General features: G+C 33.8%; 2 protein-coding genes across 3 annotated transcripts; one reads left to right on the top strand and one right to left on the bottom strand.

The window, feature by feature from the left end:
• The first annotated feature begins 1,853 nt into the window (after window positions 1-1,853).
• On the top strand, window positions 1,854-32,365 carry LOC130630695 (terminal uridylyltransferase 4-like). Of its 2 annotated transcripts, none has more exons than XM_057444273.1 (26): window positions 1,854-1,950; window positions 13,177-13,219; window positions 13,412-13,475; window positions 14,339-14,449; window positions 14,671-14,857; window positions 15,064-15,152; window positions 15,542-15,623; window positions 16,519-16,588; window positions 19,261-19,297; window positions 19,763-19,852; window positions 19,941-20,051; window positions 20,925-21,002; window positions 21,236-21,297; window positions 22,273-22,385; window positions 23,021-23,068; window positions 23,251-23,319; window positions 23,402-24,103; window positions 24,214-24,569; window positions 24,974-25,162; window positions 26,958-27,135; window positions 27,615-27,813; window positions 28,392-28,488; window positions 28,966-29,052; window positions 29,539-30,093; window positions 30,244-30,420; window positions 30,562-32,365. In XM_057444273.1, the coding sequence occupies exons 2-26, from the start codon at window positions 13,185-13,187 to the stop codon at window positions 30,793-30,795; spliced, it is 4,020 nt and encodes a 1,339-aa protein (XP_057300256.1). In that variant the 5' UTR covers window positions 1,854-1,950; window positions 13,177-13,184; the 3' UTR covers window positions 30,796-32,365. The 2 variants fall into 2 exon arrangements, with proteins under 2 accessions (XP_057300256.1, XP_057300257.1); XM_057444274.1 differs by having other exon boundaries at window positions 1,874-1,939.
• A 410-nt stretch (window positions 32,366-32,775) lies between these two features.
• LOC130630694 (uncharacterized) lies at window positions 32,776-40,168 on the bottom strand. Its single transcript, XM_057444272.1, has 8 exons — window positions 39,862-40,168; window positions 38,502-39,235; window positions 37,755-37,992; window positions 37,278-37,540; window positions 34,615-37,165; window positions 34,251-34,526; window positions 33,903-33,928; window positions 32,776-33,387 (listed from the first exon to the last, which is right to left on the bottom strand). Exons 2-8 carry the CDS (start codon window positions 39,199-39,201, stop codon window positions 32,885-32,887), a joined length of 4,557 nt encoding a protein of 1,518 aa, XP_057300255.1. The 5' UTR covers window positions 39,202-39,235; window positions 39,862-40,168; the 3' UTR covers window positions 32,776-32,884.
• Window positions 40,169-60,948: the final 20,780 nt, after the last annotated feature.

Genomic DNA, 60,948 nt, shown 5'->3' with positions numbered 1-60,948 from the left:
AAAGTACCTCTTGATTTTGGCTGGTTTCTCACATTCCCAGGCTGTGATGATTGCAGGGTTGCACTATAACGAGTCTTGTCCGCTTTGGTTCTCTCGGGCAGACAGGGACATCCATGCCACTTACAACCGTGGTTTTCATAAACGGTGTTTGTGATAAGCTCATAGCCGTCAACTTTCCACTCCTTCTTACCATCACGGATAACACGTTCACCACCATTCCCGCAGAGTGCGTGATGGATGCATTCCAGTTTGCTTCGAAATGTATTCGATCCATTTTGAGGCATCGTAGCTAAAACCATTATCGTAAAAGGCCTTTCTTCCTTGCTTGGTATACGTTTCACCTCCCCCCCTTTGCGAATGATTGTCGTCTTTACACCCTCGCTTTCGTTTCTCTTATGCCGTGATAGGTTGCAGACCTTCTTAAAACTTGGCCGCATACCTTGCATTGCCAGTGGGGGGCTAGAACATCCATCTTTTTGATGAGGAAACAGTGGCTGTCCAGCATAGCAATATTGATAGTATCAAACCCTTTTTGTCCTGCTTTTGCCCGTAAACGAGTTGCCATGGTGCCTTTTCGTAGTTTGTCCTGAGCTCAAAGACTCTAATGTTGATCTTGAATTGCTTGGCAGCACCCTCCAGATCCACTAACCTTGTTGGCCTCACATATTTACGTTTTAGTTTGGGGTCCTCGTAGTACTCCCGGGCTAAGGTGAGAGCTGGCCTTATTAGAAACTCAGTTCTTTGTTCTATGTAAACTCTATTTCTTACAGCTAACCATCTCCAAAAGCATAAGTTGTCCGTTCTGGCATCTTCATTATCCATACCGTAGATGCACTTCTTGTTTTGCAGCCAATCTAGGAAAAAGCCGCATCCCAAGAGGGGCTTACGCGCGCTTATCACCTCGATCTGTACGTGACCAAAGACAATTCTCCCTTCATATTCTCCTGGGGTCTCGTTGGTCCTAACAGGTGGTAAATAAGCCTTAGTCCAAAACTCGCCATCCTCCAGATCGAGACGCTTCATTTTCGCACTCTTCAATGAAGGCTTCAATTTCAGCGATGGTTGATAGTGACCTGGAGCTCTTAGTTTTGTGGTCATTAGACACACCACCTCCACCTTTGTAAATATCACAACTGAAGCTGTACACGACATTAACGCGCTTGTCTATATGAGGTGTAATTTTTTTGCATAATCGGATCCGTTAGTGGTTGGTTCAAATTCTTGTTAAACACCCATGTCTTGACCCGATTTCCGACTCCCACCATTTGGATATCATTTCATCGAATATGTGCTGAACATCCTCAACACCTGTGGCTTCCTTTTTCTCTCGAGGGAACATGTGCTTGAGGTCTTCAATCGCCCGATATTCATCTTGGATATCCTCCACGTCGTAGTAGTCTTCCCTTGCTTTCTATTCGACCTCGTCGTGAAGCGTCCCGAAATTTGTTCCTTTGCCTTGTTGTAGTAGAATGCAACGGTATCTCGCACACTCTGTAGTCGATCAGCAAGGGCGTCGCGAGTTGCTGCCACGGTGGCGACACGGTGCTATACAGTTTGTTGATTTCATTTTTAAACCAGCTCATCTCCTTGCTATAGTGACTCCCTACACTAGCTATTCTTTCCGAATCAACCAACTGCTAAAATCAATTCCCCAAAAACAAAGAAAATCCTTCCCGCGATAAACGTGGTCCCTTAATAGTAAATGCTCAAAAATTATAATGACACTGGTATGCATCGTCATTCCTTCCGGATAACAAAATATGTTTTTTATAAAGCCCCCTTTCTTCCTCCCTCCTCGCCTACGTTAACGCCCCATTCAGAATAGCGCACGGCCCTTCAAAACCTACTGCATTTTTTTCCCGAGGAAACTAAGTACAAAGGCATAAATGATGGCCATGCCATGGCTGCGCTCGGCTGACATTTTCTGATGAAAACGAAAGTGGCAGTTAGGTAATTAATCAATTGTAGCTTCATGCTTTCTACTCTTCTAACTTTAGCTTGGAGTGTAATTGATTGAGATCGGGGTTGACTGTATAAGGCTAAACAATACAAACGCTTATATGATTCCATAGGATATTTTCCCCAGCTGGCTCTGGTGATGATGTTTAAAATTTTAGACCATTCAAATTTTAAGCTTGCTAGTTTAAATGTGTGGTTTGTGTGTGTGTAGGCAGTTATGCACAGCCCGTTATAACCGGATACCATGACTATGGGAAATCAGGCTTTGATTTTAATCCCAACACCAAAATCTTTTCGGGGCCGTCTACAAACAGTTTTCGTCTCCATTAACGGCAAATTGGGAGAGGTAATGCAATGTCCGTTAAAAATATAAAAATGGAGACAAATTTCACTTTCTCACCGTTTTTGTTTCTTTTAAGGAAAATGAAAAAAAATTCAACAAATTTGAAAATGTTTCCACAGTAAAAATCCGCCATAATCTAGAATTGGTTGCTAAAAAATGTATCTCGTGTTCGTATAATTCTCCACAAAGATTGTTCCGTAAAGCGCGGAGGGGGGAAATTCTATTTAACGGCAAATTTGCCGTTAACAGAGGCGAAAACTAACGTAGGGGAAATGGGCAAGCCGTTAAGGGGCTTTGGGGAGAGGGTTTCCAAGTCTAGCGGCCAATTTGCCATTAACGAAGACGAAAACTGTTTGTTAACGGCCCCTTAGGGACCTTCGAAAAAATTTTTAGGCCCTGTCAGCGGGATATCGTCGCTAAGGGGGGGCGGAGGGGCTCTGAGGTATGAAAAAAATCCACTAAGGATATAGAAATTTTAAAAATTGTTTGTGGCCTGAAAATTCTTCGTTGTTCCATGCACAATTCCTCTTGTCATCAATTCCGATATCTTTCATCTACAAAACACGCCCACAAGCCTTCCAAGATTTATCCAAATGTGTGAATTTTCAGGACGAAAATCGGCTAAAAGAGGGTGGAAAGCAGCGAGATTCTGGTAACAGGGCCTGAAAAGAATTTTCAAAGGCCCCTCAATACAGTATGATCTTGACATACTTTTCATCAAAAACTTTAAATATATATCTGGTCTTCTAACAATGATAATTTAATTCAGATATGTTGTCAAAGATGCTAACACATTATTTTTTGCTATGAATAGGCAATTATTCCCGTCGGCAAATGTCACGTGATACTTTTAAGCCAATACACCTTTACAATAATCCGGGAAAACTAACACTCCTTCGCACCTTTTTTTTGAAATTGGAGGAGGTAAACATCACACTTTTAAAAGAGCTTATGAACAAGAAAACGCGTTCTTTCACGATAACTTTTCTTGCCGCATTTTGTTTTTAATGAACAGTACACATATGTTCTATCTTATTATTATTAACTTTTCTTGAAAATATAAAAGAAATTGATATGAAGAAAATTAAAAACTGGAGAAAACACAATTTGCGCCTAACAAACTCTTATAAAAACATGTTTTTTGCCTCTTTTCTTCAAATATTGAAAAAGAATGGAGAATAGAATAGAATAAGCTTATTTATCCAACGGTAAGCTTTACATTGTTGGTTAAGATGAGGTTACAAATTTTTGAAATAGGGCTAACACTGTCAAGGAGACAAGCATTATTACCCAGAGGCTATGACAAGATGGGGTGGGGTGAGAGAAACTAATTGAGTAAAAGGGAGAGCGTTTTGGACAAAATTCCATGAATGAATGGACTGTAGTTGAATAGAATTTGAGCCAAAAGATTTGGTAGACACAGTGGGAGGATTTGTCAGACCAAGAGTATAGATCCAAGAGTATGATAAGAATGGGAAAAGTCAACATTGAAAGTATAAAGAATTGCTATAAGAAATTCTCATGAAATATAATGTAAAGAAAAGTTACATTTTTCTTATGAACCAAAATTTTAAAGAGAGCCATAGCAACGCATTTACAATTGAATTATCGTAAAGGTGTATGACGGGTATGTATTTTCCAGGGTAGCCATTATAATTGGGTAACCATGTAAGGTCCATGTTTTCTCTCAACCTAAAGTTGTAGTACGCAACATTCTAACCAGGAGAATACTTTAAGGAGCATGTATAGCTACCAATTCGGACTTACGGGGTATTGTGTCTGCCGTAAAATGACATGGTCTAACTGCTGTATTGAACAGGAGACTCCCGTTTTTTGATGAATCCTTCTGTTCTTCCCTTAAGAAGCAAAATATAAGAAAAGGTATTTAAAATATATTTCTGCAACATCTGGCTAGATAAAGTTTTGCTGCTTCCCCAGCCCTTAAAATTAGCGTCAGCAATTGGCACTGCCGACGTGATTGCATATGTAAAATAGGAGGATACTGTAGTTGCGTCAGCAAAAAAAAAGCTGACGTAATTGCAACTACAAAATAATTACATTCGATTTTCAGTAAGTTAGTGTTGTAAGGCGTTGGACAGACAAGAACACTTGTGTATGTTGTTGAATATGTTATATAGCTCCTCACTTGTTACATGTCTCTTGCCTACTGATACAAGCTAGCACACCCACTGACCATACCTGGACTCTCCATCCTACAGCTAAAGGAGAGTCTTGACTAGAGCCCAGGTGGTCAGTGGAAAGTACAGGACAGAACAGCAAAACAAACATGGCTGACTCACTGCAAAACAAATACACAAATGCCATGTTTGCAGGACAGGGAACACTGAAATATAAATATAACTATATACAATTTACTATGTGTAATTTTATGTTGTAACACATGGTATAACTTCTTAGGAGCTAGGATGGCGTACGGGTGACAGAGCTTGAGATCCCTCCACAAGAGTGACACTGGCCGCTAACATTTGTCTACTAAGTTAGGTTCACTCTAAGAGCTTACTAACCGCCTCGACTTTGGCAGACCAATTGGTTAATTGAGGATTGACATTTTGTCTACTAAGCTAGGTTCACTCAAATAGCTTACTAGCCGCCTCGACCTTGTCAGACCAATTTGTTGAAAACCACGGAGGGTGACATTGGTGATTGATATTTGTCTACTAAGCTAGGTTCACTCAAAGAGCTTACTAGCCGCCTTGACTTTGTCAGACCAATTTGTTCCCAACCACAGAAGAGTTCTCCTTGACCACGAGATGTCCATAGAAGGCAGTACATAAAAAAAGAGAATCTGTAATTCACATATTTCCTTCATCAGCACACTAGCAGATATGAAGCGCTTTTGTTTCTACAGTGACTGAGTGTATACTTCCCAGTCGAAACACAGCATTTTGGTATACCCAATACATGTAATTACATACAAAACTGCATCTGTTTCATCCCTCCCGTAACTATATAGTACCTTATCTCCCCTTGGATATGCTGAAAGGTTTTGAGCTATAGTAAGCGTTTCCATCAGAGTCATATGTTAGTATTTTAGGGGGTCTTCTCTCCCTTTTTGGACGTCTCTTTACTTCTAATTTGTCTTCCGTGTCTTGTGTTATATCTGACGTTTCTTCTGTATCATCATCTCCCATAGTTGTCTTTTCCAAAGCATAATTATCCAATTTATCACTCTCCACTGTACTGTCTAATTTTTCTGTGGGTTCACCTGCACTTTTCTCGTCTCCTTGGGTTTCAACTATGCTCTCCACTTCTCCTTCCCCTACAATTTTAACGTCAGGTAAACTATGTTTTCTTTTTCTTTTTTGTAACTTCCACATCAAATACCTCTTAAGGGAGTTTGGTAAGTCGTCATCCGAGTCTGAAGTATCACTATAAACAATTTCTTCTTCAGCTATCTTTCTGCTAGATTTCTTGACCGTCGTTTTTTTCGTGGATTGTTCTTCTTTGGGAAGTAGGTTACATTTCATAGGAAGATTTCTATGTAATGTTCTAATATTTCCTTTCCCATCTTCCTGCTTGACTTTGTACACTGGTATGTTTGAAAAACATTCAACTACTTGGAAAACCTTCGAAATCCTCCCAATATGAGCGTAGTTTCCTAGTTCCTCCTTTGTGGAATGGTTAGCTGCAATATCACAAGCTTGTTGAAGGGACGTCTTCCACTGATCAATAAAATCTTTCTGGGACTTCGTACATCCATCCCTATCCTCTATCTGGAGCATGTAATCTATGGGAAGCCTGCTTTCTCTACCGAACATCAAAAAGTGAGGGGTATAACCAGTTGACCTACAGACTGTACTGTTATAAGCAAAAATGAGCTATTTTACGTGGTCTTTCCAGTTATTCTTTTGTTCCTTATTCAGTGTCTTCAACATGTTAATAATTGTTCGATTTAACCACTCGCAGTGTCCATTACCCATTGGGTGATATGGTATGGTATTTGATTTTTTTATAACTGACAATTCCTATAATCTATTCCATAGTTTGTTATTAAACTTGTTACCTCTGTCATGATGGATTCTTTTAGGAAAGCCAAAGTTTAGTACGAAGTCATTAAATATTTTGTCTGCAGCGGCTTTTGCTGACTTGTTTTTTGTGGCATAGGCTTGGGAAAAACGTGTAAAACTATCTATTACAACCAACAGATATTCAAAGCCTCCCTTACATCTATCTAGATGCAGAAAATCAATGGATATGATTTCGAATGGTCGTGTACTACTTATCACTCCCATAGGTGCTCTTTGCTCCTTACTTGGTCTTTTATCTTTTAGACATTTGCATTTCTTGGTGACATACTCAGAAATATCCTTTGCCATACTGGGCCAGTAAAACCTTTTCTTTGCCAAATCGATAACACGATCACTGCCCAGGTGTCCCATATTCTCATGTAGTTGAACATAAATTAATTTATGGTACCTTGATGGCATAACAATCTGTGTATTTTGAGTTGTTACCTTAACAAGTATCTTCTCTTTATTTGTTAACTGTAGGTTATCAAAGTACCTTAACAACTGTTTGGTTTTTCTTGGTAACGCTTTGATTTGACATATCTGTGGCTTTTTTCCAGTCGAAACAGCTTTGTATACTGGTCCTATGATATTATCATTTATTTGCCAGTTTCGCAACTCTGTCAATTCAATTCCTTCTACATCAATGGCAGTGTCTCCGTCAAAGAACGATAAAGCATTTATACTAACTGGTGTGTCAGTTGTTGTATGCAGCACAGAAGTGTGTATTGCATTTATTGATTGAATACTGATGTTTTCTGTATGATTCTTAAAGCAGTGCATTCTTGATAGATAGTCACAATCATTACTCATCTTACCGGGTCTGTATTTTACGGTGAACTGGAATTGAGATAGAGCTGATACCCATCGGAGACCATTAGCATTGAGTTTTGCTGTTGTTAAAACATAGAATAAAGGGTTATTGTCTGAATACACAGTGAAAGGTTTGCTGTAATAAAGGTACTCATGAAATTTGTCACATATAGCCCACTTTAGGGCCAAGAATTTCAATTTTCCTGAATGTAAGTGATAATTCTTTTCTGGAGGTGTTAATGTTCTAGACGCATAAGCTATTACCTTAAGAACATCATTTTGCATTTGATACAACACTGCACCCAAACCAGTTTGTGAAGCGTCGCAATGTAGGATGAATGGTTGATTAAAATCTGGGTATGCCATGATGTCGGGTGATTTTAATCTTTCAACAAGGCTATTAACAATTTCAAGATGGGCAGGTTTCCAGTCAATCTTTTCTAAAGACGCTTTCTGACCTTTGCTTTTCTTAGCACTATTTACTCTATCTTCCTCTCCCTGATATGGGATTGAAACCAAATCATAAAGTGGCTTCACTTTTCTAGCAAAATCTTTTATAGTTGAACGATAATATCCAAGAAAACCCGGCAAACTTCTCAATTCTCCTACATTCTTAGGTGATCTGTTGACTTTCTCAAGTGCTTCAATGGTTCCAGGATCATCCATATATCCTTCAGCCGTGATTATTTTGCCCAAATACTTTACAGACTTCTTGAAAAGGCAACATTTCTTTGGGTTAAGCTTTGCTCCATTCTCAATCAATTTTTTGAAAATCCTTTCCAAATCATCAAGGTGGTCTTTGAACGTTCCGCTGTAACCAATTATATCAGCCATATATGGAAAACAGATCTCATCCTTTAATTCCCCAAGGCATTTATTCATAAAAAGCTGAAACTTTGGTGGGGCATTCTTTAGACCATACGGTATCCTGATCCACTCATACAGGGCCCATTGTGTAGAGAATGCTGTATACTTTTGGGATTCTGGATTGACATATCCTTGATGGTATGCTTGGGAAAGATCCAAGGTGGAGAACCACAATTTTCCAGCAAGGTTGTCAATGATATCGTGCACCCTTGGTATTGGCATGCGATCAGGGATAGTTTTGGCATTTAAATCTCTATAATCTACACAAAGTCTCAGTGAGCCATCTTTTGTTCTAACACATACTACAGGGCTGGAATAAGGAGAATCTGAAGTTTGAATCCATCCATTCAATTTTTAGATTTTTCAGGTGGTCTTTTACCTCTTGGTGGAGCTGCTTAGGAATACGTCTGTAAGCCTTTTGAACTGGAATGTTGTCACTAAGCTTGATGTCTAATTGCAGCTTCTTAAGACTTCCAATATCATGATGATCTCTAGAGAAAGCCTTATTATACTCTCTGAGAAGAAATTCTACTTTTCCCCTTTGTTCATCTTTCAGGTGTGTGAGATCCACAGGTGGTAACCAATCATTCTCTTCCGACATGATAATATTTTCGGTATCTAGAGCACACACATTAACACAATTAGCATTCATAGCGATCATGGTTCCTTTAGCATACGAAGCTTCTCCAATTAATTTTTGGGCTTGTAGTTTTATATCAACACTGTTGTAGTTTGCGATAGGAATCACAAGTTTTGATTTTCTTTGCTTGGTGATACAGTCTTTCGATTTCAAATCCTCTACTAATTTTGGTGAAAAGAATAGGTCCTCATTCGCTTTTTCCAGTCCTCTGACTTTACATTTTACCAACACCATGCTGTTTGCAGGAACTATAACAGTTTCAGTCACAAATACTTTTCCACTATCTTCCTTTCTATCTTCTGTACAGCCACTAATTTTAGCGGTTCGACAAGGGTTGGTAAAGCTGATAGTAAGACATCTAACAGGGTTTCATTTCCTCCCTCCTTCTGAATGACAAATTTCATCAGATGAAATCCAATTATTGGGGTAGAAATCTGGTCCTTGGTAACAAGAAACGGGGTATTTATGACAATGTTATGGTTTGGTAAGGACAACGGTAAAACAGTTACACCAACAAGATTTAGTTCAGTGCTCTCAACAATATTTTCTCACTATTTCTATCCATGAAATCCTGAACAGGGTAAATATCTTTCTGTGGTAACTTTTCCTCTAACCACTGTTTACTGACTAAGCAACACATGCTTCCTGTATCCAGCAACCCCTCAAATTCTTTATTTTCTACTCTAACTTTAATCAAAGCTTTATCTCCAATCAAGTCCACTATTTCCTTTCTGCACAGGCTACTAGCAGTGACTGGGTTCGCATCAAGAGAGTAAACAAATGTTTGGGTATCGCATACATTGTTAAAGTTATCCTTAACACTATTTTTAACATGATTAACAATACCAGCAGACTGAAATGTTTCAGACGGCATCTGCGAAACAACATTATTTTCAGCAGGTAAAACAGGTTCAGAAAAAACATTTTCAGGTGTAGTAGAAACATAACGCGGACAAACATGATCACACTTTACATTAGATACACTATTAGTAGTTTCAAAAGAACAATTTCTCACCAGACACATGCAGCTTTCCTTCACATAAAACACAAACATGATGAAACAATGACAAATCAGTTTGGGTTACCATATTTACAAATTTACTGGACAAATTTTCCGGTACCGATTTTTCATTGTTACGGTTTTTATTTACATTAGTTGAAGTCGCACTGCCCAACCCAACTGTGTCTAGTTTTTTTCATGCTTATTTTTGAATTTGCGTCTACATCCTGCATAGAAATGTTCTTCAGATCCACAATAAAAACAATGAGTACAATGTTCAACTTTATTTTTCTGGCAGTTTTCACAAAAATTTCGGCCTCTTCCTTTGAAACGTTCTGAAAAAGGGCGTTGAATTTTCCTATCGTTGCCGTATTTTATCTGCTCTGCATTCTGCGCCACTAACAAACTTACTTCAGCAATCTTATTCTTAATTTCAAGGAATTCTTCGGCAAGGTTCAATTTTTTTGAAGGTTCAGAGTTAGAATCTTTGACCTCAAGCGAATTCGAAACTAAGTTTTTCTTTGAGCCAAATTTTTCGAAGTGTTCTACTTCATCTGATACTGCATTAGTAAGCTTACTCAGTAGTTCTTCATCTGTAGTTTCCTCATTTTTCAGCAGTTCTCTCATTTCGTTTCGCACATTTTCATTTTGTAGGCCAGTTTGAATAGCATGTAAAAAACGTTTTTGTACCAAGATAGGATCATAATTAGCTTTTTTCTCCCTAGACACAAACAACACTTTCTACCTTAGGTTCATCATTCTTAGCACTCAATCTTAGGCACTTTCTTGCTGACTTTGTTTTCCTACGCTGAGTGTAGTAAAAAGTGTTGTAGCATCTTTTTCTTTATAATGATACCTAAGTATCTTACTCACTTGATCCAGGTTTAAATCAGAGCGGCTCTCCAAATATTGTCTAAGTTCGTTCTCATGTGAGATGCTTCCGATAACTGCATCTATTATATTTAATTCAGAATACCCCTTTTTGACCCCATTTTAAATTTGGAAGATAAGGCTACTAAAAGTTAGGGAGTCTTTTAGGCCTGCTTCTCCAATTTTACCACTGATCTTAAAAGGTTTCATCAAAATATTTTTCATCCTTTCCTCTTCCTCATCCTTCATTTTCAGTGGACTTCCGAACTCAGATTTAAACATACTGCCAATTGGGATTTTTGGAAATTTTGTTTCTTTAAAAGACTGGATGACCTCATAAACTTTTTCAAAATACTGTTTCCCCTGATCTGCACTCTCTTCGATTTCCATAGATGTCAGAAACCGGAATATTCGTCTGAGGAGTAATGTTTTACCTTTTTCTGTTCCAACATCTAACTTCAGTGACAGGCACACCTCCTCCAATTCTTCCTGTGTCAACTCTTGAAGGGATTGGAAGACTTCTTGCTCCTTGTCACCCATTCTTGTTTTACTTCTTTAGCAACTCTTTGCTTTTTAAACCACCCTCTGCTACCAAATGTTGTAAGGTGTTGGACAGACAAGAACACTTGTGTATGTTTTTGAATATATTATATAGCTCCTCACTTGTTACATGTCTCTTGCCTACTGATACAAGCTAGCACACCCACTGACCATACCTGGACTCTCCATCCTACAGCTAAAGGAGAGTCTTGACTAGAGCCCAGGTGGTCAGTGGAAAGTACAGGACAGAACAGCAAAACAAACATGGCTGACTCACTGCAAAACAAATACACAAATGCAGGCAGCAAGTCAGCCTTACCCTCGGTTTTGTGAGGGGAGATATTCTGTAAAGAACAATTAGGTCTCCTGTACAGTTTTGCTTTATTACTGTGGCTGTAACAAGCATTTTTAAAGCATGTCACCAGCGACCTCTGTGATATACAGCCTAATGACTTCATCTCGAAACATAAAAAGGCCAGCTGGCAGTGAACTATTAACCTAATGAAATTCACCATCTGGAAGGTATGTCAATAAGACTTGTACTCTATTCCCTTTTGTCGTTGTCTTACGAGATCAATTCATGGAATTTATGAGAGGTCTAGCCCTATAAAAGATGAATGATGAAAAGTATTGCCAACGTAAAAAAGTTCTGATTTTAAGAGCTGTTCCCCAATTAGTTTGCTTCACCATTTGGTTCTAGCATAGATTACAGTACTTGTGCTTGCAAAAAATTAAATAAAAAACGTACTTTGCGTATTTTGACTTTCTTTACACACCTTCGTTACAATTTATTTCCTGACTATCAGCTGAAATAGACTTACTGTAATATAAACACCTAATAGAAGAGAAAACAGTGGATGTTGTTTATGATTTGTAACGCAAACTACTCAAAATGTGTAGCCTGATTGTATATAAAGCCATATTTTTCTTGAAAGTTAAACAACGTCGTATTTTGCTCAACATAAACCTTTTGGCAAAAATTTTTCAGATATTAATTTTTATATTTCGAACCCTGGTATATTACTATATTCAACTAAATATAAAATGAAAACAAAATTGAATAGCCGCACATAAGTCGCAGACAGTCCTTTTATTAATGTTGCTAGCAACAAGAAGCAAAGTGTAGCTATACTAAGAAGGGAGTTGTATTACAATTCTTTCTGTCTGTGCATAGCCATTTTTTGATGCAAACTTATGCATCATATATTGTTTTATGGTCATTGACATGATTTATTTGACTAAAATTTTTGGTGACATAATTGTTAAGCAGTGAATAAAATACGCCTGGCAAGTGTGGGTGTGAGGGACAAGTGTGGGATGGTAAGGTATCAAAACTATGTCAAGTGTGGCTATGGTAAACATGAGAAAATAAAGTGCTATTATTCTTACAATTAATTACATATAGTGCAAATATAACGTTTCAAAGTTCAGAGATATAGATAGATGTGCACATTTTACATGGCTAGCAGGGCTTGCTATGAGAGGCTACGATCGCACGCGCAAAATGTAAAGCGTGGGATTAAGTATGCACAAAATAGGATGAAATGTTTAGCCAGCATAATTTTTTATACCTTGCTTTTATTAATTTTTAATTAATAAAATTAACATACAAAAATTAAATTTAGAACAGGATATAGCTAGGTAATTCTTTTTTGATATTTCCTAAATACTACTGCAGTGTTTCCGACCAAATTCTAGACTTTGTTGTTGTCGTAACACCATCCTGTGTTATAATATTTCTAATTAATATTGCAAAATAGTATATTGACTGCGCAGAAAACAATTTTTGTTAAATAGATTTTGTGCATGTTAGTGAAAAACACAAGTATCTTGTTTTGACATGATAACTAAATTCAGATTCATTCTCAAGGTGGTAAAGTTAAATTTTCAATTCTGATAAACACTTTCTTGCTGGTAACATATAAATTATAATCAGGTTAGGCAGCGAAAAATGTAATCACCAAAGACAGCACTTTGGAAATTGATGTTTTACGATAATCCCATATTCGCAGCATGCCAATGGATTGGAATCTAATTTTGTTTTATATGGGGCTTATTTTCACAGATTTTTAGATAATCCAAATTTTTCAATTTATATGCAAACCTCGTCTTTTAGATTCCAAGATGTATGTGAGAAAAATGTCCAGCGGGGATTTATTGTAAGTTAAATGTATTATAATTTTTTAAAGAAATTTTCTCTTATTGCAAGTGTATAAATTTTAGACATCTGTTCAAGGAGCTTCCTAATTTTTTTAAATGCATTTATTTTAGAATGAAAATTTTGCAATACAGAATTAAAAATTAAATAGACAGCTGTTACAATGTCTTTATCTAGCTAATTGTTTTTTTAGTGTAACTGAGACTGGTTTAGAAGATTTAGAAAGTGAAGAGTTCATTTTATGCTACAATAAATCTGTAGGTGCAGTTTCTAACCTTATATTTTGGATGTTTATTTTGCTTTGTTGCATTTTGTCTTCCCCCTGAAACATAAAGTTATTTTTTCATGGACTTTCAAATTTCATAAATATTTGCTTAACATAGACAAGGACATTTATGTATTTTCATGTGCTAAACTGAAAGAAGAAATCAAAATCGAAAAAGAAAAACTGACCTTCCGTATTTTCCAGTCTATAACCCATACGTCATATAACCCGCAACCCATGAACTACAAACCCCAAACCATCAGATAGCCCATACCTTTGTATAACTTGCATAAAATTTCAATATGTGTGTTTTTCTTTACCTGCATCTTGTTACCCAGAAGATTGTATGTAAAAAAAAACTTTTAAATGGAATGAAATACAATGTGCTGTGTTTATGTTTAAAAAAGAAACCTTTTCCTTAACCCGCACCTACATTGCAAATCCTAAAAATCAACTTATAACCTGTGGGTTATATCCTGGAAAATGCAGTAGATTTTGAGTCTGTGGCAATAAGTATATCACCATCTTCTGGAACGATTAATTTTGATTTTATAATGATAAACTTTTTTTGTCGGCCATTTTGAAAAAAAGTGTTTGTATAAATAGTATTTGACCAGCAAAATATTCTCAATTTTTTACATAAAAGTGTGTTAAAAGCATGAATTTACATTAAAATATGAAAAATTATTTGCTAATTATCTCAACGTTTCCATGAGGTGTTAAGAAATACACAAATTAACACAAATTGACACAAATTAACACCAGATGAAAACAAATCTTTAAAGTGTGGTTTGTGACACACCATTATTCAACTTTACCTGATGCAGCCTGTATTTTTATAACATTTGATACTAGGAATCCAATCCTCAAAATTATGAATTTCTATGTTGTGTCTGCACCAAACAAATCAAAGGTTTAAAAGACTGTATGAACCACTGGAGAAATTCAAAGCACAAGCGTGAAGCGGTAATTTATATTTTGAGTACTGTTGTTCATATGCAAATTATATGTTGTTCTTGTATTTCTGTTTCAACGCATTTTACAATATAGGTTTGGGTTACAATTCTAATTTGATCCATATAAAGTGAATTAGTCTTGTACGAAAATTATTTAGGTTTTTAAATATCTGATGGGATTATTTTTGAAGCTAACTAATAATATCTTAAACAAATAAGTCATTGATTTAGAAAGCCTGCTACAACAAGATCAAGTACTTACAGAGAATTCCGCATGCTGTAACAAATGTTGAAGCTACTTTATCCCAATTTATAAAAGATACTGTCAATGCTCATGTCCTGGCAAAAGACGAGTTGCTGTTACGTCAGAAGATTTGCTCGAAAGTTGAAGACTGTTTGAAAAAAGCTGGATTTAAAAGTACGGATATCTCTAAAAGTTGACAAATGCTTGCATCTTCTTATTCTCCTACACATATAAATATATGTTTTAACTTTCACAGATATTTCAATCTGCCTGCCTTTTTTTTACATGCCACTCACAATAATCACTACTTTAGTCAAAAGTTCTTTAGTTTTTAGGTACACCAAAATGTTGTTAGATATATATATTTTTTTAATTTTTAGGCATATTTTGTCGTTTGTACGGTTCTGCACACACTGGAATAGGCTTTCATGATGCAGATATAGATATTGACGTTCAGTATGATCCTCAAGTAAAAAATTTTTAGTTGTTTTTTCTTCTCTATTTATTTTGTTTTTTTGGTTTTCATCTTTTAAAACCTTAAAACTAATTTGTGATTGGAATATTTCTAAAGAAACAAAGGCTTCAGGCTTACTACTACTCCTAAACTGGTTAACATATTTTGTTATTTGATTTCTTTATTCCATAATAATTTATTCCAATCAACTATAGAAACCTATTTTTAAAAAAAATCTACAAACCTTGGTAAAAAATCCTGCATTTACAGTACACAAAGCTGTATATGCTGTTTATTGAAACTAATTTGTTCTATGCATCTAAACATTTAGTGGAGTGTTGGTTTACAAATTTTTAACACACAATCGTTTACTTCAACATTCGAAAACCTATATCTCTGTTTAGGAAATAGTACACAGCAAGATACCGGTCTCCACAACAGCTTCGATATATATTCAAATAGCAGAAACTTTAAAGAAACAAAGAAGTGAGTTTGATATTGTAATTGGAAGGGAAAGAAAAGCAGAAGATTTGTTTTCAATTTTTTTAACATTTTTCCTATTTTCTATTGTAATAAAATGTGATGCTTTCTACGAATATCAGCAGCTTCTATTTTTAATTCGTATTTTTAAAACAATAGAATTCCGTATTTCGTATTTCAAAAAATACGCATATTTTTATAAATATGAATTTCGTATTTTTAAATACGAATTTTTGTAGTTTCAAAAATTTATTATTTCATTTTAAAATGGGGAGAAAACGTCCCTGGAAGCTCCAAAAAGTTGCAGTGTTTCATTCTAAAATGATGAGAAAACATCCCTGCAAAGCTTTAAAGTTGCTTTATGTATCATCTTTAAATGACGAGAAGACATCCCTGCGAAGCTTTAGGGTTGCTGTATATCATCTTAAAATGACGAGGAAACGTCTTTGCGACTCTCTAAATTTGCCGTATTTCATTCCAAAATGATGAGAAAACGTCTCTGCGAAACTTTAGAGTTGCTGTATATCATTCTAAAGTGATGAAAAAACGTCCCTCTGAAATCATTTGGTCAATTAAAAAACTATTAAAAACAAACTTGTAAAATTGAGCAATTTTTCTATTTAGTTTATTCAGCCACTCGATTGATACACAACATTTGTAAAAATACAAAATGTTATTTTAAAAAGAGAATATTCGTATTTCTATTTCTATAAAATACAAATTTCATATTTTCTATTTTTAAAAAATACAAAATTTGTTACGAAATCCATTTTTTTAATACGAAATTTCCGTATTTCGTATTTTTTAATACGAAAAGAGAACTGGTCGATTTTCCTAGAGATCATCGCAAATTACTACCCATTATGGGTAATATAAAAAAAGAAAAATTTTTTTTTTGCAGGGCAGTTTTGCGATGTGGAGGATACATTCCATTTGAGGTTCCCATGTCTCAGGTTTACAGACATAGAAAGGTAAATGTCTATTTATGCTGGATGTGACTTTCTAATTTTATCTTTCACAAACCCTAGATTAAAGAACCCGGTTCCTGCTGTTAGCATTTTCCCCTTCACAGTAACTCAATTTTTTGTCAGACTTGCAAGCATGGGTACATAAGAAGTGCAGTGGAAGGTTAAGCTGACATGCAGTTTGTATTCAAGCGTTGCAAAGGTGAGATTATAGAAAATGAAGTATTTCCAGCTTCAATGATGTACTACAGTAGCTCGTTAGAGATATTTGAGAACTTCTGTAACTTAGGTGATATGTTGGGCAGTGAAGGGGTGTTCGAAGAAGTGTTACTTGCAGGATAGGTTCTGCTTGGAAAAAGTTCAGAGAGTTATACTTCCTTTGTTGACTGTAGCAGAGTCTTGTCAATTGAGTTAAAAGGTAGGTTGTATGAGGCCTGTGTAAGAAGTGTTATGTTGTACGGTACTGAGACATGGGCAGTTAAGCAGGAAGATCTTGACCGTTTAGAAAGGAATGATATGAGAATGGTTAGGTGGATGTGTAACGCCAGTCTGAGAGACAGAAAGAGTTCAGATGAGCTAATAAGCAGGCGAAGTATCCGGAGAATTAAAGATGTTATCCAGATAAGAAGATTGAATTGGCTGGGGCACTTGGAAAGAATGGAGGAGGATTGGGTAAGAAAGTGTAGAGACTTGATAGTTCCTGGGGCAAAGCCCAGAGGCAGACCGAGAAAGACTTGGCAGGAGGTTATAAGGACAGACTTGATAGAGAGGAAGTTGAGTTTAGATCTAACACAGTCTAGATCAGATTGGAAGAGCGTCATTAATATACCCCGTCCAACCCACGCTAACATGGAAAACGGACGTTAAGCAGGGAATGATGATGATAATGATGACACATTTTTAAGGACACAAAGTGTCCAGGGTGTTAGCTAGTGTAAATAGAGGCCGGTAAACGGCTTCTTTCCAATCGAAATTAGCTTTCTTCTTCCGAATGGAAGATTTTGAAAAAGCTACAATGTACTTGAAGAGCATGTTTAATTTGAAAATTCTGATGTTGATAAATGCCAGGAAACATCAAAACTACACTATTCACCCTCTATTCACTAGAGACTTTACAAGATTTCTATCAATATTTTTGAAATTTTTAGTTTAATGAGCTTTTCAGAATTGTTGCTGTCTGCCTTCTATGCCATGTCTTGATTAAAAAGTTTTAGCAATCCTTACCACTCTGCCGGTAACGAAAAAAGTTCAGCTCAGATTTACACTATTCAAACTCAACAAACTAAACGCTTTGTCATTATTACGTAACTTATATTATTATGCAAGTTATATTATTACGCAACTTTGAAATCAACTATTTGAATGTTCTTTGTTTTTATTTGAAAGAACACGTTCTATTTGAGATGTGAAATTTGCTGATGTAGCGAAAGTGAGTTACGTGTAGTGAAAAGTCATGTCACATAATTCAAAATATTGCGTTGAGTCTTTGAAAACAAATAAAGTTAAATCAAAAAATATTTTAACATTATTTGAACAAGTTGGAAATAAATGCAGCGTAGAAGGTGAGTGAAGTCTTCGGGCGATGTTTTAGAAGAAAACGCACTGGGAAAGGCTGTTTCCAGGCATCTGAGAACATGGAATTTCAAAATCTTATTAGCCTACATTAGCGCTATTTTGCAATGATAATTAACGCTATAGTGTTATCTCATGTCAACGCTATCACATTAAAGTGGGCTTTTTCTAGCGTTAATTAGCATTATTTTTTTTGTACTTTGTAGCGATATAACGTTAAAATTTAACGCTAATTTGTTTGTTATCAAATTCGCCTGGATAGTCACATTGCTACAAGCACTGACCATTGTCCTGTCAGGCTTTACGAAATATTAGTAACCAGCCACAAACAAGTTAAAGAAATTAGTAACTGTTTTATCTAGCTTTTGTTTCAGCCTAGATTTAAAAACCTTTGGTATTTCAATTGGCCTTTGGCTAAAAATGCAATTGAGAAAAGTTTTCTCACGTTGCATCTAATTTTTTACAGAGTTAAAAACTTAAGTTGCAGTAAATCCAAAATCTGAAATCACTTTGCCAGAAAACCAGCCATTTTAACACTTCTGAACAAAGACGTCTATCTATGTTTATGTTTCTCAATAAAGTGGTCTCAAAAACATCAAAAGTTTAAAATCATATGACACGGCTTAGAGTAAGCAGCAAGAAAATGTCAGAGTTTGTGAAATAGCACAAGCGCTACATCCAATTCATCATCAAGAATTGTGATAATTTTAAATTCATGTTCGATAGTGAAATTCAAATCGAATATTTTTTACCAGAACATGACTTTTACGGCCTTGTCAGAAGGAAATAATCCTGGTTTTTATAAACACAATTAAAATAGGTATTTTTTAATAAATGCAATATAAACTGTTTTATCTATCTCATCCAAGAAATATTAACCTTGAGCCGATTGACCTCGTACTTTTGACCTCAGGTAATATTTCTTGGTATAGATAGACGAAACAGTTATATTATATAATACATATATATATTGCGTTAAAAAAAATCATTATTTATTAATCTGTACTTATACCAAACTCCCTTCCTCAGACAAGTAAAACGAAAGAAAGGGATTTTTAAAGTATTGAATTTTTCAGATAATATATGTATTTTTTGATATATTTTAGTGGACTTCACTGCTGTATCTACTCCAATTATTCAAATGTAAGTTAATTGCCTTTTGCATCTACTATATTTATCAACTTGAACTAACAGAGGCAATTGATCAAGCGACTAAGGAGTTAATGGAACAAATTATTGCAACACTGGCATGTGACGTGAAGTCAACCAATCAATTTTTTTGATTAGTGTTTATCATAGTGTGGTTAAGAACCATTCTCAGCAAGGTTATGTTTTTTTAAGCGTCCTACATGAGTAAGAGATTGTTTTCTGCAGCAGAGATGTTGTTTTGAATTTTTACAGCAAAGCACACAGGCAGATCGAAAGAGAATTGGCAGGAGGTTATAAGGACAGACTTGAGACAGAGGAATTTAAGCTTAGATCAGATTGGAAGAGGGTCATTAATATACCCCTACCAACCTATGCTACAATGGAAAACAGACGTTAAGCCAAGAATGATGCTGATGATGATGACAGTGCAACTATGTATCTGTAATTCAATTTTTACAGGGCTTCCATACATCAGATCTTCTCAAAAGTTACGTGGAGCTGGATGACAGAGCAAAATCACTGTGTTCATTTTTTAAACTTTGGGCAAAGGTAACATCAATATTAAACAAGTCAGGTTTAAAAAATCTGAAATAAATTGTAATCAAGTAACTAAGATAAGATTTCTTATATGTTATAGCTTTGTAAATTTGACGACCCAAGGCTTTGTGGTTTATCTCCATATTGTTTTTCCTTGATGGTGATTCATTATTTACAGCAAATTGTACCACCTGTTTTGCCAATCATTAAGGTATTGACGTATTTTTCAGTGTATATAGAAAGAATACTTCATAGAAAAAACAGAATTTTTAACTCTGAAAGTTTAGGTTCTTTCAAAATGGTTACCTTGGTGTGTTGACTATGAAAAAAAGATGTTTCATGTGAATGTATAACTAAAGGCTGTTTTCCACTTAATAAAAATCTTCCGCGGAACGAAAATTTCCACTTCAAAATATTGCGCACATTTCAATACAGAAAGTGAACACACTTTGCGCAAATCTCGCAAAATATAATAATCTGATTGCCTAAAAATGTTCTACCTGTCGTTTCTTTACTTAACGCAAAAAAAAGTTGAACCCGATTCTACTTTGCTCGGACGGAACCGACAAGAAAATTTTCATGTGATGTGAACATTTTAAGTACGCCGTTTGGTTCCGCTTAAAATTCCTTGAAGTGGAAAACAGCCTTAAGAGTTGAAAGCAAGCTATATTCAACAGTTTAAAACTTGTGTGTATATATAAACATCAACATGTTGCTTTACTTCATATTATAAAACTGTTTTTAAATTTCAATTTTAATTTCGAGATTATATTGTCTTAATTGTTGTATCAGTTATCAGCAAAAAAATCTCAACAACAAACCAATCAGGCATGCACTTGCACAAATTCACACACACAAAAAAAATTCTATGAAATTAAAAACTTAAAAAAATCCTTTTGCTTTAATCGTTTATTGCCCATTGATAATGTTGCTAACCATTCTCTCTCCTTGACTAACTGTATGTTAATAAGTACATATGGTAGAGAACACCCTAACAGTGGAAAGTTTGTTCCAGTATAAACATAACAAGAGCCTTTCTAGGTCAGGTTCCAATTATATAAATATGTATTATTTTAACAAACAGGTTACTGGAAGTAAGGGAGAAAAGGGTAAAATTGTTGACACAGTTAAAGAAAAAAACTCCACTATCACCACAAATGAGGTATAAATTCTTATTTAGAATACTTTGCTTGCGAAAGCTCGATACCATTTTTTAAAGTAACAGAATTTACTCATGCAACCTTTCAACCCATATTTAAAAAATAGTGAAAATTTTTTTAACCTTGACAATATCTTAAATTAAACACAGTGTATTCCTACTGATAGATTTTCTTCTATTATATCCAGTAAATTTATTGAATAAAATGATGTTTATAGTTCTGTGTGTACTTTTAGCTTGAATCTTGGAGAAGTAAGAACACTAATAGTCTTGGATGGTTGTTAAATGATTTATTTAGGTAATTTTTTGCTTCCAGCTCCTATAGTGTAAACAAACAAGTCACATCACCACAACTGTGAGTCAACCCCTGCTGTGTAAAGGGAAGTTGGTAGTCACTGTTAGCCCTCCAAATTCGTCGTAGTATTCAACTATACCTCCATAAACTTTGTCATAGTTTCATATACTGGTGTAAAATTTAAGTGTTAAATATTTTACTCTATTCAGATGGTTGTATATCTTCTCTAGAACCTTTAATAGCGTTTTAAAGTGTTTAAAAGCAGCCATATAAATATAACTTTATAAATATTTGGAAATCACAATAAATTCAAATTACACAAACGATTAGAACGTTTAATGCTTTGAAAGAGTTTTGACTGAGTTAAATTTGCAGAATAAATAGACAACCAAGACAGGGATTTTCATAAAAGAAATTACTTATAATGTATTTTCTGGCATTCTACCTTCAAGCATAAATTTTTATGGAGTGTGATACCGAAGGCCTGGTGGATAACCAAATTGTTAGAAATTATACTTTATGAAGGCAGGATATTTGCAGAAGTTTTTTTATGCGAGTGTCAGCACAAAGAAGATGTTCTTCTCCAACAGTCAAAGATTATTTTGAATGGATTATTTTTTGATTGGGTGTCCCTAATCTCCAGTGAATGGATCCTGATTGCATTTCTTTCCACGAGATCCATTTACACATTACTTAGCTGATTTACACTAATTGTGTGCAGTGTTATTCCACGATCTTAGGGTCTAAATGTATCTCATAAAAATTTAGCATAATTTGAGAAATCAAATTTCCAGGAGTCATATTTTACAAACATGCATATCATGTAGACCAACACCCTGTGTTACACAGGGTCAAGAAGTGTTATTTGCAGCCTTGAAAATCAAGATCCAAAGAGAAACAATTTTACAAACTGACTATTTTGATAATGTTATAAAGTTTTTCCAAGATTTATGATTTAATAAATATGTTTTTTTGCAGGTACTACCTTGTTAGGTTCCATTTTAAAGCATTGGTTATTAACATACAGCAAGTATCTCCAATGTCAAAGCAACGTAGACAGTTCAACAATAGCAGAAGGGTGGCAATTGAAGGTGAGAGTTGTTAGGTAGCAGACAGCATGATTTTGTTGCCATAAAATTTGTAGTCATGTGCTTTATTGGGACTAATCTTTTTTGTAGTTTATCCTCTATTTTAAATATTCACATAAATTAAATTTTGCTGTTGGGTCCCAAAAATGATTATCTATTTTTTAAGCTCAACATACCGCCTAATAAAGCGCTGGTTAATTTCTACATGTAATATTTATTAAAATTTGGAATTTGCTGTTGTAAATTTACCGTAGTTCGAGAAAAAACTTAAATTTTTGCTTGGGATGTGCCTAAAATTTTATTTTTGTTGTCTGTGTTTAACCTGTGTTTGAAAAAAAATCCTTCATGCTCCACTTCTGCATTGATACAGTTTTATTTTCATTTTCCTGAGTTTTAATTTATTAACTTTTACTAGAGCAGATGTACGATTTTACGTTTTTTACAACCATTACCACTCAGTTCAAATAAGAACTGCACATGCTCGAATCTATTCAATGTTTTAAAAATACACGACAGCAGGAAAATAGTTCCAATGGAAATTCACTTTTATTTTGCAAATTTCGGAAATTCTGGGAAATACTGCTAACATTTCACCCAATGAATTTAATTTCAATTTAATGTCAATTTTTTTTATTTAGATCCATTCGTAAAAGATAATGTTGCAAGCACTCTTTGTTCAACAGCAAGTAAGAATTTATTGTTATTGTGGTTAAATCCAGCAACTGATGCATGTTCATCATCTCATCTTATAACTGTATAAAAACAATACTGCTTGAAGCATAGAAACTATTTATGCTTTTCCATATATTAAAAAATTTTAATTTTATCTTTGTCTTATTTTACTTCCTTATTTTCTGTTATGTTTTAGTTTTAAATAACATGATACAAAGTATGGAAAAGACTTGGAAGTATTTTTCCTGCTACACACCACCAAAAAGTAATTTTTGTTCCTCTTATAGAATTAATTTCCTGTATTTTTTGCCAAGTAAATATTCTATTATGTTTTTTTATATATATAGCTGTAAACGAGAAAGAGCTAAAGCGAAAGCGAGACATTCCAGAAACCAATGTAGACTTGAGTAGCAGTGTAAAAGGTGAAGCTCCTCAACATTTAAACAATAAAAAAGAAAACAGTGAGGAGGATGAAGAAAGTTCAAGTAAGGATTCAGACAGCGATGTTGTTGTTGAGAGCGAAGACTACGATGACGATAACCTTAATAAAAATCAGCAATTCAGTGGCAAAGAAAAACAAGGCAATGAATATTTAGCTACCAGTGAAGTGTTGCAAGAGTCTAAAGAGCTGATAGAAATTGAAGATACTTCTGAATCTTTACCACAGAATGTGTCAGAAATGGTTGACAAACTGCTTATCGAGGACAATGACGCTGACGATGCTAACAAAAACCACGAAAATGAAAAATCACTTGTGATAGATTGTATAGCTCCTTCTCCTTCTTTTCAGCTTTTACCAAGATATTTTACTTCAGGTAAAGTTGCATTGATGTGTTCTGAATGTCTAAATGAAGGACATACCTACACAAAGTGTCCATGTTTGTACACTATGATGCGAGAGCTGCCTCCCTTAACTAAAAAGTTCCGATTGATCATGGACAAAGTTTGTGAGGATGTTATGATGTCTTGCCAGATGACTGAAGAAGATATGAAATTTCGAGCTATAGTTTTAAACGATATGGAGAATCATCTAAAAAGACATTTCCGAAGTAAGTAGGTTTTACATGGTTTTTAGTTAGTTATAAATGGATGTAACTGTCTTAATGGACATTGTCAATTTGATCATCTATGACATTTTATAGCCATATTTTATTTGCAGCTGACTGTCGCTTGAGCTTGTTTGGCTCATCGAGGAATGGTTTTGGTTTCGATGGCTCCGACATGGATGTTTGTTTGCGTTTTGAAGAGAAGGAGCCTCCACCATATCTCGATTATCCCAATATGGTTGTTCAAGTTTCCAGAGCACTAAACAAAAGTCCACTTTATGAAAAGGTCATGTATATTAAATCTGCGAAAGTACCGATTGTCAAATTTACTATTCCATCACATAAGCTTGAGGGAGATATTAGTTTGTACAACTGCTTAGCTTTGGACAACTCCCAGATGTTGCGAACTTACTCTAAAATAGACAAGAGAGTCCGAATACTTGGTTATTGCATGAAAACGTATGCAAAGGTGGGTGATTCTTTAGAGTTTAAGTTAGTTAAGCATGGAGTAGTGGAGTATAATAGCTTAAAAAATTTTTTGCATAATAAAAAGGGTAAAAGTTTCTACTATTTTCAGAAAATTTGATTTGGCTAATTTAACCAAACTGCATTGTACCTTAAAGGGGATAAAAATACAATTGGTGGCAATTAATTTTTCTGAAAAATAAAAAATAATGTTTGCAGAAATGATAAACTTTTTTAAAAAAACACGGGCTGTGTCCCTTTTCTCTATTACTTTAAAACTTTCTATAAAATATAAATTTTATACATAATAATTTTTCTAATTTTTTTAATTTTTATGTGATTTGGCTTTAAAAGTCGTCAAAATATGTCTGACCTGTGGTAAAACTGAATATGTTTTTTCACATTTAGATTTGCGAAATTGGAGATGCTTCACGTGGTAGCCTTTCTTCATATGCGCATATTTTGCTTGTACTTTATTATCTCCAACATTGTGAGCCACCTGTTATCCCCGTGTTACAGGAATTGTATACAGGGAAGAAGCCAGAACATCTCACAGAAGGATGGAACACGTGGTATTTTAAGGATATTAGTAAACTTGTGAGTTCTTACTACTATTTCTGTCGATTAATTTTTGTGCAGTGACAGAAAATTTTGCATGTATTAATTCCAGCGTGATAGCAATATGAATTATTTTATTGATTTGCGTGATAATAAACAAGTAAACATTTAGACAAAATGTGTTTGCTGTTTTCACAAGGAAGGTATATTGACGTGTGAACGTTTTGCTTGACTTACAAACAGTCCATCTAAAGAGATCTTTTTAATGGAAAAAAATGTTGACGAAATGTGTGTATACAATATTCGAGTTAGCCACATTTCTTAAAAGGATGTTTTATAGAAACCAAGGAAAATACAAACAATTTTTCTGAACGGCATCTTCATGTTATCCAGTATTTGGACCAAGTGGTGGCCGTAGTTGTTTACAATGGTTTTTATTTATTTATTTATTTATTTTTACATCAATGGTATTTTTTTAAAATATAAGTTATATATAAAAATTGTTGTTGAGAGCTCAGAAAAATTGTTGTTGAGAGCTAAGAGTTTTTACCGACTTGATCACCAAAATTCCATTATTTGTACAAAAACATCAGTGGACAAAATCTAAGAAACATAGTTAATTCGAAAAATATGTTTTATACTGGTAGTTTTTCTAATCATGATTTATATCATAATTAACATAATTAAAAACCTACTGATACTTTTCCTAATTATGATTTATGACATAATTAACATAATTAAAAAACTACTGATACTTTTCCTAATTATGATTTATGACATAATTAACATAATTAAAAACCTACTGATACTTTTCCTAATTATGATTTATGACATAATTAACATAATTAAAAACCTACTGATACTTTTCCTAATTATGATTTATGACATAATTAACATAATTAAGAACATACTTGTAGTTTTCTTAATTGTAATTTATAACATAACTTAATAGGACGCGTCTTCCGCGGACAGACGACGGCTATTATTAAAGAGACTAGTCGTTAGCCCGTGGAAAAATCTACGGGTTCGCCCGTCGCAGCTAGCTACCATTTTGCGTGACAGACAGACAGACGTATACGGGTAATTTATAGTCGGTAGCCCGTGGAAAAATCCACGGGTTCGCCCGTCCTTTAAATTTACCCGTGGCAACAAAGTGGATAAAAATATATCGCATTTGATATTCGTGTTTCCGTAGCACGATTTTCTAACTCAACGGGGGGTCGGCGCAAAGACAGACAAAATACGGCTATTATTAAAGAGACTAGTCGTTGCCCGTGGAAAAATCCACGGGTTCGCCCGTCCATTATATTCACCCGTCGCAACAAAGTGGATAAAAATATATCGCATTTGATATTCGTGTTTCCGTAACATCATTTTCTAACTCAGCGGGGGGTCCGCGCAGAGACGCAGAGAAATACGGCTATTATAATAGAGACTAGTCGTTAACCCGTGGAAAAATCCACGGGGTCGCCCGTCCTTTAAATTAACACGTTGCAACAATGTGGACAAAAATATATCGCATTTGGTATTGATGCGCATTTTAAAAATTTTGTGTTTCCGTTACGGGACACGGTTTTCGCGGACACACAGACAGACAGACGACGGCTATTATTAAAGAAATTAACGTAATTAATAACAGGTATTTTATTCAAATAATTAAAAAAAATTAAATCTGAAAAAATAGTAATTAGTTTTCCCACAATATCTCACTCATTTGCAAGTTTGTGCAAAGTTTTAAAAAATTATGTCCCAGTTGTTTCTACGTAGTTTCGCTTAAAATTAAGAATGTTAGAAATATAAATGTATCCTTGATTTTATTTATTTGTTATCATAGAAAGATGTTTGGGCTGGCTATGGAAAGAATAATCAATCTGTTGGCGAATTGTGGATTGGCTTATTTCGATTCTACATGGAAAAGTTTGATTTTAACAGAAATGTGATCGCAATCAAGCAGCATAAAAAACTCTCGAAGTTTGAAAAATCTTGGACGCACTCATCGATAGCTATAGAAGGTACTCTTTTTATCGAATTTATTGACTATAAAAGTAAAGGCTTAAGCACAATTAAGTTGGAGTCGTAAAGTAATGAAATTCTTTTAAATCTCAAGGAAAAATCAATAAAGGGCATATGAACTACAGAATTCAGCTTATTTGTAACGAAAAGCCACAAGAACCATATTTTCTTTATAATTCTTTACAAGACAGATATACACTCAAGAAGGACTTGTGCCTCTTTTTTATGGAGCGCATTATGAGGGTAATAGGTTTTATAATAAAAAATGACACTTCTCCAATCGTAGCAATTCTCTGCCATATTGACCAACCTTCAGTCGTTATTCATTTTTATTTTCATGTGTTAAAAAACTAACACAACCTGATATCTATTATTTAAGAACTAAAAAATTTGAAATGTTACTTACGGTGAGTGAGTGAAATGTTCCAGTTTGTGAATTTATCGAGCATAATAAAAAAAAAATATTGTTTTTTTTTAGATCCATTTAATTTAAACCACAATCTTGGAGCAGGGGTGAGAAGAAGCATGTACAAGTATATATTATCCTGCTTCTCCTACGCACGATCAAGATTCGGCAACTCCCAGCAAACGTTGCCAGAAGGAGACATATTAGTTAAACAGTTGTATCTATTTGATGCAGTCGCATTGACTGGTAATAAAGACGTGCCGAAAGAAAGGTAGATATTTCTCTGTGTTATTATTTTTATGTGTGAGAGACATACTTTATTGAGTCAAATTTTCCGGATGGGGATCAAATGAGAATTTATTTCTATAAGTTTATAAAGAAACTATGTAATTAGAAATATAAAAACAAGGAAGGAGCTTGCATCTTTTCATTGTTTTCACAAAAATGTTTTTGCAAGCACGAACATATGTACAATAAAGTATAAGAAAAATTTTCCAGCCACTCCACTGATTACTCAAAAATAGAACAAGGGGGGGTCCACCTACAATGTAATGTTCGTAAAAGTTTAATGCTCTCGAAGATTCCATCCTAACCACTTTTTCTCATTCCGACATGAAGCAGGCTAAAATATTGCGTTTAAACTGAGCTTGGGCAAATATTCGAACCTACAACATGATCACAAATGCGCTGCCATTATATTCATTAGCTCTGCTTAAAAGTTTTATCGAATAATTATCTTTTAAACGAGCAATGATTTTCTGTCACTTTTATTAGCTATAGGTATGATCACGAAGACTCCACGTGGTTCACCAAGACTCGACGTGGCTCACTGTCTGTTTTTGTTTTTAGGTTATGTCGGCGTTGTGGTAAAATAGGACACCAGGCTTCAAACTGTGCAGAAAAATTTGCTGCTGAAAGAGACATGCGAAAGCGTAGAGATAGTGAAGTATGGACTGGTTTGCTTGTTGTTTTTTTAAATTGGAAATTATTTAGGTAGACGTTCAGTAACCCATGTTAAAAAATCTGTTTGTCAATAGTTATTACATCTATCGACTATGAAGAATAGACGCCTATTGATATATCTATTTTCCAGTAATGAGATCCAGACTGTATTAAGAAATTTGGAACGTCTTCAAAAAAAAAGAGATGCTGGTAAAGCAGCAGTTGCTTCGACTTTCTATTCAAGTGTATTTCAGATTGTGATAAAAATAACAAATTTTAAGGCTTAGTTGAATAAGCAAAAGAAAGAAAGAAAAGTGAAAGTAGATAGAGCTACGAAAGGGACATACAGAAAGTTAATACCCTATCCAGTTTCGAAGTTACATTGTTATAGTTTGACAAGACTGGATGGGTTAGTACTGTGGCTCACAGGCAGACAGACAGACAGAAAATTAAAAAATTAATGTTGTCGTTTTTTTTTAAGCGAGAAGAGGAATTGGTTAAAGGCGATGAGAATAAATCGGTTGAGACAAGAAGAAATACACCGAAGAGAGATGCTAGAGGGAAAAGGGTGTGTGTTGGATCATTGATGTCAGACTTAAATAAAAAAATATAGCTAAGAAAATAAGAGAAAAAGGCCATGCGGTCTGTAGATGATAGCGTTTATAATGAAGTAGTTTTACATTACACAAAGCTTTAATTACAACAAAGAAATTTTGCGGCTAAATATTTTAAGAACTTCTCACAGGAATAAATTTTCGCGAATTAGAGAGGTTTGTAAACCTTATGGCAGTAAATTTTCGCGGTTTGAACAATATAATCAAAATTTGATACTGAAAATTAGAATATGATTAGTGTTGTATTTTTTACGTGCATGTAAATTTTTTTTATTTACTTGTATGATTTTGTGGGCTAAACAATACGTGGTTAAACAACTTGGCATACTTTCAAAATGTGGTAAATTATCGCAAAAGTTTCTTCTTTTAAATTCTCACTTCTGTTTCATCCAAGCTTGTGTGGTTGTTATGTAAAATTATCAATCTGTTATATAATTTAGAATGTTGGTCCTGATGACCATATAAAATGTTTCAACTGTGGCAAAATGGGCCATCGGAAAGCAGATTGTCCAAGCAGAAAAGAGGATAAAGCATCTTTTAACAAAGCTCCTGGCTCCGAGCGTAATGTCAAGGGATCTGAAAGGAACGGTAGTCGAAGCAATGCAGACAAGACGAAGCAAACCATGTATAATTCCAATGAGTTGAAGCATAACAACGCATGGGCAGGTCCACTTCATAAATCGAAAACTGATTTAGCCATTCCTCTCTCAGACATACTTCATAGACCTAAACCAGTCATTAAATCCACACAACAATTTCCAATTGACGATTCGCTTTTAAGTTTCTCTTATAGCCAATTAAATCAATTATTCCCTACCCTATTGGAACCTCTGCAATCTGAATGTAACACGTCTGCAACAACAGTGACTCACGTATTGAAAGCACATCCATCATCAAAAATTCAGGCTCCTGAAGTATTGGCTTCAAACAATTCTCAAGGTGGAATGTCTGAAGGTCCACACCGGTCCAACAATCTAACTCCGGACCAGCAGTTTGTAAGTTTGTGAATAGATTTCTCTTTCTTGAATTTTTTATGTAATTTTATCTTGTACCATAAAAGAACTACTGAAGCATATTAAAAACTAACTGTATGACAATGTTAATGGTGAGTAAAGAAGTTCGATTCACATGTATTACTGTTCTAGAGTTTCACCAGTTTTGCCCAGCAGTTCCAAGTAGCAAACACACCACCCAAAAAACGACGTGAATTTGCCGAGCAACAACATGTCGGCGATTTCCCGCCCCTATCCTCAACCGAATACAAGAAAGAATCGACAAGATCAGACCATCGACGAGGTTTTTCTCCCAGAAAGAAACGGATGGTAAAAATGAATTGTTACCTTCATCATAGTTTAATAATAAAAACCCTATTACCACAAAGAAAACTTTTTAAGCAGTGAATTATTGTGGTTTGCGTATATTTATTTACAATGTTTATATATGAAAAATTTTCATATTTCTAGAACGCTAGTTCATCTACACATTCTCTCCCCGGTGCATCTAATCGATCTCCGGACCAAGAAAAAGCAGCCGGCAGACCATCTGCTTCCGGTAAGTCATCCTCGCACGAATCTAAACAAACTTCATCAAAAACAAACCGGACAAGTGGAAAGAATACTCGAACGCAAGGCGAATTTACTACTCCCAAGAAGACGAACAAGCAGTCAGGTCAAAATGGAAGAACATATAGTGCTTAACGCACTAACTGAACGTTCATGTGGATTCCACCTTGCAATCCATTGTCAAGGTGAACTTTCATATGGATTCCACCTCGTCGATCCATTGTCAAGGTGAACTTTGATGTCGATTCCAACTCGTCAATCCATTGTCAAGGTTTTTTTTGGCTTTTATGTCACCATTTGCCACTTTTTTTTTCCTTGGCTGTGTTTTGATAGAAAAAAGTTATTTTAGTTTTTATAAATGTTTTAGTGATTTTTATAAACGTATAACCTTCCCTGAATTTTGTGTTCATTATCAATTTAGAGCTGACAAAAAGCTTCATATCCTGTCTTCGTCCCCCGAGACATGTCAAAACAGACCCTTTTGTATCTAATTTAAGTGAGAACTTAAACTTACTAAACTTCAGGGAAGATCTTGTTGGTTATAATGGTTTTTTATATATAATATTTTATAGTTTGCTTTTTAATACTTCTAATATTTACATCCTAATTTTAGTTATTAGATGTATATCCTAGGTTTTACGTTTGAAAATCCAGTTCTATATGGGTGCAAATTTTAATTGTTTATTTTGTGGCTTGAATAAGTAGTGCGGTGCTAAAAGCGATTATTTGTTTTAGTGTTTCCTTTGCATGACTGCTTTGTGTCAATGCATTTGCCATCGTTTCAGAAGTTTGACAAATTATGAAATTTTACGATGTGGCTTTCTTATATGTAAATGTGTTTAATGTGATACCTGTACATAGCACTGCAACGTTTCGCACCTGCACTTAGCAGTGCTTTTAATTTTGATTTGATTAACAATTATTAATTTTCGGGTGTAGTTTTAAGAAATTATGTGCATTAACCTGGCTTTATCTGCTTTTTTTTTCTTCGATATATTTAAATTTAAGCTCTTTCAAAAAATGCGTAAATATGAATGCGACTTTAAAATAATTATTTTTGTCAGTTAAATTTTTTCTGCTTCACTTCAACTCATTTTTTATTCGCCTTCTATTCAAGATAAGAATGTCTTACAACCAAATTCAATTCGAACGAAAATCCGTATTTTTACATTTTATTTCAAAATGTTTGAATAGAGGTAAATAAAAATGTATATTATTAGATATTCCTCGACATAATATTCTTACTGTAAATGTTCTGATTTAATATTCAAGATGAATGGAGAGGCGTTTATTAGAAACGGGCGTTTATTGGAAACAAGCGTTTTTTAGAGACGGGCGTTAATTTGAGACGGGCGTTTATTAAGGAAACAAAAAAGAAATTAAAATATTCAGTATATGACATTCCTATAGTTTCATTACAAATTCAACCCAAATCCGCCGCGTTAAACTCGAGTAATTTATTTTTTTTAAATTAATTTTATAAGAGGAATGATCTTTTTTTAGAGCATCTACGGTATGATTTGATATTGTTTCAACAATGTTTAATTTTACATGCAAATTTATGAACTTTCTTCTTTTATTGAAATCTGTTAATACACGCAGATTTTATTGCAAGAAAAGAAGATCTATTGAAATTTAAATCTAACATTTTTTTCGTGATCTCACATTGTGTGATGTTTATGTAGTGAATATAAAAATAAAATAAAAATATGTGTTGTTTTCCTTCTACAATTTTTCAAAATGCAAGATACTTCATTTAACGTTTTCAAACGCGAAATTAAGCGAAACCGAATTTACTATTTTTTACTATACTTGTCAATAAAACCACGGAAGAATGAGAGTTCCAAACTCTTTTTTTTCTTCCAGAGTTCAAGTTTGATTAGAAGACGTCGACCATTTTTTTTTAATCCACCAATGCGTTAACATTACTTTTAGAATGGGCAAGTTAGCCTCCCTCAGATTCTCAGACCACTTGAAACAGCCCTTTCTCAGTGCATTTTATGTAAGATTGTAAAATTGTGAAAACCACAGGAAATGATTTTTGTATAACAGGATTTGTCCTTCCATTTCCGCACAGGATTAAAATTATTTTTACTAATTAGACTAGAACTCAGAATATTACCTAAAATTTTCAAACTTACTAACTCGTTTCCAGGTTAGTTGTTCGTCGACAGATTACAAGTCTTGTTCAGTCGACTTATGCAAAGAAAAAACAGAGCGTTATTTATTTATTATTCTTTTTAAGGAAAAAATGCGTAAATATCTCCTCTATTACAATCCGGTTATTTTGCTCAGCCCCCCACCCTGTGCATGCAACCTCTGCAGCTGTTCTACCATTTTTGTCCGTCAACTCAGTATCTGCATCATGTTCCAGAAGTAACCGTACACATTCAACAGAGCCATACAGCGACGCACAATGCAGGGAAGTGTTATTATTTTTGTCCACGTAGTTAATTGCTGAACAACTATGGTGCAGTAATGTTTCCAAGATGGCCGCATGACCATTTATGGCACTGACATGGTAAGCTGTCTCTTTGTTATCATTAACTTCAAACACACAACTTCCATGATCCAACAGCAGTTGCACCATACTCACTGATTGGCAGTCTGCTGCATATAATAATGGCGTGTCTCCACGATAACCTCTTTCTTTGATAATGTTAGGCTGACTTCTGAGCACATCAGTCATTTGCGCCACATCACCGTACTGTAAGAAATCGCGAATATCTAAAAGGCGAAATCATCACTGTTTACTTCACAATTTTGTTCATTTTGTTTTCTTTTATAAAGCAAAAAGGTCATTTAGGAGTTTAAACGGATATGAACCTTACGTAAAATCAGAATCTTGCTTCATTTAAGAGTTCACGTTACTCACAATCAGTTTAAGTGACACTTTAGCCAAACTTTAGCTAAATCCGTTAGAGTAAAAAATTTGGAAAGGAAATCTTAAAGTCGAGGGAAAAAACATACTTTTTTTATAAGTTTTATATTTAAAAGCGCATCTAAGCCTATACTGTTTCCTTGTATACGATCCGTGTCAGAAACAAAGAAAGCAATGGAACCCTATAATAACTATGTCGCAGCAACCTTATGTGGTAGTATGTGGCACTTATCTACTGACACAAGTCATTGTGAACCCTCCGATTATATAAATCATAAAAGTTTAACCTAACAGCCTTAGTGAAATAAGCGTAATTATGACCAAAAAAATTAAGAAACAAGATAAATTAAAATTTAGTTACCATCAAATTTCTTCTCGCCAGGAATTCTATTGAAAAAATTAAGAGATAATAACAGCAGTGTGGAAAGTAAGGACAGCAAATTTACAGCAAAAAATTAACATAAAAAGTTATCAACAAAAACGACAACAACAATAATAACAATAACAACAAAAACGGCGACAAAACAACAACAGCGACAACAACAACAAAAACGACAATAACAACAACATCAAAATAAAACCAAAAAACAAAACATACTCGTGTTTGTAAACAACAATAACAATAACAACAAAAACGGCGACAACAACAGTAACAACAACAACAACAACGACAATAACAACAACAACAAAATAAAACCAAAAAACATACTCGTGTTTGTACGTCAAAACAGTTGGTTTGGCGACTCCCACATTACTATAAGCAACCACTGAAAATTGGTAAGTACTTCCATACTCCAAATCTTCCATTCGGCAATTTCCATCAAACAGAACAGGAACCTCACACCAGTTGCCGTATTTTTTATTTTCTTTGAATTTCCTTTTCTGCAAAGCATAATCAAAGCCTTCATTCGTCCAAGCCAACATACTTGTGTTTTCATTCATGTAAGTACACACCAAATGTTTTACTTGTATTGGTTGTTGTAGCCTAAAATCAAATTTAAAAATTGTGTATAATAATAGAAAATTGAAAAAAGATGGATTGATGAACAAAAAAGTAAATAAATTACTCTTACTTTCTATACAGCATGTAATGCACCTGGTCTTGTTCAGGTTCGTCGAAGCAAACGTCGCGAAGCAGTGCGTCCAAACAAGCATAAAAATTTTTAAACCTTCTTGCTCCTTTATTGACTTTGATCTCACCAACTTCCTTCCCCTCTACATAGAGACTATCTGTTATATTACCTGAAACACTTTTGATGCAAATTTTCTTTAGCAAATCATTTTCTTCATTTCTGCTCAAGCTAAGCAAGTCATTTGACGAAGATTTCGACCTCTCCTTGGCTTTGAACAGATTTAGAAAGCTTGATGAAGAAGCGATTGATTTTCTTTTGTTAAAGAATACTATACATATTCTGGACGTGCTCCTACTCAAGCATTCCAACATTAAATGCTTTGGTGTCAGATTATCGTCTTCCATACACAAAATAACTTCATCTGCTTCCCTTCCTCTTGCACCTTGATAGTTTGTCAGTAATGTAAAATCATTACTGGCTGGTAGAGATTCAATTTCATTTCCATTGATGCATTGTAATTTCCAGTTGGAGATTGTATTGTAAGTTATTGTATCAACGTCCAGTAAATGAAGAACATACTTCATTATGAGCTGACAGAACGTGCTTTCACAGAGGATAAGTCGATTCACGTTGTGGTTGGAAAATTTAAATGCATCTAATGTTATTGCCAACAGACTTATAATTTCACTGTTTGTTTTTTCTCCGTCCTCAAACGAAAAGATGATTGGTATTTCTCCTTGAATGTTATGACCAATAACAGAGCTTGTTCTGTAGTGGTACATGGTTTCTGTTTTGATATTTGAATCAGTTAGCTTGGGTGGTACATTGGAATCTATATCCAAAGGTAGTTGTATTTCTTTTGTTCTTCCTGGTGATGACGAAGCATTTACAACTTTTTTGTCAAATGTAAACACTTCATCAGCTTCGTCGGAAAAACTTTTTCTTTCCAGAAAGGGAGATAACCTTTGAGTCAAAGATTTCTGACGTTTTATTGTATCTTTCACCATTTTTGGGTGATGAGATATGTTTTTCTTGCCTTCTACTGCATTCTCCAATCGATGTATAACTTTGAAATTTTGCAAAGTTGTTCTCATGCAGTGATGTAAGGTGAAAACACCCATTCCAGTTTCTTTGTACTGGTATTGATCGTGCACCGTCCTTTTCTTAAACGAAATGTGCGTCCTACGTTTTTCCAAACTTTGCGGTAAAATAATGATGTGCGATCTATCGAGTTCCTTCATGGACAGAGTTGATTTTAATTCTCGAGCTTGTTTTACTGACAACCTTCCACAGTCGCATTCGTCAATCACAACATGAAGTAGTAACCCCTTGTACGTTTTTACCATCTCCTTAAGTAGCTGCGACAATGATGGTAATTTATTCAAGCTAAGCCTTGTAGCTAACTCAACAATACTAATGGCAACAATACCAACATGCTCATTATGTTGAATATTCTGCACGAAGCTTTCCACGTCGTAGACCAACAGACTTTTTGAATCCCAAGTGATGTGAAAGATCAACGTATCCTTTTCTGCACGTTCAGCCAAATATTTTAGATGATATATTCCCAGTAAAGTTTTGCCAGTGCCATAATCTCCCACAATGATTTTCTTTGTTTCTTTACTATGCAGGATATCCATTTGCTCCTTATTGAGCATGATCGAGCGTACCTGGTGGCCTGTGTCTTCATTTAGGGTCGGCAGTAGAGGGAACATGGATTTTCTTGTTGCCATAAAACTAACTATTGAGCTGATGACCTCCATGAACCTTTTTGTGACATCATTTTTACTCACTCGCTTACTGATTTGTTCGTATTGAGCAATTAAATTACAGAAAAACTTCTTTATTTTATCATCACTTTCAATTATATTTTTGTCCAGCAGATGACAATCTTTGCAAAAATACGAGTTGTCACTTTTGACAAAGTTTTCAGCTAACACAACGTTGACGAACGTGATGTCACCAGTTAAAATAAAACTTGAATTTGCAATAGACAAAAGTTGGATATCCTTCTCGCCATTTTCAAACTCTTTTTGTACTTGAAGAAAGCATGACGAGTTAGTGTATCGTATGTTAAACATTATATTTGAGTTTAAATACATGAATAGAATCCGTTTGGTGTAGTTGCTTTGTATCAATTTCGGCATGCCTTTAGTTTCGAATTTTAGGAATTGAATATGTTCACGCGTGTTATAATCTGTGATAACAGCAACCACGCCTTCTCTGTAGTCACTCATGGTAGTTTTAATTCGGTAAGCCCACTCAGACACGTCAATATTTCTTACGTAAGGTGGAAATTGCAATGCCTCTGACAGAATGTCATTAAACTCTTTTGTGAAAAATGTTTTTGTGTATCGCTGACCAAGCAATTTCCATTCGTCTCGTGACAAATACGTTGTGTGACTGTTACCACTTGATTGGTAGGCTATCGGCTTGTTACTGTATGGGACGTTTTTCACACGGTCGATCAGTTCATTAAACTCTTCAGAAGTGTGCGAGGATACTGTAAAAGTTGTGTCACGTGTTGAAAGCGTGCAATCGTGTGAAGACTCTAAAAAAATGCTGATATATAAAACAAAAATGATATAGATATACCAACAGCATCTATTGAACCGGTTGGTAAAGGATTTTGAGCATTTAAGATGAACATCGCTGTGTCTTACCCTCTAACTTCATTTCTTTACAGTTACCTTCAACATCCAACATTGTCATGTTCAAATCATACAGCTGTATTGGTACCTGCTTGAACAACCTGACAAACAAGTACTGTCCGATACGCTCCACTGTGTAATCCTGATTTTTTTGCAGTTCAGTGATATCGTATTCATTCATAGTAGAAGATATCTGAAGCTTCAAGTTTGTGTCCTTTCCATTTGCCAGTACTTTCATGATCGTATGGCCATTGTTGTCTTTGTATGTACGTATCCTAGTGAGAAATTAAAAAGATGTGAACAACACATATTATTTCTTTCATGTTTTTTTTGAAATTATAATGCTATAGAAAAAGTAATTCATGTTTTAGATAACTTTTTTAGATGAAAATCTAAATTGGAGAAAGTAGTTAAAAAACGCTCTTGTAGAAAAATATTTTTGCAACCTTCCACAATTCACGCTTAGGCAGTATCTTCATATATTCTTACACGGTATCTTTTTTTAAACTGTTCCCATCTGGCATATTTAAATCTTCAATTGATTTTCTTTTTGGAGATGGAGTATGATCACAAATTTTCTTTTCTAATTCACTTTTTATAAGATATAAATCGTTCTTGCTTGCTTTTTCTTCCAACTCACATCTATCTATCTTCTCATCTAATTGGGATTTAATTCCATCCACAGTGTTATCCAAATCTTTGAAGTCTTGCAGCATATTTTCAAGTTCTAAAATAATTTTTTAAACAATACTAATTACGTTGCTTCTACTTTATTGAAGCATCCTAAAATATTACGTCGCATTGCCATATCTCTTTTGGTCTGATAAAAACGTTTTTACAAGTTTCTTTACACGTGCTCATTCTCCTCCTCAGAGCTCTTTTAGATGTTTATCTATAAGTGTTTCGGGGACAAGAACTGGTTGTATGAGAAAAAAAGCTGGAGGATTAATTTTTATTTTATTATGTTAAACCCTTTTCTTAAATTGTTAGTTTCTTTCAAGAAAAAATTAATAAGTAGAAATACAATTTGAGAAAAGAATATACTACAAGTCTCAATAGAATTGACGTTTTAAAATATTGGAACTGGACCAAATCATTCGTCAATCCTTATTTTAGGTTACAGATTGAGTACTTATTGCAAAATTAAAAAGATTTAGGGAGAAACTCAACAAAGAGCTATCTATGAGTATTTAGTAAAAAACACATGAAAACAGGATTGCCTATCTGAAGACTTACTTTCAATGTTAACTTGTTGCAACTGAGATTTCGTTATCACCAAATCATTTCTGAGCGTTTCATTATCACATTTTAGTTGTGTAAAATCAGTTTGTAAATACGCTAATTCTTTCTGTATGATTTTATATATATTTGAAATATGTGGTTCCAGTGGAGCTGATTTGAGGTCTTTCATGAGTTGTTCATAGTTCGGGTAGCAACCAAGTTCAGTGACAATATCAATTATATCATTCCAAGTATCTTCAAATTCTTGTGTTTTCATACTCATATTGTGCGCATGCGCAAATTCATTGCGTTTCTTTTTCGCTTGAAAACATGCATAACTCCTTTTATCATCTCCACACATAGGCGGCAGTGGAGTTTTCCACCCTCCTCGTGGCTTTGGAAGATTTGTTCCTTTTCTGATGAGAAAATAGGTAATAGTCGTATCGAATTTGCTGGAGTCCGTTTCATTAGAGCCATTTGATGGTAACATAATCTCCAATTGATCTGGCTTTAACACTTTGAAGTCTTTAGAATGTGACAATTTCAGTGCCGAAATTTCTGCATACAGTTGACTTTTGTTACGTGGCATGCCTTTATACTTGATATCATTTCCATCATTGTGCAAAGTATATAACATAGCAGGTTGTACAACATGGTGCATACTAAGTTGGACACGTAGCCAATAGTTACTGTTATATAGTATCAGAGATGACATTGTATGGAACTTTTATGTGCATATTTCACCAACACTGTACGGAAATTGTAAAAAAAAAGTTTTTTATAACTAACAAGTTTTTACCTGTGGCGACAAGTCCAATTATTAAAAAAAAATTGTACAAATTTTTCTGTGGCTTTCTCACATTATGATCACGTATAAATTATATTTCCTAGAAGTTTATAGATTTATACAAAGAATATAAACCCTTAAAAATAAGAAATTATACGCTAGAATAATTCTAAAGGTAGTGATTTAATAGTTCTCTTGAGAGAAGGTTTGCTTCGGTTGATGAGCAAGCTCTCTTAAATTTGTACAAAATGTTTTAAATTATTGGACTTGTTTTCATATGTTATAATCACTGCGTTTCCATCAACTATAAGTTTTGATCTAGTAATTGATTTGCTAAAAATTGTTTTAGATTTGATTGGAAAGTTGCTTAATGGTTGCTTAGCAAAAAATGGAAAGTATCTCAAAGAGTAAAAATACATTTTGCAAATAATATTTTTTAAGGTTAATTCGTTGTTAGGTAAAAATATACATTTTAATTAAATCAGTTGTTGAAGTAATGTGTAGATGTTTTTGTTAATAAACATCGAATTATGATAGACTTTAAAGAATTATATCCCATATGACCTCTTCCTTTAAATAGATACTCACCATGCAATGTTATTAATGCCAAGATCCTCTTCTCGTCCTAGAGAACATAGCTAATGTTAAAATCAACAAACGTAATTTGATTTCATAACCTCTTCTCGTTGAGCCGTCTCATCATTTCAAACGAAACTAAAAGTTACTCTTTTTTAATAAGTCCATACTGCCAATGATATTTGATGATGATTATAGACGATGTTAAATATAATGATATAGTTAATGGAGATAAAAACTTGCTAGCGACAGTATTTTCGGTAACCTAATTTCCAGGATGATTTATTGGATTGCTATATATCTAAATACAAGAAAATATCGCAACAAATGCTTCCTGGAATACAACCAAATACATTTTAATGTAAAAAAATAAGTCGAATTTTCTGCGAAATTAAAACGGATACTTTCTAAAATAAAACAAATTCTAATTTAACTCTGCTGACATATTTCAGTACACATATGTTGTTGTAGCTTTTTATAGCTTATAAAATAGTACTTTCCACACAATTGCGAAGTTGCTTACAAGAATTTATAAAAAGTTTAAAACACATCAATCAACATCACGTAATGTCTTTACTAATGCTTGCCAAGGTTACTTAAAGAGAAAACCGTTTTGTCAACAATTAGCTCTCCAGCGCAGTTGATTTACACAACGATTATTTACTCTCCTACGCAGGACTTAATTAAAATATCTTCTTTAACGGTACCCTGTTTTGTTTGATGGTTAAAGTCTTTTTTAAGAGTTTCTTAAAAATAAGAAAACTATTTACTACATATTTTTGACTATTTACAGTACAGGGATGACATAGTAAGGAAGCTCGCAAGAGTTTTAACTACCTTAGAAAGGTTTTTAAATTTAAGACCTCCAGATTGGCCTTTCATCAATGTTCAAGCTTTGTGTTATCACCTTTTATTTTTATGTGTGTGGACAGAAAAACACTCGTTTATTAACAAAAAGACTGTAAGATAAATTTGTGGGTTTAAAATGAATTAAACATACATGGAAAATAGAAAAAATACACCCTTTTTATATAAAAATCAAAATTCTAAATCAAAATTCATTATTCCTATTTCCCCATTGTCCTCAACTTAAAATCCTAACCTGTTATTCTTGTAAGTCATATTCCCATAAAAGAAAAAAAGCATGGAGTAATTTAATTTCATAAAATCATTCACCCCATTAAGTACTTCATATTGTTAAAAGGTGACATATTTTTCATTTTATCCCCCCCCCCCCCAAACAAGTGTGTAAGTGTGTAACAACAAGCGATAACAATTTCGTGCGTGTTACTGGTTTCAACAATTATCTTCAGAGTAAGATTCCACTGACTATCCAATAACAATTACATTACAATAACTTTTTATTATTTACAGGAGAATTACAATTTCGACCAGCACAAGTGATCACAATGTGTGTGTTATATGATATTGCTTGATGTCAGACTTAGGACTTCAGATCTTAGGTTATTTAGTTAAACTGAAACTCTTAAAACATGCAACTTGTTGCTGGCGTCAGCGCGACCATTTTCTTGGAGATTTGCGACTTTCGTAGGCCACGACGTGCATTATTCCGTCGTGTGAGCGCAGTGAAGAAATTTTACACGCTCTCTACCTGATCTACGCATGCATAGAAGCCTATTGGCTACAGGGTGACTATTTCATCTTTGTTGGAACAATGACGAAAAAACTTGGACAGTAGCTACAACCCCGGACATATTTTTTTATTTTTAACTACTTCTCGATATAGAAAGTAGTATGGTTTGGCCACTACTCTGTAGCCGATAGGCTTCAAAGGTTGACTTAGGCATAACGTAATAACTTAAGACACAAAGAGCTTAAACACGCTGTGAACATTGTTAATATGGAGTGCGTGCTATCTAGATTGAAACACTGTTCTGAACCACTTGTGGTCAGGATGTAAAAATCTGCCGGCTTTCCACTATGTTATGTCCGAAGCTGTAGCTACCTTTTGTGTTGTGCCTGTCATATATTAAAACTGTGTGTGGGCTAGGCACTGCGCATAGTCTAGCTAGCAATGTGTTATCACTTTTTACCCAAAAATTAGCACTTTTTTCGCTTCAGATTGCTGTCCCTTTTGTTAAATTTAAAGAATGAACTAACAAGCCAAAATAGGCTTTAATTAGGTAAGATTATATCTTAGAATGTACATGAATGAAGTCAAAAATATGTTATTAATATATATTTCAAAAATATCCACAATACTCTGCAGTTAGACCAACATAAATAACCATACATATCATATTTGAAACCGTAAAACTAGAATCTGCTGGCATCAAAATGAAATCAAAACATTATCCTATTCGAAAGATGTTTATCATCAATTAATATTCTAAGATTTCCATTCGATAACAAAGAAGTCAGTTGGAGAGATACACAGAAAGTAAGAAACACATATGACATTAGTGTGTAATAAATTTGTTTAGATGCAGGGAATTTCCAGGTGAAAACAATTCCTCCAAACGAGTAGCATGAAAACATAAATGCAAACTGAGCAGCATAATTCCACCAGAATGTCCATTCATAGTCACTTACATCTTTAAACCATGAAAACCACGATATCTGGACAAAATTTTCTTTGGCAAAATCAGATTGGTATGTCACTGATAGTTGGTACAAACACAAAAATGGAAAAATCACTGACGGTATCCATATGGTAAAATAGACAAACTTTTCAATGACATTGATGTCAGCATGTCCAAACCATTGCAAATTCTTTCTTTTCTTGTGCATGTTTTCCATATTTACCTAAAATGTTAGATTGTTTACAAAGTTAAAACATAGCTAAATATAATAGTGGCCACAGAAAATTAAAATCTATATTTCAAAAGGATTCCAGCACAAAACAGCTAACCAGAAAGAATAAAGATAATATATATTTTTTTAAAGTACTTTTTGAGGAGTTTATTTCCTGACGGTTTGAAAATTTCAGGACTGTGGTCACCATCTTTATATACTTTTGGAAAGAATGGGTGGTTTTCAGATTTTATAGTTTGGGACAGTTTTATAAATTGAAAAAGGTTGGATTTTTATTCTGAAATCTGAATTATGGGAGGGTAGGAGGCAGTCAGCAATAATTGCAGGAGAGATATAAAGATTGATTTTTCAATTTAAACTGTGGTATAAAATTCTCTTTGAATATGATGCTTTTAATTAGTTCTGATTCTATGTCAGTAAATTAGACTATTTTTTCTTTAACATTCATGCTTATGTATTTTATGATGTTTTTAAAGACTTTAAAAAACATAAAATCTTTTTTTCTTTATTTTTAAACCAATGGGTAGTTAGAAAATGTGAAAGTTCTGTATGTACGTTCTGTGGGCGTCCTTTAGTAAAAATACGCATACAGGGTACATTGACAAAAATAAGAAAGATTTTCCAGGAACACCAGAGTTAAAAGACACTAATGTTGGTTATTAAATTCTGTTTTTATCTGGTTATCTTTGGTCACAGTGGTTTGCCGTTTATACTGTTGTTATAAAGGCACACCAGCTTGATCTAAAAATGAAAATGTTATGTCACGTTGATACTCGTCTATTGTAGCATGTAGTGTAAATTTGCAATGGTAGATAGTACATCTGTTATCCTGTCCCGATAGACGCTGGTAAAATTTCTTCCTCATAACTAAATTAATTTTCTTCTTTTGCAGCAGACGAGATAAAAAATATCTCATAGTATATATCTGCCCTTGTTCCACTTTTTCCTAAGTAACTTTACAACGTAAAAAAAATATGGAACTGAATCCATCATTTTCACTTTCACAACAGGCACACAATTACAGTGGTTAGACTTCTTTCGTGTTACTTTTGATGTGGTCTTCATTCTTGGCAGACTTAAAAAGCTTGTATATAATTAGTCATAAAAGCAATTTTAAAACGCCATTGAGATTACGGGAAGAAGCTTTAGCGGTATCATCGCCAAATTTTTAGAATTAACTTTCGTGAAATTTTTGCGAATATAACTTTCTCAGATTTCAGAGATTGCATACCTCGATTTTCAATTTTAATAATAAAAGCAGAGATACTAAATTATTAGAATATATTTTGACTAAATGTTTACAGTGTGCTGTATTTTGTGTGTTTTGTGTTAAATTTTTCTCATTTATTTCTTAACTTTTTTGATTTTTCGGAAAGAAACTTTTGCGGAAGATGGAGGTAAATTGCCGCAAAAGTTTTTCTTTGCGAACGTTTCTTCCCTCGAAAAATCCTTCTCTTAAAGCAAAAATAGTAGATAATCAAAAATGAAGTGCGAAAAAGTGATAATATCTACTTTGGTTTAAAAAAAATACTCAGCAATTTTATTTTGCGGAATAAGTTCTCATAACAGTAGTAAAAAATGTAGCTACTTAGTTTAATTTAGCATAGGAATTAATAAGAATTTTAATATTTATAAAGCTAGCTAGCTTAAGAAGCAGGATGCTGCCTCATGATTGGAGATTATAGTCAAAATCTTAAATTTGGTTCATTTAAGATTTATACATGCCTAAAAAACGTGATAAAATATTCATCTTAACATGTGAAAACACACAGGAAATAAATAATCCTATAGATACAAAGTATTTAGAACAGAAAAAGATCAACAAAATACCTACATGCTTCCTTCGTGCGCATGTTGAGTCCGTAAAAATCATGGTTTGGTTATTAATGAAAATGGAGCCTCGCGATTGGTCTATTACGCGTTCAAAACAAAGCCGGTAAAATAAGGGGTCTGCCGGGATCCAAAATAAAGCTGCAATGCAAATCTTTCTGGTCATTCCTCGGAAACACATACAGTAAAAAAAATGTGTAAAACTGCGACGATAGGAACGCTGCAGTGAACAAATATTAAAACAGTACGGAAAGCACACAATGCAGCCATTGAAACTTGGGAAAAAGAGTTTGTTAAATTCAGTAACAAAAAATATCAAGACTAACAATCGAATCACATAACTTGAAAATATTGTGAATATTGGAAAGTGAACTTTGGTATATTCAAAATGAGTGTGCGTTACATTGAAGGGCGGACCTAACTACTTCTTAGCCATGGAAGGTGACATTTTTCTTTCTTCCCATCTAACTAAGTATAATGACAGTAATATTCGACATATGTAAAGCGTGTTGACTTGACATATTTGCAACTAATTATTTAATAAAGATAAGTCTCTGAATTACCTTCTGGAAGATAACAAGTTTTTGTAACAGGTATTTCCTTATGCCTAATATCGACTGTCGAAGGAAAGCAAACTTAAACAAAAAACTATATATTTTTTTCTTAAACATTCCTCTAATTGATACAAAAAGAAAATTGACTCAATTCAATAACACAAAGTACAACAAAATTGTTTCAATAGATAAACGCACATCAGGAATTTGGCTTACTACAACAAAACTCATGAAGACGTGACTTATCATCAACAAGCACGAAACTATAAGACTCTAATCACTGGCAGTTCGCTCAAATTCGATTTGAAGAAGGTAGATGACTAATGGAATTATTTAAAACAGATACGAATAGGATGTTTATTTTTGGAAGAAAAATATTTTGCAAAGACTAAAACATTTGCAATTCGTCCACAACGTTTAAATATATTTATATAACGTATTTATCAACTTCTGGTAACTAGATCTAATATAAATTTAACACGTTTTTAAATTAACTATATCTTATAAACATGCAGAGTCAGTAGTCCAAATGTCCCTAAAAATCACCTATTCATTTATTCGGCTCTTTCTACAATTCGTTATATTTTGATTACTTTTCACAATTCGCAATTTAAACCAATAAAAATCGCTTACCATGTCCACCATGGTTTTTCACGCGGGTGAAAAGTGTCAAAATTGTCAAAAAATTTACCCACGAACTCTTTTTTATGTCCAGACACGGTGTCATCGTATTCGTTGTTTTCAAATTCGTTTTCCTCATGAGGAGAGTCATCCCCCTGTAAAATACTCTCCATCCCAGTGTGATGTTGAACATATCCTAAGTAATTATCAGCGTGATGGCTATGTCCATCGTAGTGACGAACCTGCGGAGAAGGATCTTTCACAAATACATGGTGCACTGGCAGGTGATGGGCTGTATGCTCAGTATGTAGTGCTACATTAGGATGATTATGTACGCCAAAACCATGAAAAACATCGGGCCGAAGATTATGGGTATAACCATCGCGTCCATGAGAAGCGTAAAAGTCACCATGACCTTCAAAATTAGGCTCAATCCCAGCGTATGAGATGTCACTATTATCAAAATTTGTATTAAAACCAGATACCGGATTTATGTTTTGACTCATGTCATCCCAATGTCTATCACTTTCGATGTCATTGATGTTTGGGTCAAAGCCTGTATGAAATAGATGGCCTTTATTGATATTATGACCAACATTGAGCGTATGACCTACATTGTGACCTAAACCAAGGCCAGTTGTTGTTAAATCTTGAACGGGAGCATAATGGTTCATATGAACACCAAGTGCACCAACACTCTCGTGTCCTTTGTGACCTCTTAAAAGACTAAGTCCTAGATGACCATGTTGGGTTACATGTACACCAGGATTCATATCAATCATCTGCTCAACATGCTCAATATGGCCAGTATAATCAGGATAGTGGTGCCTACGTGGATCCCACACACCAGCAGGATGAACACCACCATATCTAGCAAAGTGAGAATGTACTCCAGGACTTTTGACAACAGGGTGATGTCCCAATGGAATATGACTAGGTCCTGGCAACAGTCCATCTGTATGAAAGCTAGATACTGCATCTATATTTTTATTAATTTCAGGACCATGAACCTCGTTTTCAACGTGGTTGCTATGTGATCCAAGGCCTGTATTGAATGCATGACCTTTATGGATATTATGAACTATACTGTGACCTATACCTAGGCCATGATCAGTTGTTAAATCTTGAACGGGAGCATCATGATTTATGTGAACACCAACTACACCGACATCTTCGTGACCTTTGTGAACTCCTAGAAGACCAAGTCCAAGATGACCATCCTTATTGACATGTACACCAGGATTCATATCAAGCATCTGCTCAACATTTTCGTTATGGCCAGTGTAATCTGGATAATGTTGATCATGTGGATCCCACAAATTAGCAGGATTTATACCACCATATCTAGTAAAATGAGAATGTGCTCCAGGACTTTTGACAGCAGGGTGATGTATTGAAGGAATATGATTTAAATCAGGCAACATTTCATCTAATCCATGAAAGTTGCATAAATTTTCAGCACCATTTAATCCGTTTCCATGATAACAACCATGATCATCCGAAATAAAATGCACTCCATGCCCAATATAATTACGTGCAGTAGCTTTTTCAGTACTTTTATTTTTAATTATTTTATAATGGGAATGTCCTAAGTTTTTTTTTGCTGCTTTTTTAACTTTTCTTTTCAAATGACTCTTCTTTGTCAGTTTCTTTCGAATAATTTTGCTTTTATACTGACCTTGTCCAGCTATATGCTTATGAATACCATCAGGATTAACAACAAGATGTGGTCCTTGATTGACAGGTGCGTGATTTTTATTTTTTGTCTGATGTTCATGGTTGTGAAGTCCAAAACCATGATGATAATTGACACCACCAACATCTGCATGGTAATTATATCCATCATTGTACCCGTAGAAGTCAGATGGTGCAATGCCATGTACGTGGCCATGCCCATGGTCGGAAATATGTCCATGTCCGTGGTCGTGACCGTGAGTAGGCGTGTAAACGTTATATCCAAGACCATCACCATGATCCACGCTGACACCCTGATTGTAATGATTATGATGATAACCATGACCAATGCCACCGTAACCAAGATTATGGTCATCGCTAAGGTATGGATGATGGGGATGACCAATCATCGCTGCATGGTGCCCCAAACCAGCGTAGGCACCAAGATAAGGTATCCCTCCATAAAAGCCATGTGCATCACCGTGCACGTGATCAAAATACTTAGGTTTGATTGGTGCTTTACCATTTGCATGGTGGACTGGACCAACAAGAAAGCCTCGCGTAATTCCAGTTACCTCCTTCGCTGTGTCGGTCTTATCCTTCAGCTGTTCCAAAACATCTAAAAACAAAATAATAACTTACCATCTTGATGGAAGTGAATTAATTTTAATAGTTTTTGCAATACGTGTTGCTGTTAGACAACTTTTGAGCATATCATAAAAGCAGAGATGCTTAGATTTTTTCATACACGCTTTTTTAATAAGAACAATTTCATAAGAACACCAGCCTCAGAACCTGGATAAAATAAGAAAAGCTTTGTACTAAAATTATTGTTTTCTAACTAACAACAACCTAAGTCTGAAATTTTCCCAAACTATGAACGATCCAGGATTTAAGTTCTTTTTGGATCGTTCTGTTTTGACTTATTATGAAAGCAAGGAGAAAAGACTCCATAAGAACCAAATTAAAAACGGTTTGATAAATAAGAATAACAGACAGATTTTACTGGTTTTTAGAATAAAACGTGTATATTGTTTATTTTTTAGCAATAAAAAAATAATAGTGACCTTCTTCAAATAAAAACTCAGAGAAAATTTGATTGTATTTTCGTCACCACATTAAAATCAAGCCTGAAAGACATTTTAGTTTTACAGATAAAATTGTTTAGCAAGTGTATTTTCTTCTCTCCAAAAAGTCATCTAAATGAAATGTTCACCGGTAAACAAATTAGACACCACCTGAATCCTGCCATTTTTTTCTTACACGTTCCGTAAAATATTACTTACCTCGAGAAGGGCCTGTTACAAAATTAGTTGCATTTTTGCTACATTAAAGAAAATACTAGGATTTTAAAAGATGAAGATTTCTACCTCCTTAGTTTGACATCCTTCTTGTATTGAAATATATTCTTATTACGAGTTGGTTTACAAAGTTAGTTTTATCAATTTTGGCTAGACCGACTAATACCAAAAATATATACGGAAGGAATTCTATTTCATATTGATTTATGAAATTGTCTATCCAACATCATTTGGATTTGGTTACAGGCGCAATAGGCATCTGATATCTGCTCATTATACAAGGTTATTAAAACTTCAAACATTCTTTTAAAATAAAAAGTGGAGCATTACCTTCGACATCAGATAATGAAGCAGTTTTAACAACAGGATATCCTAACAGAAACATAAATGCAATTAGAAAGACTGTCTATTGATGGTGACAAAGAATTTAAATTTAAACACGGACTAAAAGACACAAAAAACTTAGTGTTATTATTGCGGAGTAAAGTTCTTAAGGGAATAAAAGAAAGTTGTCAAATCGATTGGTGCAAGAGATGAATTACTTCCTCCTTTTTTTCTATCGACCAAAACCAAAAAAACAACTTTTTTTATGAATAATCTGCTAATAAAACAAACAAGGCAGTCGCTTAATTAATATTTTAAGCTAAACTTAAAAGAACATACCTATAACAGCTACAATGAAAGTGAGACATAAGAACAAAGTGGATAACTTCGGTGCAACCATTTTACTGGCTAACAATCAGATGTATCTAAAAGTTAAAAATGAAGTTATTAGAGTTTAGTTTCTATATAGATCTTTTAAAAACAAGTTACAAGTAAAATTATTTTTCCTGAAACTTTAATTTTTAATAAGAGAGTAAATGCGACGCATAATTTTTAAGATGCGTCTACACGTGGTTAAATTTACTTGGAAATAACATAAACGTAATCTTATAAGCTACCTAGACTATTTATAACTGTACAACTCACGCAAAATATATCGGGGAACGCTTAATTTTGCATAATTGGTATTTCACAAGTCCATGGTCTTAAGTCATCTTTTTTTCTAAATGCTCATTGTTCGTGTTCATGTGCAGAAAGTTCCACCTGTGTAGTTATTTTAAACTTTCTTATAAAGTACGTAAGTGTAAAAGACTGGGATGTCCTCAACTTGTTTTTAAAGCTGGTTGTGTTCAACTAATATTGCAGTTTTTTTTAAAAAAATGTATAATTTTAAAGAGCAAACAAACATTTTCTTACCATGTAAACAACAAGTAAAATTCTTCGTGTTACTTAGCCAAGCCAAAACAAAATTGTAAATTTTGCGAAGTTTTTGTACACGATCAAGATAAAGGAACAAACGAAGAGGAGTGTTTACAGTAAGTCCATCCAACTTGTAATCACGTTTGCTCAAGCAGAGACAAACGTATGCAGCAAGTCTTCACCTCAACTCAAAACGTTCGTGTAAATGTTTTTTGGTTCCTCTTTGAGCTATGTTGTGAGTTCAGTTTGATCACGTGTAATTAACTGACCAATGGTAATTATGCAAATGTGAGCGTTGAATATTGCGGGATAAATTCAACACGTTGAACCGCCTGCTAACCTTGTGGTAGAGCGTTCACTTTCAGTGCAGGAAGTTTGGGTTGAAACCCAACCCGATTCATATCAGAGACTATAAAATTGTGAAAAGTTTATCCTTTTGTGTATCTATCCTTTCTTCTTACCGTTCAGTATGAGAAAAGTATTGGTATCTTTAAATAAAGCGATTTCTGTGCTCGCACGACTTTTCTAGCCTAAAAGGTAGCTTTAAATGCACAAGGACCCCTTCGCAGGACCTCCGTTTTTAGCAGTACCAATAGAGATTGAAGAGCTATCCTGGGTAAACAATTTTAATAATAAAATAATAATAATAAAGTTTACAAAGCTTGAAGAAGAAGTTTTCTGCAAGCTCCGTAAAAGTTGGCAGTAATGCAAAGTTTAAAAACCAAAACTTTTATATTGAGTTTTTTAAGCAATATAAAAAAAGAAAGAAAGACAGTTTTTGTCACATTGCAAGAACATTTTATTATTCAGAGGAGATCTCTGGGAAGAATATATTACATCAAGAAAGCGCATCTTAAAATAAAAATCGCATGGCAATGTGATATGTTAAATAAATTAACGGGGTCATTTCACAAAACATAAAAAAGATTTACAGTTGTTCCTGGCGTGACGGATATGATGCATGGCTATAATACTTACTGACTTTTATATTTAATTATTAGACACCTGCATAATAATATAGTATATAAGAATATGTTAGAAACTAAAGATTAAATTCCAATAATATAGCTTCATATATAAAAGGCTCTTGGTCTTGTTATAACCAATAACCGAACCGACCGCAACTAACACCACCCGTTAGTCTTCTTCGAACCCGATCAATATCCCGAGTTAGAATCATAAACCCAGAGATCGTGAATGCTCGTTGATGACATACCGTCATTCTTCTAATTTAATCCGTCCTCTAATTAGTACGAATTAATTATTTTGGCAAAATGAAATAATTTATTTAACTCTAATTATTAGTACGAGTCCATAATTACTAATTTCAGATTTTCCTCTAATTTAGTACGATAAAGGTCAAATTTTCTTCTAATTATAGTACGAATAGTAAAAAACACGTAATTTTTTTTGTTTCAAACTTTCTTTTTTAAAAATCATGAAAAATTTTAATCTAATTTACAAAGTAAATGGATCGTCTTCAGTATCGTCACTGTCTAGGATGGTTTTAGCTTTTTCCATGCATTTTGAATAAAATTCGCCACTTCGGACTTTCGAAATCTGTGGTAGTTATTCCGCATACATCAAAGGATTTCATTATCATATCCTTGTCATCTGAAATAATTTGGAATGCCTTTTCAACCCAATCCACCATGAAGGGAGAAGAAAAGTTGGTATAAATAAGAGTTTAAAAAAGAAAGAAAAAAAAAAGAAAAAGTACCAAAAAGTGTGTTTTCAATTTTTCAACCCCTAATTTAATACGATTTGATTCCTATTTTACTCTAATTATTAGTACGACAATCAACTTCAATTTTCAAGGTATTTTATTTCCTCTTATTATTAGTACGACTCCTTCAAAATAATTATTTTTACCGGAGGATTAAATTAGAAGAATGACGGTAGTATTCACCCATTTCGGGTGTACTCAGTTAGTTAGTTAGTTTGATAGTTAGGAGTTGGAAAACAAAACTACCCTCGTAAGCGAGATAGTAATTAAAACCTACGAAAACTTTTTTCATCAAAACTAATCAACCTTTATGCTTTTCTTTTTTTAAAAAAACTAAATAACTTTATAGACAAAAAAATGAGCATTTTGGAGGGAATTATTCCTTAAAATAATTTAATTTAAAGAAGAGCTAACGAAAAAATCTACATTCTTACATCACCAAAACAACATGGCATAAAATATTTAAATTTTCACATTGTATATTGGCTAAATTTCGTCCCTCAAGCCATAATTACATTAACGGTCGCCACCATTGTCGAAAAAAGTCAACTTGGTTCGTACGTATTGTGATTTCAGATGGCGTACATAGGTCAGCCAGGTCTTGTAAGGATGCACCCACATCTTGGTCTTCCAAGAGAGATTACAATTTATCGCTAGATTCGAGCGATGAAGAAAACAAGTTAAATTCCAGCAGAACAACATGATGGTAGAAAAAACAATTTTCAACAATATAACAACATGCGAAAAAACGTAAAAAAAAGAAAAACTTCGGGACTGTTTTTGTTTTGTTTTGCTATCACAAAATCACTTTCAGTATACTTTACCGTAAATGCTCGATTTACCTAAAAGTTAAAAATTTAACTTTTAAGTTGGGCGCTTATTCGAGAAGGGCGCTAAAACGAGAGGGGTGCTTATAAACAAACTCTTTTTTGTGTCAAGTAAAAAGTTTCTTTTTAGGAACTATGATGGTAGTAAAATGATAAAACAGAACACATATATTCAGACTCTAATAATAATGTTTTTAATCATTTATATAACTAAATATCCTCTACATTCCTCTAATTTCCTAAATATTTGAATAAGCTTTGGCTCTAAAATAGACCTATTTTAATATTTCAATATCCATTTCCATTCCGCAAAAAACACAGCCGAAATAGACATACTAACATGAGAACGAGGTTAGTTTAGAGACAATTTTAATTTGTCAGTGAAGTGATGCACATATAGTTTGTTTACCTTTATTATTTCTCAAATTAACTTGTCAAATTATGAACTTTTGGTAAAAAAAATAGAACATGGCACTTATTTTATAAATATTGGGCTTATTAAAATTGCTGGTTTATATTTATGTGTTTAGCTAGCTAGCTAAGGTTAATTGGTTTGAATTTTATATTTAGCTACACTAGCACTAGCATTGGTTACTACTAGTTAGCTAGTTGGAGCTTTAACCAATGTTGTAGACATACATATACAATTTAATCTTTGTTGGATATCTTTTAATTTTTAAAACATCTGTAAATAACATTATGACTTGGCTATCCTAAGCATGTTGGGTTGGTGGTATTAGACTGGATATTCATCATCATGTTATATATTTAACAATAAGAGCAATGCAAACACCCAAGGTCATACTCATAAGTATCCTTGAGCCTTGATTATTTAAAAATTATAGCCTGCAAGAATGTTACGGTTGCAGCTACAGATAATTGTTGTTGTTTTTTAAATTCACAAAATGTTCTGTCAATAAATAGTAGAGACGTGCATATTTTACATGGCTAGTCTCACAAATAACGAGGGATATACCCTGTCTATTATTTCCAGGAGGGGCCATGGCTTAGATGGAGAGTCCTAGAGTATTTAATGCTCTTTTTGAGCTACGTAGACCCAATTAGGGCCCGTGCTCTGCTAGACAATTCCCAGCAACATCCAACGGCCCACATAATGCGCCATCTCCCCAATTTCCCTCAAATGGCTTGGGTTAACCCGGGGCTATAGTAACATTCATTCGCCCATCTTGAATCGCCGTCAAGAGGAATGGAACCCCGGTCTCCCTCACAGAGTACGAGAGCTATAGTATTGCCAGTAATATTATATTTATAAGTATTGCCAGATTGTTATCTCACGTCAAGTATAACTATGAGTATTGTACTTTATTTGTACGGGAAAGCAAAGATCAACAACTTTGTAAAAATAATTTTATTAAAGGGTGCTCTATCTGATTGAATTAACATAAAAACTTTTCTGTATTATACTTCTTGAGTTTCCGAAATTAAGCTACTGTAAGAAGGCAATAGATTTTTTATACAGAAGAATATGTATTTTAATGAAATAATAATAAATAGGCAATTTTTTTGGAAGTGGGGAGATGATTTCTTTAAAAGCTAGGAGAATTGTAGATGAACAAACCGCTCACGATTTGTTTCAAGTCACATGTTGTTTCAATGCAATAACGTTTAGCCAGTTAAGCTGGACAGCACTCCCTTAGATATGTTTAATACTTGATCGATTTACCACAATAACTTATAACAGATGGCCTAAGAAAGTTAAGAAAGTTTTCAATATATACAGACGGCCTTACAACTAATAAATGGCTGTGTTTTATTTTTCTGAGGGTATCCCAAACAACATGGCCTTACAAGTTTAACACTGCCATTCTCAAGACAGTTGATAGAGGCCTCGTCTTGCTGTCAAGTTAATCCCAAAGAAAATAAGAACAGTTTTAAGAACCTTGACTCCATTTTCTTAGAGAATAGAGCAACACTACGCCTACTAAATATTTTTATTATTTTTGTATGAACAGCAGTATTTTCAGTTGTTTCTTCACCTTCTGAAAAAAATGGTTTATGCCAGAACTGAAAAAATAAACAATTTGTGATTAGTATTGTAGCTTTATTATTTCTTGAACATGTTCAAGAAATGATAAACCTACAATACTAATATGAATCTGAACAGACAAACCAAAACATAAAACAATTTGTGATTACTGAGTACACGGGGTTGAGCCAAAATGTGTTTATTATAAATGTGTACTGAATGGAAAGGTTAAAGAATATTAACAGGGGAGTGTGACAATAATAACGATACATAGCTGGACAGCACATCATCTCTAAGTACATGCTAGCTGTAACATCCAACCTGTAATATCTGGCTACGAAAAGCTGGGTAACTTTTTTAGGAAAATAATTATAACCTATATAATTATAATATATTTATATAAATTATAAAACTAGCTAGCCAACAAACATTAAAGTTGCCACAAAAATTGCCATAACTACACACTTAATATCACTAAATATTCATACTTTTTGTCACACTACCACTACAAATACCCTCTATATACTTGTATACACTGCCATCCTTTCAATATGGCAGTTGGAAATATAAAACCAACATTTGTTGATAACTAAGGTCAGAACAACTCGTAAAAAACTGGGCGTCCTGAACTTTATCTAAACTAACCTCGTTTTCATGTGATGTTTTGATTTTTTTCCACCACGGCTGATCATGAAAAGGCGATATTGAAATAGTTCTATTGTATTCCAATAACCGTTCATGGTCACTAATTCAAGAAGGGCGCTTATAAATTTTTTATGAAAAAGAGTGGACGGTTATTCGAGGGTGGGCAGTAAGTCGAGCGTTTACGATACAAAAACTGTAAAACTATTGATACAAAAACTCTAAAACTATTGATACAAAAACTCTAAAACTATTGATACAAAAACTTTAAAACTATTGATACAAAAACTCTAAAACTATTGATACAAAAACTCTAAAACTATTGATACAAAAACTTTAAAACTATTGATACAAAAACTCTAAAACTATTGATACAAAAACTCTAAAACTATTGATACAAAAACTCTAAAACTATTGATACAAAAACTCTAAAACTATTGATACAAAAACTTTAAAACTATTGATACAAAAACTTTAAAACTATTGATACAAAAACTTTAAAACTATTGATACAAAAACTCTAAAACTATTGATACAAAAACTTTAAAACTATTGATACAAAAACTCTAAAACTATTGATACAAAAACTCTAAAACTATTGATACAAAAACTTTAAAACTATATTTATATCTGTGAAACATTATTTTATTCTAATAAAGATATTTATTTCAAAATATGAGAAATAAAATCACTCTTTAAAAAATCACAGGACAATAACAGAGTAGCACTCCCTCGCTTTCATTTGCGTTCATTCAGAATGCGTTAGCTTACATCCTCGCGGAATTACGTCACACAAGTTAGTATTTCACCGAACAGATGGTCCTAATCGACACTGTCATGGCGACGACCGTAGGACTACATTGACCTTGAATATCTGGAGAACCAAGGCTCACAAATATAAAAAGTTAACAAAGTTTGTATTCACGTTATAATGAATATTTTAAGCACAACTTGTTATCAATCGTTAATCCTTCTTTAAAAAGCTAAGTTGTAGATTTGAAATTTCTTTATTTGTTTTTGTTTGTTTTGATTTGTCAAAATCAAATTTTCTTTAATCAAAGAAAGAGGAAATTGGATCTAATTAATTTTGATGTCATTTACATGCTTAAAGCGCTCATAGATCAAATTAGTCCGAGGCTTATTACTACTTGCTTACAAAGCGGAAATTAAGAAAACTTAATTAAGAAGACTGTCCGTAACATTTTTACCACCAAAACAGCATTTTCACATGTCGGATTAAGTTAGACATTTATACACACACCAATTCAATGATGCTGAATATGGTCTTAAAGTGAAAATTATTTTGACATAATAAAAACATGTTATTCCGTCGACGTTTTATTTTTCATTTTCACGTCAAATTTATCAAGGGATAATTGCTCCAAAATTGTTCCTCAAAGCTGATTTGGAAAATTCAGTTATCGTAGAACAAATTTAGCTATATACAAACTAGGCAAGGCCATGATTTACTCATTAATAAAGAAATTGTGAAGATTTCTTCTGAGGAATTTCAAATATTTGACTGGTTTAGAACAAATTTTTAAAATTTTAAGTGACCACTTATTGTTAAATTTACCCTGCAAACATCATGCGAAATACCAAAGTCATAAATTTACCCTAGTGTTCAAAATTTCTGGATTTTTCTGTATCACATTTAGCAACGCAGTTGCCATAACAACAACACAAAAAATGAGAACGTTGATAAAATATTTAATATCAAGTTTCAGGCTTGTCAAATTCATAAAATTCATAAAATTATGCCAAAGTCACAAATTTCCAAACGTAGGGTGGATTTTACTAATTTAAAATTGCAGTCTTAATTTTCTATTCATATTATAAACCATAAAACCGTGAATGGTAGGCTACGACGGGATATGGCAAGCCGTGATAGCTTGGATTTTTTTAAAGCTTGGGTAGCTTGTGTTTTCTTTGAATCAACTTTTGTGTTTTTTAAAAAAAATAAAAGGCTTCATTACTGTAAGCATTTTACCGGGCGTGCAACACAGTATCATCCCGGCTAATCTTTGATAATTTGTGACAAATTAACAGCGTATTAAAAATATAGAAGACATAAGTACCACGAGTTCAAATCTTCTTTCCCCCAATACAGCTAATGGCTTATGTCAGTGTCCTAAACCTTTCGGGTATCGTAAGGGCACGATACAAAAATTTACATGCGATGCAATCTTTTCCTGAACAGATGCTTAACTTCAATACATTTTTGTACTTCTGTTAACAACAACTGTTATGATATTAGAATGCTGTGATTGATATTTACTTTTAGAGATATTTCAAGAGAATAGCCATGTACTTCCAACAAAAGCTTCATGGAATGTCCATGGCGGATAATTAAACAGTGCTACTTCATCTGCATTTTCCGCTATAGTGCAAGAAGCTCATGCGCTTTAATTGGTATTCTCAAGAAAATTTCTAAGTGCGCACGCGCTAACAAAAACTTGTGGCCCCTTTGGCACTATGGCGGAAAATACAGATGAAGTAACGCTCTTTAATTATCCGCCATAAACATTCCATGGTTGTTGATTGTTAGATATATACATAATCTGTGTAGAAGAATAAAACAAAACAAAAATAGTATAACCGTAGTAGCCATATGGGCATCCGCAGGCCCATTTCATAAAAAACAAAAGAAATGTGTTTCTTCGTGTTTGTTGTGCTTGTTTATCATGAAATAAAACATATGTAAAATTCAGTCTTGTTATTGTACTTATTTTGCTCTTATTTTTCAACCATCACAGACCTTTTTATCCTTTTATAATTGTTGTGATAAAGAAAGTGTATTATTTAAAGATTCAAGCCAATATATAGCCAACGTTTATGTTTTCAGCGACTTAATTTCGTTTGAGCAAAAAATCTAACGTCACAACTCAAGATTTTATAATATCCCGATGAGTCCCTTAATAAAATGTCAATCATTTTGCCGTGGAGCAATGTAATGACGTGAAAATTACTTTGATGCTTGCCGCTTTCACGGCTGTTTCAGCGGGCAATATTTCGGAAACTCAGACTGCCCATGTCTAAACTGAATTAGGACTGGGGCGAGATCCGTTAAAATGTAAACATATTTTAGGCTAGCTAAGCTTTTTTTGGATACAGCTTTATACCCATTAAACACACTGAAACTGATAATAAAATTTTTTTCATTTATCAATAAAATTTTAAAAAAATTATTAAGTTTCATTTGTTTATCAGCTACCACAACAAGCTTAGATTTTTATGTCTTTTTTTTAATGAAACAGAAACCCTCTCAATCCTGTTAAATACTTGTAAACACGAAGTTATCCTGGCAATAAATTTGGTTAAAAGAGGTTAATAAGACATTAATTTGAAAAAATTATGGTCTGTGACAAAACACGTTTTTTTTAAAAATATTTTTGTTAAATTCAACGTGGCCACTATAGAATGTCACCTAGACTTGATAGGAAAAACGTTCTACATGTTCAAAGAACTTCAGAAAATTAGTTTTTTGTACAAAAAAAGTTGGGGAACAAAATTTTGTCCCACACTTAGCTATTTCTTGGATACCTGTTTTTAGTATGTCGACTGACCTTCACAATACCCGAGACAAACCGGGTTATTAGCTACTGATATGTACATCTTATGTACAAGGAAAGTTTTTAAACCAAATTTTATTTATATATATTATTAAAAAAGTTATCAATTTTACAAAATCCCAAGTGAGAATGTTTTAACCTTGGCCGACATGTAAGTGATTTTGTCGCTAGCAGGGCAATGTCGATTTGAAATAACTTTTTATAAAGAACGCTCAGCCGAAGTAAACATGTTAAGAAAATTCTTCCAAATATACTAAGCTTAGACATTTTAATCCTATTGTAACGACAAATTTTATTCCCTTTATTATTTCAGGCTAGTATACAGGAAATAAAACACTGTGAGTACAAAATTAACAGGATTCTGTACTCACAGAGCTGTAGTAAAATGGGCAGTTTTTAGACATTTTATTTTAGGGGGCATTTTTATTACTATTAAAGCAAACTTTCTGGAAGCCAAAAAGGACCAAGTTTTGTGGTTTTACTTTTGCTAAAGAAAAGAACGCATTGTGAGGCATAGTTTATGTTGCGTATAAAGAAATATAAAAGAACTTTCGGGCACCATCTTATGAGTTTGAAAAGATAGAAAACGGTAAATGCCTAATTAAACAACCAATCTATATTTATGCCTGTCTTCTATAAACACCCACTCCCCCAACGTTGAGGCTCTAATAAACAGACCATTTCTTTATTCAAAAAGGTGCATTTAAATTTATTTTATGTGAATTTATGATAAAAATATAGGTTTGTGTTAAAGAGGAATATTTGTATTAATGTAACGGCTGTCTCCAGTAAACGCTGCCTTGAAATTCTGAAAATTGAATAAACGCCACACGCATTTATTAGAATTTTATAGTATGTTATATTTTTTAGCATTTGTCAAGAAACTCAAATGACCCCTAGACTTAAGTTACTTTTTTGCATAGAAAAAAAACCTGCATGTTTTTGAAGTATTGTCTTATTGGAATATTGAATGCAAAAAATATTTTACAAAACACTTGGATAATGAGAACTTCTAAAAGCTTAAACCTGTGACAATCTGAGAGCAATCAAAATAGTTTACACCACATAATACATTACATAACAACCTCAAACTGGAATAAGTGTGGCAAATGCATGTTGTTAAGTCTTAATTTGCAATGTCTCAAAAGCATCCTTTTATTCACAAAAACTGATGTTACAGCAATCATTTTTTTCTGCAACAAATTAAAATAAAATCAAACCAATGGGAGGCATTTATTGCATTTCTTGCTAAAATGGCTGCTTTTTTGCAGCTGTGCAAGACCACCTGACACATAATTTTTTTGGGCACTAAAATTTTAAATCAACAAATAAAACTTTTTCGCAAGAATATAATTGCCAGGCAAAAAATAGTTTCGTAAACGAGATGCCAGCTTGTAAGAATTTCTGACATTAATAAGTGCCCAGGAAACAATTTTTTACACGAAAAATACTGATAAATATTCACAACTGATGATCTCATAGCATGAAACTTGAAGTTTTGTAAATATTTTATCCATGTTTATGTATATATTCTTTTTAATATATCTAACCCGCTTTGCAAACACACGTATATATACTATAAATATACTACAAATACAATACTAGGGGACTCTTTATTAATGCATTTATGGGAACTGAAAAACAAAAGAAAACTGCTATTTGCTAAACACGTGAGTATTATGTAATAAAAGATAATTTAATAAAAGATAATTTATATATATATATATATAAACATATTTTCACTAGAACTATCAAAATTCCACGGCAACAGGTTGTACCATCTCGTATGCAATTGTTCTAACCTATGGAAAAAGCAAGTGAAATAAAAGGATAAAAAACTAACAAAAACACCAAAACAAATTTAATAAAGTAATGGAACACACAAAACAAAGACAAAGACAAAAAGGCAAGAATTGATTTTTAGCCAGACATGGTGGTCCCAATTGCAGCATCTAGCTTAAAAGGTTTGAACAGAATAATCACAAAAAGAATAAAAAGAACCTAGATTGTGGCTGAAAAATTGTTTGAACTCTGCGTATGAACACTACCTAGCTTGTGAATATTGGAGCAATAGGTTGTCCTACGTACTAGGTATATATTAAGGTATATAGCTATCTATTCCATCCATGTTTGCACTTTTGTATATATTACCCATTCGGCCCAGCAGCTACACACATGATAATCTAAAAGAGGCATTGCGTACGGTTACAAACAAATATTTTGCAGAAAAATTTAGGCTAAAAACGAGCAATTTTTTACATTAAAAGTGAAGTTATATCATTATGGTGCCTTTAGGTTTCAATACCTAGAATATTTGACCCTACCAGTAAATAACAATACTAATAAAT

Source organism: Hydractinia symbiolongicarpus, chromosome 2 (assembly GCF_029227915.1).
Source record: "Hydractinia symbiolongicarpus strain clone_291-10 chromosome 2, HSymV2.1, whole genome shotgun sequence".
NCBI classification, from domain to species: domain Eukaryota; kingdom Metazoa; phylum Cnidaria; class Hydrozoa; order Anthoathecata; family Hydractiniidae; genus Hydractinia; species Hydractinia symbiolongicarpus.
The sequence above is the reverse complement of the archived record's forward strand: the minus strand, read 5'-3'. Positions and strand labels throughout refer to the sequence as shown.

Bases quoted from the DNA above. Each gene is read 5' to 3' on its own strand.
- LOC130630694 (XM_057444272.1), bottom strand. From the start codon at position 39,201: ATGTCATCTCTGATACTATATAACAGTAACTATTGGCTACGTGTCCAA. The intron at 37,993-38,501 runs GTAAGTCTTCAG...AAATTATTTTAG, and splicing joins GCAACAAGTTAACATTGAAA to AACTTGAAAATATGCTGCAA. The intron at 33,388-33,902 runs GTAACTAAATTT...TTCGCCTTTTAG, and splicing joins TGGCGAGAAGAAATTTGATG to ATATTCGCGATTTCTTACAG.
- LOC130630695 (XM_057444273.1), top strand. From the start codon at position 13,185: ATGTATGTGAGAAAAATGTCCAGCGGGGATTTATT. The intron at 27,136-27,614 runs GTACTCTTTTTA...GTTTTTTTTTAG, and splicing joins CTCATCGATAGCTATAGAAG to ATCCATTTAATTTAAACCAC. The intron at 27,814-28,391 runs GTAGATATTTCT...TTTTGTTTTTAG, and splicing joins AAAGACGTGCCGAAAGAAAG to GTTATGTCGGCGTTGTGGTA.